This window comes from Sceloporus occidentalis, unplaced genomic scaffold (assembly GCF_023333645.1).
Source record: "Sceloporus occidentalis isolate IW3139 unplaced genomic scaffold, rSceOcc1.0.p SCAF_30, whole genome shotgun sequence".
In the NCBI taxonomy this organism is placed as follows: Eukaryota; Metazoa; Chordata; class Lepidosauria; order Squamata; family Phrynosomatidae; genus Sceloporus; species Sceloporus occidentalis.
This window is the reverse complement of record NW_028317010.1, coordinates 4016070-4088158: the sequence shown is the minus strand read 5'-3', so window position 1 is coordinate 4088158 and position 72089 is coordinate 4016070. Positions and strand designations below refer to the sequence as shown.

Below are 72089 nucleotides of genomic sequence, written 5' to 3'. Positions count from 1 at the left end.
TTGGCAACAAAAAAGGATATCACTCTAGCAGCGTTTTTCTGATCTCGTTTATGCATATATCAGAAGATTATGACTGCACACATCTAAAAGGCTGGTGGCAAGAGACACTACATATTTTATAAAAGTAGTTATGCTTCAATTATTTTTCGGGCATCATTTCCATTTAAACAGCTGTGACTGCTTTGTAAATACCCTGGCATAATCTCGTGTTGCTGTTATAAAAAAAAAACTGTGAAATTATGATATGCCCTTTCTGGATTCATGAAATAGCCCTACATTGTTATATTTATGACTGACTGAGCGTAATGTGGTGAAGAAGTTCAGCTTGCATTTTGGCATCTGTTTCTGGCATTGCAAAGGTCACTTCTCCTTGTTTTCGATTTATTCGCATGCCAACTCTGGTAAAACAGACCTAGTGTAAATGCCATACATGTACACACACACTCCCTTACCCGTACATATACACTAACTATCCTTTACCTATACAGACACTCACTCCTGGCTTCTGCATTGACATCAACTAAATGCCTCCCTTCACAGTCACAAATTCAACCTTCCACAACCTCCACTAACACACACAAAAATACAAACACACAGCAACACTCACACTAACACACACAGACCTAGACACTTACATTACCATACCCAGACACTCATGGCAACATGCCCAGATACACATGCTAACGTACCCAGACACACACATGATAAGCTACTGAGACACACACATGCTAATGAACCCAGCCTTTTTTATTTACTTTATTTATACATTTACAACATTTATTTATTTATTACATATTTGTTGGCTGGTCCCACTTTGATTGAGAACATAATTTGGGACTACATCATGTAGCACTTTAAAAGGAGCTTACTTGGATACAGCCCTAGTGGGATCCAACATACTGCCCTTTTGCACATACATTTATGTGCAATATATCCTGTAGTTGCAATTTATACCTATATTCAATGCTGCTGCCTATATACTGTACCATTGTATTTTTGTTCAATTTTAAGATATCATGGAAGTACAGAACATTCTTTTATTGAGGTAAGACTGCCTTTACACGTTTGTTTGTGAGTGCATTTTATACCTTACACTATTATACTTGTTTTGTTTTAAGTACCCCATTCTTTTTCCGCTGTTTGGATTGGACATTGGTGCGTTTCAAATGTGGGTTGCAGCTGCGTCTATTTTGGCAAGTATGCATATATAATGATATCATCTATTCCATAATAAATAATTTTACCAATAATACTATATTCACTATTTGTCGCCAGGGGGTCTGCAGGTGAAATGGTGGCAGTATGTAATTCATGGTATTTGTTTCTGTTATTATCTGCTATTTTATCCATATATCCATTCTAGATGTATAAGTAGCAAGTGTGCTATCAATTGAAAGAAGAATCAAGGTAACAGGGCTGGTCTTTAATATGAAGCAAAAGGGGGAGCTACCTTTTAACAGCCATCGTAGAATGGAGGTGGAGGTATGTGCAGCCCAATCTTACCTGAGTGTGAGGAAGTGGCGTGGACCCCTCCACTAACAGTCCCCTTCCCAATCAGTGTACCATATGTAGGGTGACCAAATGTATTTGCCAGTGGCCTCATAAAATTATCATAATTTTATACATGTTAGACACCTCAATATAATAAGCTGCAAAAAAAGGTACACAATTCTTAATGAATGAATAAAATATATATTGGTGTAAATACATTCTTGAAAATAAAATACTAACAATATAGAAAGTTCTAAATATAATCTCTCTTCCAATGCCCAACCTTGTTTCAAAAAGCAGGATCTCATTGGCAACCATGTCACACAAAAAAACACCTTTCCATTGCCAACCTTGTCCAAAAAAATGCTTTCTATTGCCAACCTTGTCCCCTGAGAGCTTCCTGGTACTAACTGTAACCAAAAACAGCTTTCCAGTGCCAACTTTGTCCCAAAAAACAGCTTCCAAGTGCCAACTGTCCCCAGTTTGCCAGCTTACTTGGCTCACGGTCCACCCACACAGCCTGTCATTTAGTTGGTTTTGTGGCTCCCACTGCTTCACCAGCGCCACCGATGAAGATTATTGAGTGGATGGGCTCAATTCTTTTTTTTGTAGGGACCTAAACTTTATGTCCGTCTGAAAGTGAATTAACCCCATCTGCTCAATAATTTTTAATGTAGAGCCCCAGTCGAGAGCTGCCATTGAGGCTGCCCTATTCCGGGTCTGTTCCGGGAAATCCAGAACATGTGGTCACCCGAGTATGATGCATACCAAGCTTTACCAGGATTTTTTATGTGACTTTGTAACCTCTTTTATAAAAATGATACATTTAAAAGAGTAATTATGTATAAAATTTACATTATTTAATTTCTAAAGATATTTTTGCTGCTTCTGTATACATTATTGTAACTTATTGTAAGTTATATAGAACACTGGGATGCACTTATACCTACCAAGAATTTTAAGCCAATAGAAAATACATTAAAAGATGCCCAGACTTCCTTCATGCTTAGGTAAGATTGGGCAAGAGGGGACCCAAGGAGAAAGCTTTCATGGTGTGAATGCAAAAAAAAACCCCAGAATGTTGCAGAATCTTGTAATACCTTTTATATTGGACTAACAGTATTAATGTGGATTTGAGCTTCTTAGCACATTATCAAAACTTCCTATAACCTGTGCCTTTTTTTCTCTTCTCTCTCTCCTACACGCTTACCCCTGCTCCCCCCCTAGCCTTATCTGTGCAGTATATGCCACTATTTACTATTTACGACCCTCTGAGTTTTTTGTCTGCAAATTCTCTACCGTGTTGTTTTAACCCCTGTTTTAACCCTGTATCAGAACATGTACTGGTCAGTTTTAAACTGTGTTTTTAACTTGCTTGGCCAGAAATGCTTTTGACTTGATAAAGGGAGGACTCCCGAAAGCTCGTCTATTATTTTAAATACTGTTAGTCCAATAAAAAAGGTATTACAAGATTCTGCAACATTCTGGGTTTTTTTGCATTCTTATACACTGGACTAATACGGCTACCCCAAACTACAGTACTATTGGCTGAGTAGAATCAGGGTGCAATTTCCATGACAACTTAGCTTTCTTATTGAAGTATAAGAAGAACGTGACTGAAGAAGAAGAAGAGACCTAACTTGACTTGAAAGCTTGCACTATTAACGTATCATCCTGGCCCAGTTTGTTTCTTGTATTCTAGGTATATGCACTAGTACCAAACAATGAGTTTATCTAAAATGTATATAGCTTAATTTTTTTTTCAGTCAATGTAATTATTTTTGGAAATATTTAGTTATGAGCAAGATACTAGTTGAGGTCTGTGTCAGAAAAATGGGACACCTCAGTATCCAAGGGAGCCCCCTTACCAATGAGTGCTTATATACTTTGTACGTACTTTTATTTGCATGGGAAACCATGGAAAATTAAAATTACCTCTCAGCTAGTGCAGCTCTCTCAATGGACACCAAAGGGAAGCAATAACTTTAGAAATGGGGTGGGATAAATCATTGTGTGTGTTGGGGGCTTTTCATATAAATCATGAGAACATAAGATTATATGTTTATCTAGTCTAGTGACCAGAAAAAATGTTTGATTTTGGTAAAGTGACATTTTCAGTTTTGGCAGCTTTGTAGAAAATCACCTGTGTAAATGAAGAATGCGTATCAGCTGAGCAGCACAAATATGCCCCTTAAATATTTACAGCGAAGTTAAAACCTGCAAACTCATGCTTTGTGTCTTCATTTTCTCTTATCTCTGTATGCGCTGTATTCACAATCAAGTCATACAATATTTAATGTAATATGTCATTTGCAGTGCTTCCCTTTCCTTTGAGAGAGAGGAGAGAATACTTAAGTCTGCAAAAAAAAAGAAGACGGACTGGCCAGCACTGGCCATCTGGCAAAATGGGCAAATGAACGATTTAGCTGCACCCTTACCTTTATTACCACCCATACTGGTCTTTTAGTTTGCTGGAAACACACAGCCAGACACTGTAAGAGTAAAGTGTGAGCTCATATGTAAACATATGGTGACCACACGCATGTCATTTAGCAGCTGCTGTCCTTAAAGGGTCAGGGCCATTTTGTTCTGCACACAAAGAAGGAAAAGTGAGTGAGAGTTATAGCAGTGAGTTGAAGCATTAAACACCAATTAGAGCATTGGAGTCTCCATCACCTTCCTTTTAATTCTCCTCCAGTAGCAAAGAAAAATCCAGATAAGGTTAAAGCCATCAACATATCTAATCCAAGGATACCATAAGACTGTTCAGTTGCAAATAAGTTTTATCACATGGTAATTTCGGACAACATGGGGATATGGACAGAATACCAACCACCTAAGGTGACCGAGACATTGCATATCCATATCACACCTGTGAGTGTTACAACTGGCAGTTTTTACTCAAAACAGATGGTTTATATTCCAACACGCTCTATAACATAGATATCTAACTAAAATGTGTGCAGATGGATGTATGTATGCTTTAGTCTCATGTTATATCACAATTATCCATTATGTTTTGTCTTTTTACTTGCTGTCTGCTTCACTATATTTTCAGTCTACAATGTCTGTATCATCTAGCAGATTTAACCTTGAAAGAAAATGAATCTGCCATGTGTTTGTGTGTGCTGTATTGATTTTTGCTTTCAGATGGCAATGTTCATGCATTACTGCATCTAATAAGCCTTCTATGTGTACCACTGTAACTAAATTGAAGGTCTAGCAAGACATTTGATGGGCTGCACAGCTGTTAAAAACAAGCACAAAAATACTTTGCTTTAAAAAGTTCACAAAATATCAATATTTAATTATTTTTGACATGTATTGATCAATGTGTCCAATAAAAACAATCATACAGAGCAATTATGTGAGCCTAATAAATCAGATGTTAAAAAATAAAATGTATTGGAAATAATATTTTAAAGTATCAGTGTTTTTTATTTTTTTTTCTAGGAACAAACCTTTCCGTGCTCTAACTTGTTTTTAATTGATTTACATTATTTCTAAGCGATCAATAATTTGCAGCAGAGCAGCCCTCCGCAAACATATCATTATTTTTCAGTTTTAATCCAGCTATGCATATGCACGGTGTGACCAGCGCTAAATTCCACTAGGGGGCGCTCCGGTGACAGAGAAAATATCCACAGACTACAATCGCAGTGTAATAGTGTAACAAGCTCATACTTACAGAACGCAGTTATCGCATCTTCTATGCCTCGTTTACCCAGAACGCTGTAGAACTGCTTTTAAAAAACAGCATATTGACGATAAACGATGGGATCTGGAATCTATTTCGGACTTCTAATTACCTAATTAATCCGATTTTATTTCCCGATTGTTTATGGCTCTGGTTTTCATGGCGTATTGCTGAAAAAATCTAGGTGAAAATCTACAAAGAGATCCTAATTCATGGGAAGGAGTACAGAGGGATTTCTTCCAGATTCTGATTAAGATTGTGATTAAGTGCTGGAGAGTGTTGGAAAGGAGCTGCCAGATGACGATGGTGCAAAGTGCCCATCTCTCAGAGGAAGCAAAGTCAGTTGATGTCTGGAAGGAGCCCTGACTCACCACAATGCAGCTGGCAGAGGCTAAGTGCCTGTGGCCCCATAGGCAATAACTACACCTGACTGAGGACCTGCTCTCAAATGAACGAAGCATGGGTACGTCTGCTTAGACACACACAACTCTTAACACTTAAACACATGTAAACCTGCACATACATGCAGAACATAAACACATAGCTGTTCACAGACATGATTATACATGCACCAACACATACATGTAAACCAAAAATCACTAGTACATATACATATTAAATTAATTGTACATTGTATGTGTATAGGGAAATGCAACAACAGACATGACACACACACACACACATATATATATATATATATGTATATATATAACTAGGTAGCTAGATAGATATAGATGATAAGACATTTGTTAATTACAAATCTTGCATAATAGATCATGCATCTTGTATTATGTGGAGTAGGACAATTCTTGGAGTCCAACAGGGCATTAGATGGATGTAACCCCTCTGGAACTCATAGGATCAATTCTATTTAAATTGATTTGTGTGCATGTGTGTGTACTGTGTTTTGTATAACCCTGAAAATGACATGTAGGCTTTTATTTGTAGGTGTCATCCCTTGTAGGTATCTAAGTGGATCTGCTGTATTTGTGCTAATAGCTCTGTTGGTTTTCATGGTAATGCTGTCATCTGCTGAACGCGGGTGCCCTACAGGATGTAGGTGTGATGGCAAAATGTTTTATTGTGAATCTCAGAAACTGCAGGAAATCCCATCAGCTTTATCTCCTGGCTGCATAGGTTTATCTCTCCGATACAACAGTCTGCACATCCTGAAGTATAATCAATTTAAAGGTCTTAATCAGCTCACTTGGTTGTACATAGACCACAACCATATTAGCGATATTGATGAGAATGCTTTTAATGGAATTCGCAGGCTGAAAGAATTGGTTCTGAGTTCTAACAGGATCTCCCACATCTTAAACAATACCTTCAGACCTGTAACTAACCTAAGGAACTTGGATTTATCTTACAACATCATGCAGACATTGAGACCTGGGCAGTTTAAAGGGTTGAGAAAACTACAGAGTTTACACCTGAGGTCAAATTTACTGAGGACAGTCCCTGTGAGGATATTCCAGGATTGCAGAAACCTAGAACTTTTGGATTTAGGATATAACAGGATCAGAAGTTTGGCCAGAAATGTGTTTACAGGCATGATCAGATTAAAAGAACTCCACTTAGAACACAACCACTTCTCTAAACTCAACCTAGCTCTTTTCCCAAGGCTGGTGAGTCTTCAGAATCTTTATTTACAGTGGAATAGAATCAGCTTCATAGGACTGACCATGTCATGGACTTGGACCTCTTTACAACGGCTGGATTTGTCTGGCAATGAGATAGAAGCCTTCAGTGGACCAATTGTATTTCAATGTGTGCCAAACCTACAGCGTCTCAACCTGGATTCCAACAAACTCAGCTTCATAGGTCAAGAAATCCTGGACACTTGGATATCTCTCACAGATATAGGTCTTGCAGGAAATATTTGGGAGTGCAGCAGGAATATATGTTCCCTGGTAAATTGGTTGAAAAATTTTAAAGGCTTGAGAGATAACACAATTCTTTGTGCTGGCCCGAAAGATCTCCAAGGGGAAAATGTGATTCAGGCAGTCAGAACCTATAATATTTGCAGTAAGAGTATTACAGAAAGCAGAGAACTGAAAAACAGTGTACGAATTCCAACCATAAAACACAAAAGTGTCAGAACTAAACATGAGAGCAACAGTTCAATGCCACCACCAACTGTTGGAATGACAGGATCTGTTTTTGAGAGCAGTGGGGATTCAGAAATTGTCTCTTTACATAAAATCATAGCAGGCACTGTAGCCCTGGTCTTGTCAGTGCTAGTGATATTCTTGGTGATCTATGTTTCATGGAGAAGATCTCCAGTAGGTATAAGACATCTGCAACAGGGGTCTCTTCTAAAAAATCAAAGACACTCTAAAAGGTCACCCATAACTCAAATGCCTTCCTCATCACAGGAATTTTACGTAGACTACAAACCTGCAAACAGAGAAGCTTGTGAAATGGTTATAAATGGTGCACTGCCCTGTACATATACTAAATCAGGTTCCCGGGAATGTGAGGTGTAACATATTAAAATAAAATGTTTTTAAAGCTCTGAATCATTATTTTCTTCTTTTATTAAACACATATGTTGACTAATATTTTCCTTGCTCCTTTTGTAAAACACTGTAAATATACATCCTGAAATCTATAATCTTTTTAAATTTCTTAATCACATTACTGAGGTCTCTGCTCTGATTTGATTTCACATAAGTGTTTTGTGTGCTGTAATTTCAGAAACACATTGTCTAGCAATATGTCAGTGTTATAACCAGCTATAGCCTTGATTTAGGCTTGTTTTATTGTTCTTTATATTCTACTGATTTTAACACTGTTATAAATAAATACAGTATTATTATCTTTTATTTATATAGCACCAGCCAAGCCCGGACTGGCCATCTGGCACACCTGGCAAATGCTCGGTATGCCACTGGCCATCAGTGCCACACAGTCACCAGATCTGCAGTATGCAGGCGATGACTGGATATGCCCGGCCGCATTCTGTGCAGGCATAAAAACGTTGCATGCCGTTAGCGATTAGCCGCACTTATGTTTTCAGGGAGCCGCTGGCCTTAAAGTGCCAACAATCTACACAGTGCTATCTTATTGTTTCTAGCGTGTGTATGTTGTTTTGAGCAGTTAGTGTTAATTATTTGTATTTGTGCCTTGGGAATTCGATTGTGTAAGTTGGATTTTAGCGTGCATTCCAGATGTATCATTAAATCACGTCTATTATTTCAAATAGTAATGAATCCCTTTACCCTTTCCATAGATAGTGAGTAAACTCCTGTATAGTTATACCGTATATAGTTGTAGCATGTTAGCTGTAAAAATAAAGCAAATTTGGTAAATATGATACCTTTATTGGCTAACTGAAGTATAATGGATTGCAAGCTTTCAAGACTATTCTTTAGGAGTATCACACATTTGTAGCAGACATTGCTCATATATTTTAAACAGTAACATACAGACAGTCACAGCAATAGACAAAGATTGTGAATCAAGATTACATTTATGTTGTTAATTTGTAAATGTGAAATGTAGCATTTGGCACCAGCAGTTTCTTTTGGTTTCGTAGACTGCCCTAGACTTGAGTGACTGTGTGGATAGTGTGGATAGCGTGACATAAGTTCTATCATAATTAGAGGCGTCAAATTTTAGCACGAGTTTGTATTTCTATATCTTCCTTCTTCTCTGTGTCTAGAAACTCCCCATTAAGACCCTCAGATCTTTGAAACTATGTCCATTTTGGCAGAAGTGGCCTCCTACAGGTGTGTCTGTGTCTTTTTCCTGTTCACACATTGAAAGACTTACACAACAAGGTACCATTCATTTTATGTTGGTGGTCCGTATGTGCTATCTGTGGTGTATATGTGTGCACAAGTTTCACAACCTTTATGACAGGAGACAGGGGAGGTGTTTGTATTTCAGGAGTTCTCCCCTCTGTATGTTTGGTGCTCTTTTTAGTTAACCATCTGCCAATTTAGTATTATATCCGTGAACAATAAAGTCATTCCTTAGGTCTTTTAGTTATTCAGCTCTGTCTCTAGGGTGAGAGCAAATGTGGCTGTATTTTATGGCCTGGCTGTAGATTATAGATTTTTTGTGTGTTGTGGATGGAAGCTGTTGCTGTTGAGGTAGCTGAGCCTGTCTGTTGGTTTGCGGTATAGGGAGGTTTGAGTGGTGTTGTTTTGGACCCAATGGTGTGGGTACAGGAATAACTGAGTTGCAGTTTCATTGGAGAGTAAAAGTAGTTTTGTGGGACAATATGGGTTCTTTGCTGACTGTCTAGATGATTAGAGGTTTGGGATCACAGGAAGCCAGGAATTGTTCCCTGGTTTTGCCATGAATAGCTTAGCATATTGTGGTGCCATAGGTGTTCCCATAGCTGTGCCCATAAACTGTCAGCATAAATCCTGTCCGAATTAAAAGTAGTTGTGTGTGAGCATGAACTCCATGAGTGTTAAGATCACCCTCCTCTGCTCTGTTTCAAACAACCTCCAAGTTAAAACAACTGTTTGTAAAGAGCTCCATAGACAGACCAACAATGAACAGCACATTTTCCTCCTGTTTTTTCCAAAGCCATTTTTTGTTTGTGGGAAATGATGTCATATCCCGGCGCTCAGACTCAGCACCACTCAGAGGATGCTCACTTTCTATGGAGGTTGCGTAACATTTTCTTTCATTTCATAAAATTGTCTCCAAAAAAGATGCAAAACCCGCACACACACATATACAAAGACACTATACCAATGCCACATGCAGGATTTAACCGTAAAATTAATGGTATCACCTCACTGAAATCATCCAATGTAGTATACCTTATAATGTGTGTTTGCTGCCTCAATTCTGGACTATACATAGGTGAACCAGGCCAGACCCTATGAAGTCGGATGAATTAGACTTAATGAACAGAAAAAGTACAGACACACCTGTCAAAGTATCAAAGATCAGAGGGTCACCATATTAATGTATAATATTCTTGAAGAAGAGACATAGATAGACTCGAAAGCTTGCAATCCATTATTCAATAAAGGTATTATCTTGACCATACTTGACTCACTTTTCCTGGAAATACTTGTCATGTGACACAGGAGCAACCACCGATAAGTTTTCACTATAGAAACGTAAACGTTTTCCCAAAAGTTACTTTATGTTTATTTGACTAAATATTGAGATGAATAAAATTATAGGTTGGCTAACATTAGAGGGTGTACTTTATGTTTTGCATAAATAGAACAACACTTTTAAAAAGCAATATATTTCTCCACTGCAACAGACCATATCTAATTAATTGTATATTATTCATTCCTAGATTCTTGCAGACACTATATTGAGAAATGAATGTTGAATAATGAAAATATGAAATGGTTGGGTTATATGAGGTGTATTGTGAATCAGGGTTCTGTTTTAATTAGAATTGTGAATTAATTTTAGATAAATAGATTAGTTTTCATTTTTACATCTAAAAATTCCAACAAATTCCATCAAAGGATTGCAGAAAAGGTTATGTTTTAAAAGGGGCCATATTGTTGTGTCACTAATGGGATAAAAAACTTGAATGTAAACTTGAAAAGTACCGTATTTGCTCGATTATAAGACAACCCTGATTATAACACGACCCCCCAAAATCTGAATATTAATTTAGGAAAAAAAGAAAACCTTGTATTATAATCGAGTAAATACGGTATTACTCTTGAACTATAATCATACCTGGGAGGTCTCCAGGTGAAACCTTGCTTCTTTGAGTCTCTGGAGAAACTCTAGGTATCTGGGAGCAGCGTTGAGGCATGGCCCACTCCCAACTTCCCCTCCAACCATGGACAGTTTTTCTGTCCGATGACACAGGACTGCACATTGACTTAAGAAGACCTCCTACCGACGTCAACGGGACCACTTGACTACATTTCAGAGCCTGGCTGTTCCCAGGTATGTACATGATATGCTCCAGTTGGTGAGACCAGTGATCTCTTTTTTAACCAGTCCATTGAGCAGTGGTGCTACAGGGACTGTAATTGACCAACAGAGTGATTGGCTCCCTGTTATGCAGCAAAAGGACTGCCACACCTGGAGGTGCCACCCTAGGCCAAGGAGGGGGAATGACATAGGATGGGGGCAATATCTCTCCAAGTGTGTGTGTGTTTCTACAGGTTTTGAACACTCCTCACTCTAGTGGGTTGGCATAGATGCCCCGAGGATTAAAATTTGACTTTAAAGTTTTAAATTTTTCTTTTACCCTACTCAAGTTCAAAACATTTTTTTTGTATTATTGATTTAGTTTGTTGCAGTTTTTTTATTATAAAGGAGCTCACAAGTCACCTTACAACTCTTTTTCAACTCGCAAGGGCGACTCGCGTAATGTGATTAATCTGTGAGTTACTTTTTTCAATGTTTTCAAAAAATTTTTGTAAAGTTGACGTTACTGAATTTGTGTGTTGGACATTTGTCCAAATCAGGAGAGTTTGTGGCTGCAAACTCGCCTTTTCTAGCCAACTCCCATGAACTTGCAGTTTATTCGCGTTTAAAAGTCTATGAAGTAAAATGAAAACACATTGCAAAGCCAAGTCGATGGATCTAGCATTTAAGATTCAAAGACTGTTCATGTACCGGCACATTTTGATCAATCAGCTGCTCAGTTGGTTTGATTCATCCATCTGTGAACATATACTGACATCCTTAAAAACTGACATTCAACGGGTATTTGACAACAGGATTGAGAAACACTGCCCTAAGGCAATAAACTCTTTCCCAGCTATAAATTGTAATCTAGTTCAGAAACCAAAGCATAGGTGATTGAATTTGCTCTTTTTTTCTAGATCTTTAGGATAACTGAGCAACCAGCACAGCAAACAGTTCTGATGGATTTTTAGGATTTGTTTAATTAGCGTGAAATTAATCTACTTTGCTTGCCACACTACTTCTTGGTATTAATTAATTATAAATTAATTAAAGCTGTCCCATGACAGTGGAAGGAACATTGTAGGGCAAGATAGGTAAGCCTTTTATAAAAAATATTGCAGTAACTTAATTAGAATTGCCCTTAATGTGAAACATTTTATCGTTAACACATAATGTGAGGTTATACAAGCTAAGAAGCAAGCTTGCACTATGTCAATTTCATAAAGTACATCTACATGATAACCTTAAAATAATGGAGGGTCCCTCATTCTATTTTTTCCTTTCTGCTTGATGATAGAAGACTTGGTCCTGGGCAGCAGGTCCTGTTTTGCCCTTCCTTGAAGAGACACTCCAGCCGTCACATGGACTTTGACGTATATGATAGCTGACTGGTCACTTTAAAATGTTATCATGTCCTCCCTTCAAATGAATAAGGAAATTCTGCAGAATCCCTCAATAAGCATTTGCTCCTTTTCCCACCACAGCCATTTTCTATAGAGGACACATTTCCTGATGCAGAAGATATTTGCTACCAGTCTAAGAAGACCTCCATGATCATGCGTGATCCCATAGTCTTTAATGAGAATGCATTCATGACAGTGGCATTAACGTGACACCCGGTGGAGGCCCAGCGCTACAGCTATGGAGCTGCAGCTTCTACTAAATGTACAACTAAATTTAGGCAATTGCAAACAATGCATATTAAAGTACTTACACATTCTTCGTTTCAAAGATTGCCTGAGATACTAACGTATCACTTTAAACATGGTTCTGTAAAATGGTGTAAAAATGAGCTCTAATTTTAAAGAGATGCAACTGTGGAAATATCATTTTAAGTACAAATCTAATTCTTGGAATAAAAGTTGTTTTATATTTCTACTAATAAATATTTTCTGGGTCTGTATGAAGTGCTCTGTGATTGGCAGGGAACCTTATCCAATCCTCTGTAGGCTTCATTGATTGTTGTTGGGATCAATGTTTCTTCTGAGATGAGGAATATGCATTTTTTGGTGCTTTCCTCTACAGCTATTTAGGGCTTTGCTTTGATCAGACATAAATTGACTACACCCAAACCTTGCAAAGGATTTATAACCACTTACTTTAATTCTGACAATATTAATATGGAACAGAATTGTTAAACGCTTTTTTGAAAAACTATGCAAATGTAATTTTACGTGTATGGTTTTAGAGGATTATATATGTTCTTTACATAGCTTCTTGTATTATGATTGGTCTGAAATGCCTATATAAATTGATTGTAGAATGATGTATTGCACCAGATAAAATTATTCTCTATTGGCAATAACACTTTATATCCCAACTGATCTGACTGAATAAGATCCTTTCCTCTAACAGCTTAATATATATATTAGATTCCGGGAACTGTCATGGATGTCTTTTCTTTTTTGTGTTTCAGATTATCTGTCTATGGATTCTCAGTCATCAGTTTACTGGTCGGTCCACGCTTTGGCTTTTTAGTTTATTGGTCCTTTCTATTTTTGTTTATGCCTCGCTACCTAGTGATATTTCTGTCTATCTATCTGTCTTTCTATCTATCTATCTATCTATCTATCTATCTATCTATCTATCTGTCATCTACCTATCAATCTATCTATCTATCTATCTATCTATCTGTCTATCTATCTGTCATCTACCTATCTATCTATCTATCTACTTATCTGCGTCCCAAAACAGAGTTAAACTGGGAAACCGAGACCTGTGAATCTCATAAAGGAAACCGGTTTCTGACTATAAGTAAGGATAATTATCTGTCCCAAATGGTACAGGACCCGACCAGAGGGGGCGCCCTACTGGACTTAATATTAACCAACAGACCTGACAGAGTAACTAATGTGCAGGTCAGGGGACATCTAGGAAATAGTGATCACAATATGATGCATTATAACTTGTCCTTCAATAAGGGAACTCTTAGAGGAGCCACAAGAACTATGCACTTTAGGAGGGCAAAGTTTGATCAACTAAGAGAAGCCCTTAACACTGTAAATTGGGAAAATGTCCTCAAAAACAAGAGTACAGATGCTCAATGGGAGATTTTTAAGAATATCTTAAATTCTCACTGTGAAAGGTACATACCGTATGGGAATAAAAGAGTCAGGAACAAGAGAAAACCAATGTGGATAAATAAAAATGTAAAGGGGGCAATAAATGGCAAAAAAAAGGCATTTAAGCTACTAAAACAGGAAGGCAGTGAGGAAGCACTAAAAAGCTATCGGGAAAAAAATAAAATATGTAAAAATCAGATAAAAGCAGCAAAATTGGAGACAGAAAGACTCATTGCCAAAGAGAGTAAAACAAACCCCAAAATGTTCTTTAACTATATAAATAGTAAAAAGGTTAACAATGAAAGCGTTGGCCCCTTAAAAAGTAATGAGGGAGAAGTTATAGACGGGGATCAGGAAAAAGCTAATCTATTAAATATATTCTTCTCTGCTGTATTCACAGAGGAAAATGAAATGCCAGGTAATATACAGCAGGATGAGATAAATGCCCCAGTACATGTCGCCTGTCTAACCCAGGAAGAAGTGCAGTGCCGCCTAAAAAAAATCAAAATAGACAAATCACCAGGTCCAGATGGCATTCACCCCCGCGTTCTAAGGGAGTTAAGTAATGTAATAGACAGACCCCTATTTCTAATATTCAAGGACTCTATAGTGACAGGGTCTGTTCCCCAGGACTGGCGCATAGCAAATGTTGTGCCAATATTCAAAAAGGGGACAAAAAGTGACCCGGGGAATTATAGGCCTGTTAGTTTAACTTCTGTTGTGTGTAAACTGTTTGAGGGTTTCCTAAGAGATGCTATTTTGGAGTATCTCAATGAAAATAAGTGTATGACTCCATATCAGCATGGGTTTACAAGGGATCGGTCCTGTCAAACTAACCTGATCAGCTTTTATGAGGAGGTGAGCTCAAGACTGGATCGGGGTGAATCGCTGGATGTCGTATATCTTGATTTTTCCAAAGCATTTGATACGGTGCCACATAAAAGGCTCGTACATAAAATGAGAATGCTTGGGCTGGGGGAGAATGTGTGTATGTGGGTAAGTAACTGGCTCAGTGATAGGAAACAGAGGGTGGTTATTAATGGTACATACTCTGAGTGGGTGACTGTTGCTAGTGGGGTACCACAGGGGTCAGTTTTGGGTCCTATTCTTTTTAATATATTTATTAATGACCTTGTAGAGGGATTGCATAGTAAAGTATCAATCTTTGCAGACGATACTAAGCTCTGTAACGTGGTTAACACAATAGAGGACAGCGCACGATTACAAATGGATCTGCATAGGTTGGAGGCTTGGGCTGGGATGTGGCAGATGAGGTTCAACACAGATAAATGTAAGGTTATGCACATGGGGAAGAAAAATCCAGGCTGGGAATATGTATTAAATGGGAAAACACTGGGGACGACTGACATGGAAAAGGACTTAGGAGTTTTAGTTAACAGTAAATTTACCTGTAGCGACCAGTGTCAGGCAGCTGCTGCTAAGGCAAATAAAATCATGGGGTGCATCAAAAGGGGCATAGATGCCCACGACAAGGAAATAATTCTACCCCTGTACAAGTCACTAGTCAGACCACACATGGAATACTGTGTACAGTACTGGGCACCAGTGTACAAGAAAGATATAGTGGAGCTGGAGAGGGTTCAAAGACGGGCAACCAGAGTAATAAGGGGAATGGGAGGACTACAGTACCCAGAAAGATTATCAGAATTGGGGTTATTTAGTTTGGAAAAAAGACGGCTTAGGGGGGACTTAATAACTATGTATAAATATATAAGGGGACAGTACAGAGATCACTCCCAGGACCTATTTATACCCAGGACTGTATCTATAACAAGGGGACATCCTCTACGGCTGGAGGAAAGAAGGTTTCTACACCAGCACAGACGGGGGTTCTTTACAGTAAGAGCGGTGAGATTATGGAACTCTCTGCCAGAGGAAGTGGTGATGGTAAACTCAATAAAAGAGTTCAAAAGGAGCCTGGACGTGTTTCTTGAAAGCAATAATATTACAAGTTATGGATATTAGATTAATAGGGACAGAACGTTGATCCAGGGATTTATTCTGATTGCCATATTTGGAGTCGGGAAGGAATTTTCCCCCTGGTATGGGGCAATTGGCATCTGCTTCATAAGGGTTTTTTGCCTTCCTCTGGATCAACACAGTAGGGACACAATATGTATATAGGTTGAACTTGATGGACTTTGGTCTTTTTTCAACCTTATGAACTATGTTACTATGTTACTATGTATGATTGTTAGTTTTTATATCTGTTTTATTTCCTTTGTGTAATACTCAGTCCTTGAGGACCATGATTACAGGAATCATCTTGTTGACCTGTCACTGACATGATGTATCACTGATCAGCTGTAGTGTGTTCCTGAAAATGCAGTCAGTTTGAGACAGTCAAGAACTGTTTCTTTTTAAACGTTTCATGGAGAAGTCTTTTTACACAAACATGAGTGTGAAATGTAAAAAAATTACACAAAAAAAGACATTTACTCTTTCATAAATTAACGCTTGACTTGCATTCACTCTTCATCAATGGATGCAAGTTGGAAAAAATATGGCAACTTGAAGATGCGTTAATCCACGAGATTCTTGGAAGTTACAAATACATTTTTCAAATGAGTTCCACCGTTTCTTTCAAATCCTACAAATGGAAATGTAAGCCCACTCTGGCTCCTCCCCCTCCCATACACCACTCTGCCTCCTACCCCCTCCCATACTCCACTCTGCCTCCTGTCAGCCACGGAGGTTCACAAGACACCAGGGAGCCTGGTAGAGAGGCAGAGTGCCATATGGGAGGGGGAGGAGCCAGAGTGGTGTATGGGAGGGTGGCTCCCATACACCCCTCTGACTCCTCCCCGCTCCCATACATCACTCTGCCTCTCTACCCGGCTCAGTTACTGACTTCATAGAAGCCTCAGCGTAAGTGAAGGGCAGTAACGGAGGCTGTCTGTGCGCATCGTTTAGACCCCCGCCGGCTGACAGAGGATCATCCTCTCTGTCAGCCGGTGGGGGTCTGCATCGCACAGACAGCCTCCGTTACTCACCTTCACTTACGCTGAGGCTTCTATGAAGCTGCAGTGAAAGTTCCTGTCAGTAACGGAGCCGGGTAGAGAGGCAGAGCGGTGTATGGGAGGGGGGAGGAGTCAGAGGGGTGTATGGGAGCCACCCTCCCATACACCACTCTGGCTCCTCCCCCTCCCATATGGCACTCTGCCTCTCTACCAGGCTCCCTGGTGTCTTGTGAACCTCCATGGCTGACAGGAGGCAGAGTGGAGTATGGGAGGGGGTAGGAGGCAGAGTGGTGTATGGGAGGGGGAGGAGCCAGAGTGGAGTATGGGAGGGGGCAAAGTGGTATATGGGAGGGGGAGGAGGCAAAGTGATGTATGGGAGGGGGAGGAGGCAAAGTGATGTATGGGAGGGGGGAGGAGGCAGAGTGGAGTATGGGAGGGGGGAGGAGGCAAAGTGATGTATGGGAGGGGGAGGAGCCAAAGTGATGTATGGGAGGGGGAGGAGGCAGAGTGGAGTATGGGAGGGGGCAAAGTGGTATATGGGAGGGGGAGGAGGCAAAGTGATGTATGGGAGGGGGAGGAGGCAGAGTGGAGTATGGGAGGGGGAGGAGCCAAAGTGATGTATGGGAGGGGGAGGAGGCAAAGTCATGTATGGGAGGGGGGAGGAGGCAGAGTGGAGTATGGGAGGGGGGAGGAGGCAAAGTGATGTATGGGAGGGGGAGGAGCCAAAGTGATGTATGGGAGGGGGAGGAGGCAGAGTGGAGTATGGGAGGGGGCAAAGTGGTATATGGGAGGGGGAGGAGGCAAAGTGATGTATGGGAGGGGGAGGAGGCAAAGTGATGTATGGGAGGGGGGAGGAGGCAGAGTGGAGTATGGGAGGGGGGAGGAGGCAGAGTGGAGTATGGGAGGGGGGAGGAGGCAGAGTGGTGTATGGGAGGGGGAGGAGCCAGAGTGGTGTGTGGGAGGGGGAGGAGCCAGAGTGGTGTATGGGTGAGTTATAGTGGTGTATGGGGGGTATTATGAATTTCAGGGCATATAGGGGGTATAAGGCATATCGATATTAGGCATATCAGGGGGGCATAAAACATATCTGGGGGTAAAAGGTATATCAGGGGGCTCAGTGGCATATAGGGGGTATAAGGCATATCAATATTAGGCATATCATGGGGCATAAAACATATCTGGGGTAAAAGGTATATCAGGGGGCTCAGTTGCATATCACTGGCATATAAGAGGTATAAGGCATATATGGGGGCAGAGTGGCAAGCTGGGGGTCATATGTGCATACCCGGGGGCAGTTTGGTAAATAAAAAAAATTTAAACAAGGCTTTTTTCTCATAGTTTTTATTAAATATGAAAAATAGTTAACATATGAATTAATATTTACTAATAACTTTGTATTAAGACCTAGTTTGAGAAACACTGTGTTTGGGTTCTTGTAGCTTTTATTATTATGTCAGTAAAATAAGAAGGTGAATAGAGAGAGTCCATTGTGATAAAGAGATGAAAGTGTAAATTGTACGTTTTTTATTACATTATTTTAAATTGAAAAAAAATTACAATCGAAAAAATAATCGGCCAACTAATCGATTATTAAAATAATCGTTAGTTGCAGCCCTAAATAAATGCAAAAAAGAGGTTCCATAGGCCCCATCTTAACCAAGGAACCTAGCCATCACCCCTAATCCTCACCCCATGTATGTTTGCAGTAGCGGAACATCCAGGGTCGCAGGGGTCGTGACTGCGACCGGGCCCTGGAGTTCTGCCAGTCAGGGGGGGCCCAAGCGCACAGAATGCACAAGCTGTTGTATTGCATTACCTAGGAGACTGTGCCGTTCAGTCCTCCCCTCACTCCAGTGGTGTAGAGTTCGCCGAGTCGCTTCTTAATTACCCTATTATAGGCCACAATTCCCCCCCCACTTTATTGTAATTCGGGACATGCAGTTCCTGGTGCCGGGCAGGTGTTTATCTTTCTTTTTCAATTATCCCTACAGCGGTCAAGCATCAGGGTTAGGATCCAGGTCCCCTGCAGCGCTGCAGGGGACCTGGATCCTCCTCTCCGGCAGCCGTGGACATCTGTGTGATGCAGACAACCCCGCTGCATGTCACTGCCCACGAAGGTCATTGACCCGCGCTGGCCAAAATCAATATATGTAAATACCTCCAAGGTATTACAAGAGTAAAACTGTACACCACCTTGGCACCCAAGGAGTGCAACCTGTAAAAATCCCACTTATATTTAAGGCCAAGCAGTGTAGATCAACAAAGCACTTGAGTCATCATATTTGGCCTATTGAAAGCCACAATCCAAAATGAAAAATAATTCTAAAACAGGTGCTTTAAAAACCAACATCACAAAGAAATCAAACCAATATGTGATGGCAGGACATACTACAAAGACCATTGGGAGGGTGGTAAAGTTCACAGGTAAAGTGAATATGACTGATAATCTTGTTAACATGGTACCTGTCTGTGGGTGACATATATTAGGCAGCAAGTGATCATTTCGTCCTCAAAGGTGATGTGTTAGAAGAAGGAAAAATGTGTAAGGATCTGAGCAACTTTGACCAGGACCCAAATTGTGATGGCTAGACGAGTGGGTCAGAGCATCTCAAAAACTGCATCTTTTGTGTGTAATTCCCGGTCTGCAGGGGTTGGTTAAGGAAGGAAAAGTGGTGAACCGGTGACAGGGTCATGGATGGCCAAGGCTCCTTGATGCACGCGGGGCAAAGGCTGAGCCGTGTGGTCAAATCTAACAGACAAGCTACTGTAGCTCAAATTGCTGAAAAAGTTAATTGTGGTTCTGATAAAAAGATGTCAGAATATACAGTGCATCTTAGTTTGTTTCCATATGGTGCAGACCAGTCAGGGTGCCCATGCTGACCCCTGTCCACTGCCGAAATCACGTGAATGGCCAGAAGGAGAGAAAGCTATACTTTGGGCAATTTTCTACTGGTTACTGAACACCAAATAAAAATATCTTAATATTTGTCGCACATGGCATGTAAATTTCCAATTTTAAACGGCATTTATGACAATAGAATAGATAGAAGACATAAAAAAATACTTTTCCTTTTTAGGATTTCATAACCCTTTGAGTGCCAATGACATATGTGATACCTGATTGGCAGAGTGGGCAACCACCTCTCTTTTCCCAGCGAAAGTCTTTATGTGTAAATGCCTCGAGTTTATAGTTCAGGCTTGTCCTTCATTAAAGAGAATGCTTCTGATCCATGACTGACCGTTCAACATCTGCGCAAAAATTGTGAAATATAAAACTGACCATTGCCTTCTGTGTTCTAGTCTACAGAAGGAGGTGCACCAGAAGTGCAAGAAGGTTGGCAGATTTATGGAAATGTGCATTTTCTACCTTTTTTTTTCCTTTAGCATGATTATGAAACCTAACCGAATGTTATGTATGTCAACTCTTATTATGAACTGTCACTGACGCAGGTTTTGTATGCAAGCAACACGTATGTACAATAACACCTATTGGATAGTGTGACGGAACCCTCCAACACTGGGGCCCCTGGAGAGGCCTGAGAGTCAGCCTATTGACTATGGGCCCTGGCTTTGTAAAGACCTCTGTGGCTACCCCCAGCGGGATATCATCTCATCAGTTGAGGAAGTCGGTCGAACTATCCAGGTTACGAAACATTGGTTTTCACTACCTTACCAGTTGGTTTCTGAAGAATGGTATTTCTATCATGATATCATGTAGTTAGAACCATAGTGTGCCTCAAACTAGACATCTGTGAAAAGCTGAACTTGTCATGAAAAATACATAGGATAGATTGATAGCTGTTCATCGGGTTTGTACCCTAAATCTAACTATAGCAAAACTAGAAATATTAGAAAAACATGGCATCCAACCAACAAGCTCTACAACTGCCATCGGCATATATTTGTGTATTAAGCACATTGTCAGAATTGATAATTGCAGCTACTGGATTCAACGTGTCTTTTTTCACTCTGACTACACGCACAATAAAAATAACGAGACAGATGGAAAGGTGGAAGACTGACATTTATAAAGCTTCCTCTACTTTTATGTTTTTGTTCCCTTTAGAAATTGTGATACATGTCTGGGGACATAAAACTTCTGCAAACAATTCTTTACTCTTTCTGAATTCCTTAAAACAAAAATGTCAGTATTTATTTCTTCTCATCAAAGAAATTGAACTGAAAATGTGTTACTGCCATCATGTGGCAATGATGAGTATCAACCAAAACATTTCATATTAAAAGGATAAAAAAACAATTATTTGTAACCTGAAAAACCCAAAATCGATACACCTTAAAATATGTTTGCGGTAATGCCATTAACTTTTATCATGTGACAGAATATTTATTTGCTTCCTGATTGGCTGCATTTTTGGAATATTATAAAGCACGTGTAACTTTTTAAATAGTGCAGAAATTTAGTATTAATGTGTGAAGAAGGCAACTAAGATCATTGAAGATGCACCCACTATGTTCCTATATGCTAATGAAATGTATTGAGTTTACAACTGCATTCTGATTAGAAAGTCTTATCACCATTCAGCTTCGCTATATGTAAAATACACCATCATTTATTTATAGGTATAGAAATGTATAGACTTCTTCAGACTCTGCTCACTAAACAGATATCCTAAATCGCTGAGTCGTGACTAGGGCTCTTGGAGCTTGGGGCAGAGTTGGAGGTTCTGCCCCATGCTCTTCTTCTGGAAACTGAACAAAGCAGAAGGGGGTGCAGAAGCATTGCCAGTGGGCAGCTCAAGAGCACCACTAACCTTGTGGTGCATGGGCCAGTCTACCTCTCTTACCCAGGGCCGGCCCGACAATGGAGCCGAGTGGGGCAACCGCTCCAGGCGGCACTTTTGAAGGGGCGGCACTTTTTTATTTTTTTTTAAAGCCGAGAAAAGAGAGAGAGAGAGGGAGCCAAGTGGTTTGATCTTACCAAGTTGTCAGTAGCTGCTCGACGCCCCTCTCTCTCTCCTCTGCGAGCCCTTTAGCTCGGTCTCGGTGCCGGCTTGTAATTTTGAGCGCCGGAAGATGACGTCATTCCCGGCACTCAGCATTACAAGCCGGCACCGAGACCGAGCAGGGAGACTCACCGCAGGACTGCTGAAAGGTAAGTACGGGGGGGGGATGGGGGAGAGGAAGGGTAGATAATGGGGGGGCGGCAGGAAGAGGAAGGGTAGATAATGGGGGGGCGGCAGGGAGAGGAAGGGTAGATAATGGGGGGGTGGCATTTTAAACTTTGCCCCAGGCGGCATTTTGTCTTGGGCCGGCTCTTCTCTTACCAATAGTTATGGCCTGCTAAATGGCGTGACGGGTACCCACTTTGCGACTATATATAACTGACAAATGCCCACCGGAGACAGTTCTTGCCAAGAACTTCTTGGGCACTGGATCTGTAGCATGCAGGAACATCACACTTTCGCTTATTGTTTATGCGCAATTTTAAATGTGTCAGGTTTTTATTAAAAGCAATTACAAAAACAAAATATAGAGAAAAGCACATCAAACATAATGGCTGCATTTTCCATACAATCTGATAACATTTTACAGAGAGGGCACTATTACGATGCTGTAAAATCTTCCGTTTCACAGTCTGACCTGCAACGGTTTTACAAACTGTTTAGCACTGGCAGCATTTAATTTGGCAAATATCCCAGACTGTTACGATAATAACCTCAAAGTGGTGAAAAATCGAACAGCGCTGAGATTCAATCAGTGTAAACATCATGGTAATCTCCTATTTCCGTATAATAACCTTAACACCGTGATGTACAGCGAGAAGCAAAGGGCTCTGGTTCTGAGCAGCAGCAAACAGATACAAAGGACAGATCTCCCCGATACTGTTATTAGATCAATTAGGGATGGATTCATAAACTGGTTGGCTAAGCCTACTAAAATAACACCCTAGATATCCCCTTTTCTCCATCCCTTTCTCCAATTACCTGGGAGACAACGAAAATGTATTAATTTAAAACTTAAACTCTTTAAATCGTATTGATAAATTAGGGAAGCAGGCAAGGTAAGTATCAACTGGATGACACTCAGCTTTTTCTTTTAGAAAACTTTACTCGCATAGGTTGGCCAATGATTGAATAAACTTGCTGTGCCAAGTCGTCTTAATAGAAGCGAGTCTTAATCTGAAATACATGCCAATATGTTAAAATACTCTGGATCTCAATAATTACTTGCACTTTGTAACCTAAATGTCACCGGTTAATGCGAAGATCACAGACTAATTTGATATGAACCATCACAATGCATTTATATCGGTGTTCTCCAGTCTATTCCTACCACACGATGCTGGACTGATACAGTTAACAGCATGATAATTGAGAGTGAAATATGTCTCCTTCAAGTTTAATAGTGCGAGGGTTAAAATATTCTTGTAAAAATTTTAATCTTTGAACTATCACCATAGCATCCACAGAATGTCCACGTCGATTGATGATAATACCTTTTTTAAAATTTTGCACTAGAATTGCTTATTAACCCCCAACCTGAAGGGGACATACCAAGACATTTTGGTCTAATTTTCTGTGGACTCAACAGAAGGTTAATTTACCCCAATGTATTGAGCCAATGTGTATATAAATCATAACTAATTAAATACTTACAAGGATTTTTTTTTACTCAAAAAAGTGGTTTATTCCATATCGATGTTTGAGCCTCCACCAGAGACTTTTATCTGGTGGAGACTAAAATGTTGATATGGAATAAATCCCTTTTTTACATTTTGAAAATCCACGTGAGTGCTTACTTTGTTATGAAGGGGGCCGAGGCCAGGGTTACGGAAGACGCGTCAGCGAGTAGAGGAGCCAAAATCAGGACACCAGAGAAGTAGCAGGAAGGTCAGACAATCCGGAGTCAGCAACAGAAGAGCACAGCACAGAAGCTCTAAAGGAATCAGAACAACTGAGCAATGAGCAAAGCAGGTACCTGCTAGAAAGAGGAGCGCTGAGGTTTGTGACAATTTGCTTGCTAATGTAGAGGAAAGGCTTTCCTCTACATTAGCAAGCAAATGTACCTGTGGCAGCTATCCTAGGTACTAGCTAGGTAACCACCTAGGTTCTGAATATTTCTACCAAGGACTGTTTCATTCAATGAATGTGGTTGCAGGTTTTTTATTCAAACGGCAGTAAAGAGGCTGGCTATATGATACATACAAAGTGTTTATTTTGAATAGCTGTAAATTAGAAATTATGTTTGCACCAAGCGTTACTGCTTTCATTAGTGCATCTTGTAAAGTGAGTGTTATCATTGTAGCAGCTTTGCCCTTTTCATTGCTGATAGCTCAGTATTAGAATCCAGTAATGAGGCAGAGCTTTACTTAATTAGGGGTGTCATATTAAGACTGTAATAAGAGTCACTTGAGAAAAAAAAAACACTAAATGTGGCTTGTTATTTAACCAGCGCAGTGTACATATTCATAGTTTGCATTTTTCATAAGTGTAACTTATTAAAGCTGTAATTTGCCAGTTATACTACAAACTGAATTTCTTGTAAGATCATTGTAATTTGATTTTGAAGTCATTAGAAAGTGATAATACATTTATAGATATGCCATCACAGATTTGACAATTTATAGGACACAGAGAGAAGGTCTACATTAAAATTTGATTTTCAATAAAAGGAAGATTTTTTTTTTTTATTAAATTGTTGGGATTTCTTTCCTTAAGTGTTTAGAAATGACATGTCGTATCAATTTATATCTTAAAATTGTGCAACAATGACAAAATTTACCATATTTAAGTTGATTATTTTACATATTTTACTAATTAATAACAACATTTATGGGTACTTGGAAGAGATAAGCTTTATTGACTCTCCAATAAAACTGATCAGGGATTCCGTCTACTCAGCCGTACTCAAGTGTGTATGTTTTTGTCTGTAGTTAAATAACGTGTTTTTATACACCATATTTTGTCTTTTGGACATTGTTTTATTAAGGTTAAGTTGGTCTCCGTGGTGCATTGTTTACTGTTGAGTAAAACAAAGTTGGATTTTTGTTAAAGGACTAAGATTGGAGAGCCCAGGAATAGAATAAATACATTTACCTTTTATCAGATTGCATGGCAAGTTCCCAGGAGAACACTGCTTGGTAATTTGTATGAACACACAGATGATAAACACAGCTGTAATCAGACTTTATTTTAAAATATTTTCTTAAAAGCATTAAAGTGTATTTAACATAATGTGGAATAGATTTGTAAAATGTTCTTTGATATCTTTTTACCATAAGTAACAGATGTACTTAAAGTGAACATGCTGCCCATAGATAACTGGTTGGCAATCAATACATGAGAAATAGATTGATTGTATGTGGATTTTTCTCTAGACCATACGATTTTATGTGAGTTTTGTCGTGTTGATATATCAAAACTTACTGACTTCACTATGTGCTATGACGGACACCTAAGTAAGCATCACCTGCAAAAAGGGTTCTCTCTTTAGAAAGGAGAGATATAATGAGAGTTGGGAGATAAGGAACAAATTGAAAATGGGAAGAGATGGGGAGAAAAGAGAGTTAAATAGAAAGAAGATAGATGAAGTGAAAGAGGAAGATATGAGATATAGAAAAAGATGAGAGATGATAAGAATGGAGATAAACAGGAAGGGGAGAGGAGATAAATAAAAAGGGGGAAGCAAAGAAAAAGGGAAGAAAAGGGAGAGAGAAAAACAAGAGAAAAGAGAAAGGGTATGGGGGTAAAGAGAACAAAAGAGGGAGACAAAGAAAGGGCAGAAATGAGAGAGAGGGGAAATGGGGAGAGATAGGGAAAAATGAGAGATAAATAGAAAGAAGAGGAGATATACAATGAAGGTGAATGAACAAGGGGAAGAGGAGAGAGACGAAGAGAAAGTGAGTAATGGGAAAGGGGAGAGATGGGGAGAAAGGGCATAGCAACAGTGTGGATGCAAGGCAACTGTAAGACTGAATGTTTATGTGTAGTGGTAAGAGTGAACGTGCATGTGTTTATGGGTAGGCATTTGTAATGGTCGTGTGTGTATTCTGACATTTATCCTGTTTTGGCCTAAATGGTATAGAATGAATAAATGATGCTCATAAGCCAGACTGAGGGGAGACCTGAGACTCTGAGGAGGTCAATGTGGATGCAATGTGGGTAAGTACTGTGGATGCAATTTGGTCCTGAGTCTTGGGGCAAATCTTTATGTGTGCAATCTGGATGCTGGGCAAGTCATAACAACATAGTGATTTAGGTTGAAAAAGACCTAAGTCCATCAAATTCAACCCTGCTTTCTCTTTGGATCAAGAAGCCCTGTATGTTCTGCTTTTCTGAAAAAACAAACAAAAAACATCCAGACCATTTTTGAAGCCATCCGCGGTATTTGATAGAACCACCTCTCTTGAGCTCCATATATTGGCCCTGAACATATTTATACAATGTTATACTATCCCCTCTAAGTTGCGATTTTTCTAGCTTATTTGGATGCACCTTTTTCAGTGTCTTTCATAACTAAGATCTTCCAATACTTTAAATAATTTTGTAGCACTCCTTTTTTAAGGACCAGTGTCCAGAGTTACATTGCATATTCAAGGTGAGGTTTAACACTGACTAATAAAGAGGCCTTTGAATCAATACCCTGTTTTATACATGCCAGTATCCTATTGGCCTTTGCAGCTGCTGACTGGCATTGTGCGCTGTTGTTAAGTGTGTTGTCTACAATTATTCCTAAATCCTTCTCCTTAGTAGTTTTTCCCAAGGTGATGCCATTTAAAATATATGTTGCATTGTTATTATTTTTCTCATAACTTTACATTTATCTGTATTTAACTTCATTTGCCACTTCCCACGCCTTGTCTAACGCCACTTAATAACTTGGTCCAGTTTGAGAATCTTCCATTTACAACCACTCTTTGTATTCTTTTAACCAATTTCCAATCCAAGCACATATATTTTTGTCCCTAAACCTATTTTTGACAATTTGTACACAGCATTGCTGCATACACCAAATAAAATCATTTGCAATGCAACTAAATATTCAACAATATATTTGCATTAGTTAGTTTCATAACTTTTATTTGTTCACATATTATTAATTAAACACCGCAGTTTGAAAGAACACAATTGTTTTTGACCTAATAATAGGAGACAAGAATTGTCCTTCTGAGCACCTATCCCACCTCTACGATGACAAAGAAACACAAGTGATTGCGAGAGGGATGATAAATTTGTTGCTATAGTTTATATATCACATGATTAGCATAAGAAAATATGTGAAGAGTTTTCACAGAAAACAGGAAAAAGTTAAGTATTTAAAATAAACTTTTATATAAAATTATATTAATATTAGTGTATATAATTTACCATTTGACTTAATTCCTTTATTATAAGCATTATACGTTCTTTATTATTTCTGGACAAAGATATGGATGGAGCACAGATCAAAAGACCTATCAGGCTATTTAATCAGGGTGTCCCCACTATTCTAGATCGAGAGATATCTACACAAATGTAGAAAAAACCCAGCTGAATAATTTTTCCTATCAGCAATACCGAGATTTGATTTCTGTCATTACTGCTGCATAATGGAACAAAGGCCATCAAAACCAACATGTAACATTGGTTTGTATTAACATTTTTGACACAACATGTTGTCTGAGAGGATGTTTTGGTCAGACATAGACCTACAAGTTTACAAGGCCACTCATCTTTGCTACACTGTTGTTAATGCCTTTGGAAGAGTAGCTGAGGAATAAAATATTCAAACCACATAAAGCTACCATCCTTATGGTGGTTCTTCTGAGGCTGAGCAGGACCATTTTAGATGATGTCCAAGGAGCAGTAGTTGTGACCATGATTTGCCCACTGCCAGCCTTGCTGAAATCTTTGCAGCTGAATCAGGGGAGGTGGTTACTCGTGGTGAAAATGTTTCAATTTGAAACTTGTGAATTTACAAGAGCATGATATGCCCCTTGTTTTGCCAACAGCTGGTTGTGAGTCCCTTGTTCAATCACTCTTCCGTTCTGTATTACTGCAATGATGTCCGCATTCTGGATTGTTGTAAGTCGATGGGCAATAACAACACATGTTCTGCCCTGTCTAGCATCATCCAGAGCTTTTTGAACTACCTGTAATCAAAGTAAAACAGCAACACACGTTATACTTTCAATTTACTCTAAAATCTAGTGAATCTTAGGTTTTTATTTGCTAAGGCTTGCACCAGAGATTTATAGAATGCCTATAATGACTAAAATCATATTTTTTGGTTCAGATATAAATATATATATCTAGCTATCAACGTGTTTGTAAGGTGATCATAGCATTTTCAAATTTCTTTTAGTCTCCTTGAAACACGAAATGTTCTAAAAACATCAGAATAAGCTCATTATGCAAAATGACTGAGAAAGATCCTATATTTGTTGAATTTGCCATATCAGGAAGAGCTATCACCGAGTAGAACCTTACAAGCTTTTCTTGAAAAAAATCAGAAATCTGGACTATGTAGCATAAGCAAATGTCAAAACAGGAACACTAAAATTTGGGAACTTTTCATTTTGCTCTACAGTAAAACAATTGAGCCAGATTTTCAATTAAGTAAGCTAGGTAGGTGACTGGAGTGCCACGTTAATAGCGGTGTTATGGGAGAGAAAACGATAAGCTGATTGTTAACACTGCCACTGTCTTGTCTATGCCTCACATATCTTGAACCAGCGTCATTTTATTCAATATCTCCTCCATGGGGAAACACAGACACCTGCGGTCTTTATGCCTAAAGGCACCTGGAATATAAATCTGCCTATGATATTAAATAAATTGTAACAATTTCAATGGAAAGATAAACTTGTTTATAAGCATGCATGTATGGCAACTACTACCTGAATAGTATACATACATTTGTCAAGTTTAATATTGAAAATACTCATTTTTTGAAAATAATTTGAGATTTTATTATTTTATTCCTATAATAATTATTGGTTATTTTTTTTCTTTTTATGGCTAGTCTTCAGAGTTATGCAAGCTTTTTAGCCATCCAAATTAAATCTATATCGGGTCTAAATGCATTAGCAAACATTACAGCCTCTTTTTTGGGAGAAAGCCGAGTAAAATAAAAAATTCACCTTTCCAGAGGTGACAAATTGGTGTTTAGATCAGCCTAATTGCTAATAAAATATATCCTGGTATAATCCCTGTATTTCTCAAGAATATCACTGTAACAGTTTTATACAAAAAGGTAAAAGTTTGGTTTGTAGAATTCTATAAATATGGTTTCATGCTGATTGAGATAGCTGTAAGTGCATTACTGAGTATACTGTATTATAGAGCGAGTGGTTGGGAGGTTTACCCTGCCCCATAATACTAAGAATATGTGAATTATTATGCAGTTGGACACTGGTGTCACACACCCCAACCTTGTGATGGAAGATTTGCCATATAGCCTAGCAGTACAATAGGAAAACCATTGGATCACAACAAAATTCTACTAGCGACTCAAACACTTCAAATCTGAGAAGCCCAGAGAACAATTTCATCTATGCCCTGTTTGTCAGCCCTACATTGGTTGCTGTTAATATGCCCCTAATTGATAACTATATATACACCCCATATAACATGAGAAAGAACAAAAAAAAAATTCTACATGGAAGTATATAATATCTGGGTGTTAAGCAGGAACAGATGAAGTAAACTGTGCACATAGTTGGCTTGGTATGATTTACTTATGCATGTATTCATTCTGTTAAAATAATAACATTTATTGATTAAGTGCCATTAAATGTCATTCTTAATAGTTAACTCGGATTTCCCGCTAATGAAAACGGCAAGGTTCTCATTGTTTAGAATTGATACTATGCTGCCGGTTGTACCCAATTGTATGGTAAGTGGTTAGACTTTATTATGTTAAATGGAAATGCCTTTGTAATGGATGAATTAAATGCACAGTTTACTAAAAAGCATCTGGCCAAATGATCTAGATGATGCTCATGCTAATAACAAAGGGAGTATTCATTTATTTATGTGCAATGTATATGCCTGACTCTGCTCAATGTATACAAACACCTGCTTCTGCTATACTACTGGTTTCCCTGTATAAGAATACTTTTGCTAGCACCAGATTACTGGACCAGTATTGGTTTCCTAATTTAAAATGGTGCTGCCACAACCACAAGGCATTCTGGGTAGGCGCATGCAAATAAGGTCAACAATGATCACCTTTTGCCTCTATATCCACTTTATACATGGATCCCTGGAAAGTAATTGCCTGCTGTAGACGATCACCACTCATGGACAGCTGTTTCGTCCTTAATGGGACTCATCAGCATGACTGGTTGTGATACTGGCTTAATACTAGAGGCTTGGGAAAGCACGAGAAATACCAATAACAAAAGTTATGGTGGGTAAAGGTGGCAGCACCATAAGATTTCTGAGGGAAAAAACAAGCCTCTGGCTTGTCTGGTGTCTGTAGATGAGTGTTTATAATACTTCTACTACCCCCTTAATTTTAAGTGGAAGGGTTTTCCATCACCTTTACCCACCATAACTGTTTTTGTTACTAATTTAAAATGGAATGGATCTTTTGTTTTATCAAAAGACTTACTGCAATCCTACATCCCAGAAAAGAGCCCCAAGCGAACCATGCTGTTATGGGAAAATGTGTTGGGATTACATGAATGGCTGCAAATGTTTTTGTTTCCTGATGTACCAAATGCTACATAAAGCACAATGATTCGTTCCGGTTTTGGATCTTTGTGAATTTTGATTTTGCTTACTGTGGCTGCTCCGATCTGTGAAATGCATCCTTGTGTATGTACATACCTTTTCACTTTCTGTGTCGAGGGCAGATGTTGCTTCGTCGAGGAGCAAAACCTTTGGTTGTCGAACCAGTGCACGTGCAATTGCAATTCTTTGCTTCTGTCCTCCTGAAAGCTGAGCACCCTTATCTCCAACCCGTGTGTTATATTTCTAGATGAAGTTGGAAAAAATTTGATCAATTTACAAATAGGACCTGTTTAGCTTCCCATATTTCTTCATCTGGTTTTCTTCCCTCACCCATGACTTCCCAAATTCTGTTAACCTCACTTTTATCTAGATGATCATGATAGCCTAAGGGGACTTAAGGATACACAATACTAACAACTGGGCTTTTATCTAGATGATCATGATAGCCTAAGGGGACTTAAGGATACACAACTGGGTTGTGTTTGATCAATGATGTAATACATTTTTTATAAACTCCACTTTACTTTACAAACCTTTCTTTCTGTTACAATTCTTTTTTGTGTCTTTGCCTGCTGCTCAATAGCCTCTGGCATGAATCTGTTTGAAACTATTCTATACTGGGAACTAAGTATTGAGAGGCGTTTTAATGTGTAAAAAAAATAAAATATATATTTACATTAGGTAAGTTTTCAATGAATGTATGGATGTTTGCCGCTTTTGCAGCGTTTTCAATTTCTTCCTGAGTCACGTTTCCTCTGGTGCTTCCATACTGAATATTTTCTGCAATGCTACAGTCAAAAAGCATGGGCTCCTGTGATACAATTCCCATTTGGGATCTCAGCCACTTCAAATTCAATAATTTAGTGTCTATGCCATCTGCAAACTGAAACAGAGAACAAACACATTGTTTTAAGAGAAATATTGGAAATAAATTACGATAGCTTGGCCTGCATATGTATTAGAACATCTGCTAAACAGATTTTGTTTTCAAATAAAATAACAGTAGTTTGTAAATTCAGCCCGAATCACGGAAACAAAGACAATTATTAATTCACAAGAACCCACTTGATAGCACTGGAAGACATTTACCTTACTTCCTGGTGGCCAGCATTCTTAACCATTTCATTTATTATTTAAATTAAAGAAATGGGGTTAATCACTAAAAATGTTATCTTGCCTAAGTCACTTTGTATTACGATGAATTTCTAAGACATATTTAAATTGATGAAACATCTTCATTTTCAAAAGCACAGTGCATATTGAAGTCAGTGAGATGGAAAGGTTAGTCTTGGCTCAAGGTTTAGTAAATAATCCTCCAGCGTGATAATTTTTGTAGTAAGCAGAGAACTTGAAGTCTTACCACTTGTCCCGCCAGCGGATCGTAAAATCGCTCCAATAGCTGAACCGATGTACTCTTTCCGCAGCCACTACTACCAACCAACGCCAACGTCTGTCCTTTGGAAACTTTCACATTTAGACCTTGAAGTACTGTAACCTTTGGTCTTGTAGGATACACAAATCTAACATCCTTGAATTCAAGATTTCCTTCAAATGAGCTCTGCGATAATCATAAAATATAATATTTTAAGCACTGTAAGTTGCAAAATGTACATTTAAAAATATATATATTTTCCTACATTAAACAAATAATTATGTATCCAGCAACTTTATACCAAAGCCAGTGGTAAGTCTAGTGTACCAAGATTAAAAACCATAGAGAAAAGCACATTTCCTATCAAAAAAACAATGGGTCATTTTCAAGGGTGATTTTGCTGTAGACAGAGACTGTAGTGTAATTAACGCTCATGCTCAGCAATGTTTTGTTTGACTGATACAATTTTAGATCAATAAAAAAATAAAATAAATATTAATAAATAGTATTCATGAGTAAAATCAAATTAATAATTTTTGTTTTGGTTTACCAAAATATCGCCTTCCTCGCTGTAGCTGTCAATTTGTGGCGTTCTGTCCAAAAGCTTCATAATACGTTTGGCGCTTACTCTTGCTTTTCCAAAATCAGGTGCTAGAGAGGTAGACTGCCCCACGTTCATAGCAGCAAAAATAACTGCAGAGAACACTCTAGAACCAGACAACGCAATTAATTTAATGATCAGAAGAAAAAACTAAAATATATATGCATTCCATATAACGATCAAAGCACGATTACCACAATCATATGGCTCTGGAGCATTATTAACTCCTTAATGACAAAATTTATTGTTTTCAATGGGTTTAGGGACCGCCCATTGTCCTTAAGGGGTTAAATTTTACTACATAATCAATTTGGGTTTAAAATGACTTGAGTTCATATATACATAAACATGTTATATATTTGATTCAATAATTAAAGCACTTACATGAACACATTCTCAAATCCCATGTAGCAGTGAGCGATCAGCCAAGCCCCAAACCGAAATACTGCTGCATTTACAAAGAAGTTAATTGACTGAGAAATCCCATACGTAATTCCATAGATAAGAGCCTTCGACAAAGCATCTCTGGTGTACAAAGAAAAGGTAAAGAAATGAAAAACAATGTCGGTAAAACATGAGTAAACATCTCCTGACACCTTCTTAGGTTATGGGCATAAAAACTACCTTTATATTTTAAGTATATCAAGTTATCTACACAGCAGGATTGGTAAAACCAGTTGAATCTTCGTTTTACAGAAGTCCCTGCATGGAAATATAAAGTTTAATCATCCCACACATCTAGTCTCTAAAGGTCAATACATTCTTAGAGGGTCACTTATTTTGTGGTTGACCTTTGCTTCTTGTATAACTTTTTTTCTCTCTAATATAACTTAAAAAAGTAATTTGGTTAGCAGTCAGATTTTAGGGTTTCTAAACATCTATATATTTTTTTGCTGATCTTAAGTGTATGTGACATGAATCTTCTCAACTGCTCAACTGAAACCATCCCTCTCCGAAAATAGAAAACAAATCTTAACCCTCCTAAAAAAACATAATAATTTAGGTATTATATTCCAAAGCAGGTTATTGTTTAACATTCCTGCGGAGCATTAAAAGAAAATATCACTTGTTACATTTAGCTTGCTAAAATAATCAAATGTTACTTGCCTGTAGGGTCCTTCTAAACTTGCATCATATTTTTCATAAAATGCATCTTCTCTGGTAAGTGATACAACTGTTCTTATATTTTCCACTGCTTCAGTAGAAATCTACAATCAAAATGAAGGATGACAATATGTTTAAAATATATTAAGAAGTAAAAACAAATAAAAAAAAATAAATATATATATATACTGTAAATACTAGTGCTTTTAATAAATTCTTCAGTTTCCTGTCACTGGATATTATGTTAATATGGTTAACCATTTGTGGGTTATACAAAATCACAGAAACCTGGCTTTGTTTGTTGGAACGTTGATAACATCTGGGCCGGACTGGGTTTATCCAGCTGTTAGCCACACAGTGCGGCACCTGATCTTCCGCTGGTAAGTACCAGGCAAGTATGAGGCACTGTTGGCCAGCGGCCAACTGGTCATTTGCCCAGTACAATCTTTTGGTAATCCCATAGCACTCCCTTAACTTGTGCGTGGTCACTTATGATTTTAGAGAACTTACTCTTCCGGCTTCTTCTAAAGATTTTTGATCCTTTGATGCATGGCCAGCCATGGACTTCATTCTAATAAAGTTTGCACCAATCAAAAATGGTATGCAGGCCAAAATAAGAAGTGTCAATTGCCAGCCGTGCACAAATGCAATTATAATGGCTGCTAGCAGAGTGCAAATTGTCATAGTGATCAATCCCAAGCGGCTGCCTGTCGCCTAAAAAAAAAAAGACAAAAAGGGAGGTTATTTTGAGTAAACAAAACATCTTGCAAAAAACTTGTGTAAGCGACCCCAAGATGTTCATCAAAGTGCATTGAATGATAAAAATGCACAAACACTAAGCAATTATGGGCTTTAAATACCCACAACTGTATCATGTAGTGTTACAATGTTACATTGTTAATCCGCCATCACAGTTAGGTCTGTATTTATCATTAAATTATTGTCTCCTCTATAGTAGTCTCACATAGTGTGGTGTATGCTTTTTTGCAAAAACATTATCTCACCCCTTTAACTTGAGATGCATCTGTGGCAAGTCTTGTAAGTAAAACACCAACTGCATTAGCATGATCGTCAAAGAATCCAATCTCCTAAAATGCATACAAATACATTTTGCATTAAGTTGTGATAATAAGTACCAATTCTGATAAACAGTTTTTTATATATATTCTCTAAGTGGATCAAACATTGAAAATAAAACAAATGTAATTTTTAAATAGAAAGCTTTAAATAAAAAAAGGCAGTGCATAGTTGGTTGAGTGGTCATGTGCTCTGCCAAGTGTCATTGTTAAAACTCCTCCTTCCCCTCTGTGTTCAAAGACCACCATAAATCACCTGCTTCAAGCCTTAAGTAATGTAGTTGTTGAGAATATGCCATGCTCTCATGTTGGTAAAAATAAAGTATAGTGATCTACCCCAGGTTTCAGGGTCAGTTTCTTCTTTCTCTGATCAGGGGAGCAGTTTGATCATGCCAACCCCTCAACCAACTTCCAACCAGCTAAAGGTTGTCTGGGCACTGCTCATTCACAAAAGCAACCACACATAAGAGGAATAGTAGCCTGGGAAGTTCCCAGGTATGGATATGATATGATTGCTTTTTAATCAATTTTATTTTTGGCTAATTGCAAGTATAGCTGTTCTGCGTTCATATATATATCAAATATTTTATTAGAAAGGTTTATCCATACCTGTCTCAGAAGGGCCTTAAATGACATAGATCTCAACCTCATGGTTAGATTTTCCCCAGATATTCCAAAAGCGAAACCCTAGAAAGGTAAATTAATATATATTTCTGTGGGTAGTACACATTTTTTGTATTATCAAAGGTTTCTCGATTTATTATCTTCATCAACAAAATTCTTATTTCAATTTTATCAATGCAATCATTATAAAATATGCATTTAAAATTGAACATAATAATAATAATAATATTTATAATAATAAAGTGATACATACCATGACAACATATACTATAAGACTGATCACTCCCAGTACAAAAAACATTAGGGATAATAATATGGTTTTTTGACTTCTTTTGTCCGGATCAGTTTCACTAAAAGCCTTAAATAAGAGATACAAAAATATTATCAATAAATGCAAAAAATAATGAATTAAAAAGGAAATTATACTCACGTAAAACAATATGGCTTGGTTGGATTTATATAGAGTACATGGTATGGCATAGAAATGATAACATGACTTAAACAGTCTACAAGGATCAAAAACTTAAAGATGATTGTTTGTGCATAAATCCACTAAGGGTGAGTTTGGAGATATGCACAGGTGATCCTACTATGTTGGCAAACCAGGTTCTACTTTGTTAGCAAGCAAATCCATGGGGCACTAGAGAGATCGTATGCCTAAAATACCAGGGAAAAGCTTGCAGGTGACACCAATTGTGTCACCTTGCTGACATTGGGAGTGGAATACAGACAGTTTAATGTCTTAGGTTACCCCCTTTAGTGATACATCTTTCCCAGAGCTAACATGCTAAACAATTGCAGTACATCCATGCTTTAACCACAATCTTACCCCAATGACTTTTCCAAAAATCACAGCAAATGTTGGGTAGATGCCACCACATACAGCTGCAGCTATAACACCAATGATAATATAGAATGCCTCTGGGGAATTCAAGGCAAAGATTCTACTGAGAGATACATTGGGTATATCTTCTTCAACCTGTACAGAAAATATGAGGCATCAGTTGTTACGCTAACTTTGCAGATACTGGATTATCTTTTTTAAGATTCATAGTGAAAAAAAACCATGCAGGTCCATATGACTGGATGCTGTATCAGGGCTTGACTTTTAAAAACATGATGAAACATATCTGCCCCTGAAAACCATGCTGAGGGCCCTCCCTCAATGTAATCAGAATGTTTTGGGTTTTAATGGATGTTCCCTGTGCACCTGTGAAATTTTACCAGTAATGCTAAGTAGTTTGAAGGATGAGGTAATACAATGTCCATTATGTGATAACAAGACTTGATGCACTTGTTAACATTTGTGAATAACAGGATTCTACATCATTAGGCAATATTAGTTAATTTGTAAAAGAAAATACAATATTAACATATTTGGGTTTTTTTATTTGTTACCCACGTATGACTGCATTTTTTTATACTTAAGTTTATATATTTGAGAACTTCGAATTAGCCATTACCAAGAAAAATCCATTATATTAAATTAATTTTCTTGTTGTGTATTTGAAAAGTGCATACTTGTTTACCTCTTTTGGTTTAGCTCTACGAGCTTTGGACTTTGATTTCTTTTTTGAAGACCTTTTGCTTTTTCTTTTGATAGATTGTCCACGCAAACTGTTGTTTCTTATCATCTCAACTCCTGTAACTTCAGGTACATCTGGGACAATTTCTTGCAAATAATTGACTTTGTCATCATCATAATCAAATTCTTTTCCATCCTCCTCCTCCTCCTCTTCCTCCTCATCACCATCCTCTTCATTCTCCTCATCCTCTTTATTTTCTCCATGATTCTAGAAAAGAAAAAGATTCTTTTTTTAAGTAATTTGTACTATAAATGTTAAAAATGTATAATTGCTGTAAATTCAAATGATGGGCATGGTTACTAAACCCTATTTTGGTTCCTGTCTTTGGCTAATAAAAAATGAATTTGAAAGGATTTCTCACTAAATAAATAGTCAACCATGAATCTATGGGTAGGTTGTTAAAAGTACAATTCTCCTCAAAATGGGTCTTGAGATGCTCGTTACTAAGTTGGGACATGGCAACTCCATACAGCTATGGGCAACTAGAGAAGGGACAAGGGGGAGCACTTGTGCCCCCAAACAGGGTCACCCTTAGGCAGAGTTATGTGGCTGCACACTGTAATGAGAAGGGTCTCTGCACATGGAGGTACTCATATGTTGTGGAAGTCACTGGACCAACTGACTCACGGCTCCACTGCTCCTCCGATTTGTGTTGAGGAGCATGCATGAATATCATGTGAATTATTTTTATTTCATTCTTGTAGAATGGACAATGAGTGTTAAGTGCAGCTGGAAACTCCTGATTGCAAACAGTTATGGCCGAGCTGACTTAACAAAAAAGTTAAGTGGGTTTCCCTTTATAAACAACATTTTGTGTTCAGTTATCCCTGTTTTTTTAATTTTATTAAATAAGCTGGCTTAATAGGAAACATAATATATATTACAATAGTTTATGTTCTATATTCAACAGGAAGTAGGATGCACTATTCTAAATTAGGTATTGTAGCCTTCATACAATATATTTTGTTTTCATTTTTGAACATCTGTGGTTCTCTAGATTTCTCTGCTACTTCCCAGTAAGCACACATAGGATCATGTGCATTAGATGTTATTATCTAGAACAAAACACCACAACAACCCTAAATATAAACTGTAATCTAAATAGGTAAAACCTATACTCTGTTCCTCAGACATATAATTCATTTTTTTCTAGATTCTTCCAATCATTACACCCAAAATTATTGTAAACTAGACTTATCGAAGAGCATAAAGCGTCATCTATCCCATGTTCAACACATACTTCACCTAACAATAGTCTTCTTCAGGAGCAAAAACAGCCTCTTTTAAGGTGAAATTTATGGTATGATGCAGGGTTATTTTCTCTGATTCTGATTTTCTAGTTAAGACTAATTATGCTCACTTACCTTGAAATCTCTGTACAAGAGCTGCACCATAACAGTTATAATTAAAAAAAAATATTGATGGGTCAGTTAATCACCAACTTGTATAATAAATAAACAATGTCAATAATACAAACTATATCTACCAGGTGTTTTCATTGGTTACTTTAGGGTATCAGTGGTAAAAAAAAAAAAATTGATGACACTATAGCTTGCCGCCAAAACATTAAAAAAAATATTCCTATTCATCAATATTATTTTGTTTACATAGTGCCACTAGATTCAGTAGAAGTGAACTAAGTTTACTTTCCATATTTGTGTTACATTGATAAACCTTTTATGTCATGATGTGAGATGATGTGGAGGTCAGATAACCACGTGTGTCCCTGTACATAACAAATATAAAAATGAAGTTTGTGCTCAAATCATACTATAATTACCTGCAGCATTACTAGGGAATAGTAAACTCCTTGCTTGTTCATAAGATCATTGTGTGATCCTTGTTCCACTACAACTCCATTATAGAACCCAGCGATGACATCAGCTGTCCTAATGGTGGACAGGCGGTGAGCTATTACAATTGTGGTGCGGCCAGATCTAGCCTTTAGGAGAAGGAAGAGTAACATTAGATCTTATGATTTGTCTTAAAAGATTCAAATCCAAGATTTGGCTAACAAGATACCGACACTATATACATGATTGTACAATTATAGAAATAGATTTAGATACTGGTAGTGAAGAAAGGGATTTACCTTATCAAGGGCTGCTTGGACAATAGATTCACTTTGTGTATCTAGAGCAGATGTTGCTTCATCGAGTAGAAGAATCTTTGGGTTCCGAACAAGTGCACGCGCTATAGCTATTCTCTGCTTCTGTCCCCCACTAAGTTGGGCTCCTCTTTCACCTACCATTGTGTCAAAAGTCTGAAATACAGTAAACAGATGTATTCTCATCTCATAACAAACGTGTAAATGATATATAAGTTAGTACTAAGTTAGCCCTGCCTTGCACTTTGTGGAAAGCTGGGCTATTCACCTATTTATACAGAGGGAGGAACAGTTCTTCAGATGATGAACACATATTATAAAAGCAATTCATGCAATGCATGTTCTAGAATAAGGTTTTTACTAAGATTTACTAGTTTTAGGTGAGTTGCACCAAACTGAAAATGTTATCTCATTGACTTATGATGGCCAATTCCAAACAGCTTTCTTATGTGAATGGCGGAGATGGTCTTCTATATCCATACAGTTAAATCTGTAAGACCGTGGCTCCAGCTTTTAACTGTGCTCTATTTACGGCCAACTGTGCTCTATTTGCAGCAGAAAATCACCGGGGTTGGTACTAAATAATATATATACAGGCCAGTGAGATGAAGAGTTTCCCCTCTGCTGAACTCAACTGCAGAATAAATTCCTCTATCCTCATGTTTTAATTCACATTTTCACTACCGTGTTCACTGTGTTAAAAAAAACATGGATGGGGACTACAGAAAATACCTTGAAGGCAAAATTTAATCCGCAAGGTTACAATTGAAAGGTTCTATGCTATACCATAATCATATTCAGTTAAAGCTAATTGCTCCCGTTACCAATGTTTTTAACACAATGTATTACATGGTCCCTGGGCTGCAGTTGTGTTACTGTTAAGATTAAAGATGTTTTGCTTTAATTAGTATTAGCCAAACAGTAATTTACAGCAGATAAGGAGAGGAGTTACCTCTCAAAGCTTATCAGGTTTCAAGCATTTTTTGATGGTGACACTTGATAAAGAAGTGTACTAGTTCTTAAGCTTATTAAATGTAAAAGGCTGTTACTCTCATACAAAAGGGATATAATTAATTACTGCCACACTAATCCACTTCATATTGGAACAACCAAGCTAACAAAGTCAGCACAATGTCATTTCACATGGTACCACACTATAGCTGCAGTTGTAGAAACCAAAGTATGCAGGACTAGAAATAGGGTCTTACATCTGGTAATTTCGATATAAAATCATAGGCATTTGCTTCTTTTGATGCTTTTTCAATTTCATCATCCGTGACATCTTCTCTTCCGTAACGGATATTTTCTTTGATTGTTGTTCCAAACAATATAGGCTCCTGGCTTACCACGCCTATGTTCTCTCTTAACCATTTCACGTTGAGTGTTCTGATGTCATGGCCGTCCACAGTAACCTTAACAAAATAGCATGGATTATTGCTTTGCCATCATGTTTAGCAGCTGTAAAGTACACCGACGACAACAATTATGTACTGCAAAGGGGACCATCACACTAATGACTATATTTCTGCATCCATGCCATGAACACATTAGCTTTGGTGATGTCTTCTGTTGTCAATTGTAGCCTTGGAACTTTGCAGGAAGTGCTTATCATATCTGGGTCTCTGTACGAATTGTCTCACATAAATTCCTATGGCTACATTAGCACTTTCCAAGACATTACTGAAACATAGTAATGTAGAATTTGACGCCTGATAAGAATCATTCAGCCCATCTAGTCTGCCCATTTTCCCTCATGCAAGACTCTTAATCGGCCCTTGGTCTTGTCATAGACTGGGTGATCAGGACCCTGGTGACTTGCTGCTCAATGGGCCTGTTACAAGGGAGTTGTTTGATCTCCCTAACAAGCCCATTAACACTATGGAGGCTGTGCCAACTCAGCACAGCCTCCATAGATTGCATTAATCCACCTTAAAAAAACAATAGAGCTCCAGGATATGATGTCATATCCAGGTGCTTTGTGTCTTGAAGGCAACCTGCTGCCTAGGACAATACAAAAGATATTAAATACGTTGCTACCTGTGAGGCATCACACAACTCAAATCAATGTTTTGGTGATATCAAAATCTATAGACCTAGACTTTCAAAACTTAATTGGTGGAATAACATGAGCAAATAAAATATTCTGCTGACTAGTATAAAAAAAAGACAGTGAGGTGAGCTGAAAACTCACTTGTGATTTCAGGAATAGAACATAGATTTTTATAAAAAAAAATCTGCACTAATAAGGCACAAAGCTGCTAACTTTATTAGTTAACTAATTCAGTTTGTATTTAAGTATAATGATGACTAAAGGAAAAAAAAAGGATACTGACATACTATAAAAGACAATCTAATTTTAGACAATGCTGTTAACTGTGGGGAAATGCAGACAAAATGGCTTTTGATTTGCGTCTGCTAGCTACAAATAGATAAATTCCTACAGAAAGTGCTGGGAGAAATATACAATTACTGTAACATGTTTCTACAAGAAATGCTTGAGTTTCTCTTCTGTACCCATTAAGACACAGAACATTGCACCGTTCTGAAATAAATCTGACATGGGGGAAAAAAATTGATAAAATCACTTAACTCTTTCAGAACCGAAGTGCACGTCAAACGCTCTTATACTAAAGGTTTAACCCTTCTCTGCCAAGGGACCCAACAAAGAGTCCCTTTGCTTTCTGTTACCGTTTACAAATGCAACTAAGAGTACATTTATTTCATGCTCCTTAAAAAGAAAACACATACCTCTCCTACAAGTGGATCATAGAATCTTTGCAATAACTGAATTGTTGTACTTTTTCCACAGCCACTGGATCCAACAAGAGCAATGGTCTTTCCAGCTTCCACCTTAAGATTCAGACCTTTTAGAATCTAAAACAAAGAAAATATCTATGTTACTTAATACCTGGAAATGGGCCAGTAAAAAGCTCCATATAGAATAAAGTCACCCTATGTTGGTTCCATGGTTCAAATCCGAGTGACCAAGCATACAATCTTCCCCATGCTATCTCACTGGCCCTTTCTATGATGGCAAGGGTCACAATAAACACTATCATTGCATTTGGATGGGGATTTCTTTCTATATAGTTTTTTTGTTTGGTTGTTTGTTTTTCACAGAAAGCATTGTAACAACGTGTTTGTGACATCCAGTTTATAAAAGCATATCTTTCACTTACCGGGATATCTGGTCTAGTTGGATAGGAAAAATTTATATTTTTAAATTCAATAGATCCAACCAGTCTTTCTAGCTTATAACCTTCTTCGGAACTACTGTCTATTGGACGATTCTGAAAAAAAACAATGCATTCATTACATCTGAAGGTGGGACCCCTGAGGTACTTAAAGCTTATGTGACCCTATAGCTTACTCAATGACAACTGGTCCACTAAAAGCACTAACGTCGCAGAGGAATTTAAAGACAGTATCACATGGAACATTTAAAGCTTTCAGTTGAATGTTGTTGGGTTTTTTTACATTTTATGTTTTTTGTTCCCTAATATGTATAACTGAGTCTTGATACATTTGTAGGAAAGCTTGCAGAAAAGTATCACATCTCAACTCAAGCCAATGTTCTTTCTTTTTTCGGACTGAGGTTTTATCATTTAAGACTATTTACTTCCCTGGGCTTCATGCTTAAAATGTTTCAATATTAATAATTGGCATTCTGTTAGTTAATCACATCTAGAGACCAAGAATACTTTCACAAACTAAACCTTTTTTAATACAGATCCCACCACAAGGCAACCTAGGCTATTGACTGTGGCTCATGGCAAGCATAGAACAAGAGTGCAAGGAGTCCTTAATTAAAGTATCTAAGCATCTAACATAATATGTATTTGGCTCTGCCCTCTTTGTAGAACTGTGCCATATTAAGACTTTAATAACTCTTTTTCTTTACTGAAACTATAATATGTAACAAAAAGCTAAATGCAGAAGCTGGGCTCCCAAGGCAAATATAGGTGTTGACAGACCACGCTCCTAGTATGTAATAATTTAACTTCAAATCCACCAATAGTTTAACTGGTAAAGATTTACTATCGTTATATTGTGGTAAAATCCCTTAATACCCATAAACCCTATCTGGTCGTGGTTACAAACAAAACAGAAACAACTCTGAGAAAGGTTGCCTTTTTCACGTACATAATAGAACATAAAACCTTGTCTGGATCAAAAGCAAAGTAACCATACCTGATTGATAATTTTAAACACTTCATAGGCAGCACCACGAGCATTAGCAATGCTTTCGAGATTTGGCGCTGCTTGGCCAAGAGAAAAGGTACCAATTAGAACAGAGAAAAATACCTATAATAAAAGAAATAAAAAAATAGAATTGTTTACTCTTACACTATACGTATAGCACAGGGTATGTGCTGCGATGCATACACACAATTCTGTATTCAGTATTGATCCTCTTCATAATGCCGGTGGTGTTTATCCCGTAGTATTTTGTTACTAGTCATATGACTGGCTGCTAAAATGTTATTCTTGGCTAAACGCACACAGTACCCAGCACCACAACCTTTGTACTGCCAATACTAATTAGGAAAATGTTATACTTACGATTAAGACTTTGCCAATAGTATAAGTGTCCTTTTCATCCACGGTCAGTTTTGTGCCATACCAAAAAGCCAGTGCATAAGCACCAAAGATGAAAAACTGTGAGACTCCCATTGATATATTTGTTGTTATCGATTTCTTAATGCCAACCCTTTTGGCATCTTCTAGATTAGCATGGTACCTGTAGAGGATGAAACATACTTAAAGTTTACATGTGGATGTACTAGCGTACATGCTGAGCATACTGCTTGTATACACAGAAACATTGTTTATTGGAACACTTAAAAGTTCTCTCTTTTATATGTTGACACACTGTTTTAATTAACTAAAAATATAATATAATATTTCTGTAAAACGGATGAATAGTTTAACCAACATACTTAGCTAATGCCTTTTCTTGTCCATTGAAGGCAACAACAGTCCGTATTGCGGTGAGAATTTCCTCTGCCACAGCACCAGCTTTTGCATATGCTGATAATTCTTTTGTTGTAAATGTTGCAAGAAGCTGTTAAATATATGATTAATAATTTAATTGAGGTTATAACTGTCTTATTTGGCACTATTGCAAATAAAGGAAATGCTTATAAATGTTTCTTTATGAGTCAAGCCTCATCACAATTTAAATACACATCCAAGGTACATGTAAGGCCCTTTCAGGGACAGCGCAAATAAAAGGATAGAACTCATTTGCCTGCAAGACAAATTATGTGGCCAAATAATTTAGAAGACAACACATTCAACCCAGTCATGTCCAAAAATATATTTTCATAGAGGGATTAAGCAAAATGAAAACATGATGGAATGCAAAACTGATCCCGTAATTATATAAATCCTACATGACAACACTGGTAGATGCTTCCTCTTTTATAGGGAAGGATATTCATAGATACACATAGATCAGGAATTATGCTGATGGCTAAATAATAAAAGGATGTTCTATATCTATAACCAATAATTACATTATTTTGAGTTTCCTGCTAGAGCAGGAAATCTAGAATAGATTTTTTTTAATGAAGTAAACATTGGTAAATGCTTATTTTGCATTTTTTTGCTAATTTACTAATATTAGTAATATTACCTTGGACCACACCATTGCAGATGCTGCAAGTAGAGGACTCACTGACAAAATTACCAGTGTCAGCTTCCAGCCATTTATAAATCCTATAACGATTCCAGCTATAAAGGTAGATAAATATTGGGCAAATATGCAGATCTTGTCTCCAAGTCCCTCGTGGATGGTGTTGATATCCCTAAAAAAACAGAAAAAGATCATGCAAACTTATGAAAGCTATTGGGTGTCCGGTATTTTTCCATATTGCCATATTTTTCTGCAATGTGTAATTCTCTAAACGTTTACCACCTGGTATATTACTTAACCAAGCGTGATTAATCGATTCCATTCTATGATTTTATAGAACCCACTTACTGCAGACTTATGTTTTATATATTGTTTGAAGCATCTTTAAATTATGTGCTCCGGGGAAATCTATTTGGATTGCGCAACATTTATCTGTGTTATCTTACATGGGTAAATAGACCTTAGAAACTCAATGTGACATGATCCTGCACCATGAGTGGCCCCACATGATATAGAGAGAGGCGAAGTCATATGAGGCCCACAATATCAGGTGCACCACATGACTACTACTAGACGCACACCACTGCACTACTAGTGGCACCACTTGATACAAGGAGGGGAGCCACAGGCAGCAAGCGAGAGCTGAAGTCTAGGCTAAGGTAAATAAATAGGGAAAAGAAAAAATGTCGGTGCGCTAAGCTAGTCTCAGGCTCAAATAATACAAATGTATAATATGAGGCCTACCAAACAGTGTGAGCATGCTGCAAATACAGTGTGTTTGCTGTACAATGTATACAAAAAACAAAATACTGTCTGCGCTTCTCACCCTAATAAAGTTGGCAACAAATATATAAACATAATATAAATGAGAGGTTTTGGTTATATGAATTGGCCAAAGCATAATTAAGCTCACCCGCCACGTCAAGGCACACTCTCAATAGGGTGAGATCCTATGCCCACTATGTGCCCACTATGTAGGAGGTGAGAGTAGGATCTCACCCTATTGAGAGTGTGCCTTGACGTGGCGGGTGAGCTTAATTATGCTTTGGCCAATTCATATAACCAAAACCTCTCATTTATATTATGTTTATATATTTGTTGCCAACTTTATTAGGGTGAGAAGCGCAGACAGTATTTTGTTTTTTGTAAGGTAAATAAATAACCAGCTATTTCTGAAACATTAAAAAAAAATTAGTACAATAATGTATAACTGCCTGCTTTTTACAGCCGCTAAGGCTACTAAAAGTTTTTACTCTTTTAGTGTTAGGGCTCAGGACATTTTTTCCCCTTGAGAGACCAGGCTGATTTTGTTGTAGTCTAGTTATAGTTTAGGTGACAGCACACAATGTAATGCAAAAAGGTATTGGGCTCTAGCCCCAGGTCATTTTGGAACCAAACAATGGCCCTTCAGACTACTAATTGTAAACTAGTCAAGTGTTCTCCATGCAATAAATTCTTACTCTGTCAGTCTAGTGTTCAGCGTTCCGATCTGATTTGAATCAAACCAAGCCATCTCCTGATGAAGCACAGCCTTGAAGAACTTTTGTCGAATCCTGTGTGATTGTCTTGTGGCAGCTAATAAAAATGTCCAGACTTGAATGAGGGATAAGACAAACACAGCACATCCAATGGCAACATAGTAGTAAGAATACCTGGAGGAGAATAAAACGGTTTCAAAAAGTAAACTATTAGATTTGGACAAGCCTATATTAAGTATATTTCACATTAAAAGCATAATCCTTGTTGGCAACATAGATCATCATTTTTGTTAAACACTGGAAACATTGAATTACTCAGTTTATGTGCCATTAATTGTATAAAAATGAAGTGTGCATGTTCACTAACTGCAAGGTTGCTTAAGTCCTACTATTTTTTTTTCCAAATGTAAGATTTGCAAAATTGGCCCTCACTATTTAGGAATTTTTTTTTACCATGTTCAACATTATGCAGCCGAATCAGCAGTCACTCATGCAAAGGTACCAAGTGCCGCTGATTTATCAGCAGGTAGCCACCATGTAGGTGAACTACTGCTTGGATTTTAGTAAGGCAAACTCAGTATCTATCCCCTGAGACCAAGGTTTAGACTTGGCCGCCCATTTAGAAATCATACAACTTACTTATGACACATAAGTGGTTAGTGGCTATTTTACTGTCCCTTTGGACTGTTTACCATATTGCAGTTGATTATTTCTCTTTGATACAGCAATTATATCTTTGAACTTCTTACATGAGTTTGGAGGTCAATAAAACGATTTCCTCTATTATTAATCCATCTGTTTGTTCAATGGTTTTGCCATAAATGTAACTTACAGTCATATATTGTCTTACTTTGTCATTTCTGCTTCAATGTCTATAGACCCGCTAAAGGCACAATCAGTTTGGTTGGTGGTATTTGTACCTAAAAGTAAATGATAAATTTTTTAAAATCACTGACAATGGTTGTTGCCGTAGACACTGAAAACTTCTAAAAAGTGTCTGTTTTTGCACAATTTAAAAAAACATAGTGACAGATTCTCTAAGATTGATGTGGTACGAAGGAAAAATGGTGAAATCTTTACATTTTAATGCAACAATAAAATTATGATAGTAATAAAAATGTGATACTTACCATTTGGAGGAAGACCACTCTGAACAAAGGCATCTGTCATTTGTCCAAACACTATTATCATGATTGGCAGCCCTGTTCCACAGGCCAATGCACAGAGAAGGCCAATGACTATTAGAATAATATCCCACGTATCAGCAAAGACCAGCTATAAAAAAGAAGGAAAAACAATAGCGCTCAAAAGTGGTGTTAATTTCACATCTTTTCTGCCCTTACTGCAAATGTTAATAAATACATATAAATTTTCTGCATTTACATATGAAACCTTTTTTCACCTAAATTTTAAAGATGGGACCAATCTTGATTTATGCTTGCATTAACCCTTAATATATCGCACATTATTTTTTGGATATTTTTGCTGGACCGTTTACATGTTGTTAATATTGTTATGCTAAATCTGTACCCTGTTATCAAAGTAAAGATTAATATGGATTCAAATGAGAATATACTGATATGCAAATGTATAAACTTTCAATATGCAAATCCGTATCAGGGAGTTGAGAGATATCTCAGGAAGAACAATACTTAAAAACAGTCTGTCTTGGTCTGCAAGAACAGACTGAATTAATTATGTCTGACTGAAGTACCCTCGATCTACGGGCCAGGCCCCCATCCAATTTACTTTAACCCAATAACGAGGGACACCAGAAACTTGGGTTGAAAAGCCAAAAGCCAATTTTATTTATTAACCAAGCCATTGCCACGCAACCTTAGGCCTGACACCTCATTGCGTTAACAGGGCAAAGACATCCAAACTGAACGCATAAATATAATAAATAACATAAATAAACATCCATAAAGCCTATAAGGCAAACGAGGAACTTCTACACAGGGAAGGACATACCAAGATGCCCAAACCTGAGCCTCCCAGCACCCCCTACCGGGAACTTCCCACCAAATGCTCTCTCCCAGAACATTCACAACCCCTAGATGCCTGGTAAGCTACCCACCCAGCTGTGACAGCATAAATTCCCCAACCTAACACAATAAACAGGGAGGGAGGGCGGGATAAACAACACAGGGTAAAGTGACTACAAAATGCCCCTCAGCCTCGTGTCACAACCCCTTTAATCAACTACCCCTAAACCCCTCCCCAACCTACCAAAATTGTTGCCAAAGCCTAGCCCTAGCATCATTACCACTGTTTGTCCATATAGAGTTTAAGACATGTTTATTCATATTTTGGATCACCATGGTGATTTCACTTCACATAAATAATACATTTTACATACGCACAATTCCCAGTTCCCAACACAATGGTCCTTTCCCAGGAGATTTACGAGCTATAACTAAATTGAATGACATCATTGAAACACTACATCTCGGTAGTTGGCGACTACAAGTGAAAGACCACATTCTTGGGCTAACAGTATAAAGACATGTTTTCCTAATCTAAATCTCAGTGTTTATTTTATAATGAATACTTACCAGTTGAACCATCCCAACCATGGATTTCTTCTCTTTGTCCTTTATGACAATGTTTTCACTGTAAATCAATACATCAACAGATTTTATTTCTGTTTAACCATTCATTTAAACCCAAACACATAAAGTTACATACAGTTACTACTTTTCACCTGCAGCACTGGCTTATATGTTTAAAGTGAGGTCACATGGAAAAATATTTTTTCAACCTGACAGTAAAATACAGTGCAATATACAGTAACATAGGTACAGGGCTGGTGCAATGATTTTTGTCATCCTAGGCAACAACTCACCTTACTACCCATTGGCTCCACCCCTTGAGGCGGAGTCATATAAGCACATCATACACATTACATCCGCGTTGACCGCATAGATCACAGGTCACACACCCCAAAGGCTAGCCCTGCCTAGCACCCAGATTGCATACATATGACATCATGTCCTGGCATCGGCAAAGCAGTGATGATGTCCGGTTGGAGGGAGATCCACAATCCCCAAAAATGGTCCTGCTCCTCCTGCGGATTTGGGTGGGAGCGCCTCCAATGCAGTGGACTGGACTGCCCTTCCAGTCTACCGCAGGGGAGGCGCCCCCACGTAGATCTGAGCCTTCCAGCAGAAGTGATAAAGAGGCTTTAATACAGACAGGTAGTTTAAACATGGAATAGGTACGTGGCTCTGAATCTAAAATCAAGGGCTGATTAGGGTTTGAGCCTTTACAGCAGATAAAACAGACAGACAAGGTGGGCTGATTGGCTCTGTTCTGATTTTTGTTTTATGTGTCCAGGTACTATCAAACTAATTCATCTTATAAAATCTACCTAACAGAGAATAATTAATATGCAAATGACAACCAGTTCTGTCTGTAAGGAAAGCTATGCATTAATTTACCTCTACAGGCAAGCAAGGATTATATTTAAATTTAGGGCACCTTCTTTTGCAGGCCCTGTGCACCCTACACCCCCATCTGTCACTTTCTTCTCTGCAGCTGCACACTCTTTCAGATACTTTCTGAGGCTACCATTTATTCTTTTGTCTTACTGTCCCTGGTAAATGCAATATGCCTTGTATTTTTTTCTGTAACAATTTTGTGTGGGTCACCAGTGAATTGAATTAGATTGTTACTTGAAATCATCGCAATCATGTCCTGAAATAACGAAGTGTGTCCGAGAATAACTTTATAAGACATTTTAAAATATAAAAAATATTGTTTATGCTCTTCAGATTGAGGTGTAGCATTGGGTGTGCCGGTTTGATAAGACTTTATGCATATCATAAATCCACAACTAATGCGTTCATTTCACAAGATGGAAGAAAAATTAGGTTGCATAAACTATTAAGATGTAGGTTTTAATCACATCGTTTTAGATAAATATATTTAATCAGAACAACAGAGATCATTTTTTAATTACACAGGGTTTTCCTGAAACCACACAGAAATGTTGCAATTAAACAGTGACTTTTTTCTGATTCTATATAAAGATCAGCAAGCATTTTAGTATATTATTTAGTATATTATGTCTAATAATGATAGGGTAAATCCAAGAGAAAAAAGAAATGAGAGCACTTGGTATATTTGAATAATATAATAATGTGATACTCTATACATTAACATATTTTGTGTTGGCTAAGTACCCCATGCATGTTAATTTGTAAAATTTAGGTAGCCGACACTACCCTGATGCATATATTCTTTTGACTGTGAAAAGGTCAATATGGCTAGGATACATCTGTATATCAAGGCATGGGGCTAGAGGAGCAGCTGCACCAGGCACTGCGAGGAGAAGAACGCACTTAAGCTGCCCAACAACAATTATCTTGTGTCTCATTCTGCCTCGGGAACCACATGTGATGTTAGTGCACGGTGAGGCCTCTGCCTCAGGCACCAAAGGCCTTAGTTATGGCTCTGTATCACGGCCAATGGCTGTTACATTTTTACAGAGTGTGGTTGTGCATACCTAGCCTGTGGCCGCACTCTGAAGAACCTAATGGCCCGCCTGGATCTGCTCGATATTATATAATTATATTATAGGTATTCCAAACAAGGGTTTGATAAGTAATGAGTTTGTGTCTTAAGATAATGTTTTAATTGCATGAGAAAAATACATTTAAACAATTTTGTAATGTGTTTCTTTGTTCTGGAATAACCTATTGTAATAATGACGATATGTAGGTGTTGCTGCTTACCAACGCTCCACAGTTCCATTTTGGTTTTTGTCAGGCTCAAAAGCAGGGTTATCATATCCATTTTGGTGTGGGTCATCTGGAACAACCAAATGTCAACAATATATCAGAGACTGAAAGATCTGTTATCCATCATTCACCAGTAAACCATGTGAGAGATGTACGAGTGTGAACGGGTTAAATCCTACCAGCTCTCAGGCCATCTGATCACTCTCCCCACGGAGCACAGTTTACCCAATTGCCCCGACAGCAGTGGCTGCTTGGATGCCTTTCTTGGCAACTGGTTCTACAATGTGGTCTAGTTAGATTTCTAGATAACTTTAAGCATTATTTTGTCATTTGTAAGATTTCTTTACAATGGAAAAGCTTAAACTAAATATTTATAATTCACCTAAAACTTACCAGAAATGTATTTATTCTTTGGGGGATCTTCTAAATCTTCTTTAACAGCCATGTCTGACTTTGTGACCACCTGTATGGAAAGACACAACAAGCTCAATGAGATAAGTTTTAGCTAATACATTGTACATCAGTGTCACATAAGGCTTCCTAAGAAAAAACTTGACCTATGATATTTGCAAGACCCCTAGGAACAGTGGTCCTTGTTTAACGATTAAAATTAATGTAGAGAGCTTAGCTATAACCACCTGCTTCTTAGTTTGCAGCGTGATAGGACGTACATTGGCTCTTGCAATTGCCCATTTCATTTTTTATGATCATGTCCTCTTCTTAGAAAAAAAATGTTTTTCAAATAAAGACTATACAAAAAAAAAGGTATATGGAATACAACATATATGGATTGCATGTTGCCTACATTTTCTGTTTTGGCTTGCTCTTTTATCTAACACTTATTGTGTCTATTAAGGCTGTAGAACACGCTGTATGATTTACTCAAAACCTACAAACATTCTTCATTCTTACATCAAATGAGGTAAGAAGGGCATTGTGTTGTGGGTCTCAACAGGGCCCAGGAGCTGCCAGCACTTCAGAACTGAATGCACCATTGCCCAGTGCCCCCGTAAACATTTAAATAAATAGGGTGAAGGGGATATATTAAGGATCCTTGTAGTTTTAATATTATTCATTCTTCTTGATTGACAAGGTCAAATTGCCTGTTAATAACATTTTCCCCGGCCACTTGGCACAATTATGCAAAATGAAAACATTACAATTTAATGCACATATATAATATGGCATTTTTGAGGTGCAAAGAATATGTTGGCAGCATTTGTTATTAACCAATTAGCAATGAAAACAGCAAATTAGGCATATTATGAATATTTTTTGCCTTTAGAAAACATGAACGTACTGTTTTAGCACAAAATGATTTCCAGAACACACTGTACCTTAGCCTCGGTCCACATGAGTATTTAATGTCTATGCTTATACATATCTAAATATGCTCTGGAAAACCCTGTCCTATTCTGTTTTGAAGATTTTTGCCCACTGCCTAAAGCCTTGTATTTGTTATTAATTGTAATTTCACATATAACCACCAGGATGCTTAGAGTTACATTAGAACTAAAGGTAGTTTAACTCCTGATTGGATCTGAATGTACTATTGCTTTTTGGATACTAAATTGTTAGATGGGGCAATATATTACTTAGCTACTTGGGCTGGACTTGCCCCAGCCAAATGGTATCAGACCTCTTTTCTCTTTTTATGAATGGGGGCAATCTGTACTTTGTAAAACATCATAAAAGTTGTGAGATCTTAATAATGGTGGGATTGATACACTATATGGAAAAAAAGTATTGGACACCTGACCATTACACCAAGGAGGTCCATAAAGACATGGTTGGATGAGTTTGGTGTGGAAGATCTTGACTGGCCTGCACAGAGGCCTGACCTCAACCTCGTCGAACACCTTTGGGATGAACTGCAACGTAGATTGCAAGGCAGGCTTCCTCGTCCAACATTAGTGCCTGACCTCACAAGTACTCTACTGGATGAATGTGGAAATTTCCCACAGAAACACTCAAAAATCTTGTGGAAAGCCATCTCAAAACAGTGGAAGCTGTTATAGCAGCAAAGGGGAAACAACTACATATACATTTCTATGAATTTAGAATGTGATCTCATAAAACTCCCTGTTGGTGTAATGATCAGGTGCCCCAATCCTTTTGTCCATATAGTGTATATCCTTTTGAAAAAGAGAGACTGTGGACAATATCACATTTAATGTAATTATTATACTTGACATTGTTAAGTTATATACCTTTTCTATATATTATAGTATAAATTAGCACTGGTTTCATAATACAAAATAAAGTATATTTTGTTGCTCGAAGAGGATTTTAGGAAACAGCATTTGATTATGTCATTGGGGTGCTCTGAGATTTGTTTGTACTAATTGAGTTGTGCCAATACAAGGATGCAGGGTGCTAGGGTAGTGACATCATCATATATTTCAATGAAAAGATCTCCCCACTCCCTCAAAAATCAATGTATTACAGATGTTAGAGTCAAAGGGCTGGCAATGATACAACTTATGTGTTATACAACTATATATTATTTATAATAATGCAACCGCAATCAGTACAGTTATGGAACTGTGCCCACAAACATCTCAGAAATGTTTACACTCATAACTCATATGACCACAACCAAAATAATTCTGCATAATTCAATGGGAGAGAAATGTAAAGCTGAGTGCCCCCCAATACAACAAACATACGCATGCTCATTCTAAAGCACACATTCACTCACTTTATGGAGAGCCACATGGTGCACACTGACACATTACTACTGTGGGGTGCTGTAACTTTACATAACCTGACCCCCCTGAGCCGAAGGTCCCCCTGCTCCCCAGGTCATCCTCATCCTGTACACCCCTTGAAGGATCGATGCTTCATCATACAATATCATTAGTTTATGATAAAAGTAGTAGTAAGAGCCCTCTTGCATAAAAAAAATTAAAACACATTTTCACTAAACACACTGGTGTCTTCTTACCGACCTGCTGCCTCTCCCTCTCCAGTTCTGTATAGTATCTTGTCAAGTTACGCAACTCATACATTGCAGATTATAATTATATGTGTTGTTGTGTGGTCCATGTAAATGACGTACACACTTTAAAAGTACATTCAGTCCAGGTATATGCCTGTTTGGGAAACTTCACAGTTGTGGGTAATTAACTTGATAATTAAAAACCTAATACTAACCCTTCGGGCATTGAGCATGATTTGTAAATGTATCCACTAAGACAAAATATTAATGGAGATCTTTAGAATACTAAGAAAAAAACGTAGCGGATCTGTCACTTTTTTTCTTTCTGCTGAAGGTTTAATCACATAAAAACACAGCTTCTATGGAAACAACCGATCAGTGCCTTCTTTTACGTCACAGGACAATTGCGTTTCCGACAGAAATTCTGAATAAAATTTGACGTGATTAAATAATTATTTTTGAGAAAGGTTTGAGTATTCAACAGTACTCAAATAGAGTCGCCCGCAAGGCCCTTTAACTCCTGACAGCAAACCTATGGATTTTCGCTCCCGTTAACCCCTGCGATGCTGCGTAGATAAGGTAGGCTAGATGGGGAAGGGACCAGGGAGATTCTTCATGTTGTGTGTCTTCATCTTCGTATACGTTTTGCCGGCGCCATGTTCGTATGTTTGGTATTCGGGCTGAACAACGAAAACGCACCCTTCATGTTCGTTTTCATGTTTGCCCGATTACGAACGCTCAAGTCTAATTATCACCATCACTCCCTCTACCCCTCCACATTAGCTAAGCTCATTTACTACCTTAAACTGCTGTGACCTGCACCTTATCATCTCTATCGTTCTCCTTAACCCCTGTACTGATGCCCTCACTTAGATGTTTTGTGGTTAGTATTATTAGGTATTATTCTACATTGCAGTACTGATTGTTTTTCAATGTTCTATACACTAAATACACGTATGCAATGATGTTTCCAAATTAGACGCTCACATATAGCTATATCCGTGGGAGCTATGATCCTTGTATCAGGATCTGCATGGGTATCCTTCCCCATTAAGTTATTGCTCCCTATTTGTTAATTTGCTTATTCATCTTGTTTCATCTTGCAGCCTTTTTATGGGTTGAGTAAGAGGAAAGGACTTCAATTCAGGGCAGAAAAAAAGTACATATACTAGGTTTGCTATCTTTCTGCCGCCATCCTCAGCTTCCTTGGGGTAACCTAATCATATCCTTTTACATTAAATATCTCCAAAACAATCTATTGGTAAAACTAAAACTGCACCTTTCATATGGAATAATTACCCTTTTACTTTTATATTAGATATTGACAAATATTGATATCGCTAAGGTCAAATTGGGTCCCGGAATGGCTTAATCCTGAACCGTGCTTCCAGCGGGAAATGATTGCCTGTGCATGCGTCTGCCAGATCCCTACAACATGTACTCATTTATTTGAGGTGTGCAAAGTATTTAGATGTTAATTAATTCAAATCTATCTTCAAGATGTACAAGATGTACGTTTTCTTTATATTGACGACAATTGTGGGTTGGGTCATGCAAATAAAATGTACATTAAACAGCGCATCAAATAATCAATCATATTTCAGTATTACAGTATGCAAAACTAATTTACTTAAAAGAATAATTATACAGATATCAATCTACTGGAATATTATATACACTTTAACTTGAGCAACAGTAACATAAACAGTAATATATACATAAAGATTGAAAATGGTAGAAAAATGCCTTAAAGGGACACACCAGTCACCATTTTCTCCCTAGCAAATGGCACAAAATGTTGGTGAGCTGTGTATCCAACACACGAAAAGAAAGGAAAGTTCTAATTTATCATTATCTTATCTTTTTTCTCCTTATACTGGTCTTCATCTCTCATTCACCTTTAGATATCAATTTATTTATATATCGCCAGCAGATTCCGTCAAATTCTGTTAGTAGAATATTTTAAAATCGCAAAAACAATAACAAACTGGTGCAAAAGGAGAAAAAACTGCTTTTACACTCTAGTTGGTGGTTGAGGGAAAAGTAAAACACTAGGAGAGGACCGCTAGGATTGGGACCAGTTGGTTGAGTCATGATGATCTGTAGAGGTTGTTGGTCATTCAGATGTCTCGATTAGGAATAAAATAAGAACACGCCAAGTCAGAGATGACCCAAAGTAGACAGATCTCTTGAGAAGAGAGAGATGTCCCCCGGCTGATCTTGACATCCATTTTTCAAAATGCAAATGTAAAAACTGAGGTAAAATGTATATAGGGTTGAATGACAAGATTATTTAGCTATAGCTGGTATAAAACCATAATATGCAGGTGCGCATACTTAAAGTGCCTGGACATACAGTTTTTAGGTGATAGGGGGCACTCAACATGTCGAACAGCAGCTGGGTGGGGCAAGAACATAATTTGTGTATTTTATAGATTCTAATTTTACTACGGCTATGATATGTGGTTCAGATCATTTAACTATACACAAATTACCAACATAGCCTATGTGGAATTTAATACTGGCCACTTGTGAAGTGTAAATGAAGTGTAGATAGGCCAGTCTTTGCCCAAGTAGTATAAGAAATTCTGTAAATTTCTGATAATATGCTACTGCTTAATGTGGACTTAATTATTATTTAAAAAATAAATAAATCTTAGCTACCAGCATCCTAGATCATGCTTAAAAAGGTATTCAAGTGAACCTTGACAGCAAAACGTTACATTTATGTAGAATAGGAGTTACTCTAAGTTGGGTATGTGCAAATCTAACCATTTGGCGCAACAATAAAACAGCCCAAAATGCATTTAGAGTTATGCACTGTCCTGCCCTTCCATTTATATTTTTAATTACGTAAAAAATAAAGCCCACAAATAAGAACATAATGGATCCATTTATCATGTAAAAGCTGCCTAAAGCCCATATTACACAGGACACCCTGGTGGTACTAATGGGAATTGCAAAAAACATCTTCAGTTAGTATTATCAATTCAGAACAAAACCAGTGGTCTAGAACATCTAGTAAGGACTCCTCTTGCTCATTCTGTACATCCTCTTGGCTAAGCCCTCAGAAATGTCAAATAGTACTGCTCCTCTTCAGAAGAACATACAGGACATGGCCTAGACCAAAATACAGTGGTGCCTGTCTTCCCCTGCTTGCACACTACATGTTAAATCACTAAAAAGTAAAAAGAACGGTTTTAACTCATTATCATCATCCATTGTGCTTGCACCTTACAGTAATTCATACACAAGTCAGTTTTTAATAAATCCACTGGCCTGTTTTCACTTTCAAGGCTGTACTTTGGCAAACAGACTTTCCTTATCATAGCCAAAAGCTAAATAAGTTATCCACACATTTTTTTCTTTGTATAAGAGTTTCTGAATTTTTCCACAATGGGTTCATTAGAATTATTGTACATGAATGAACTGCTGGATATTTGCATATGTCCTGAAGTAATTTAAGGAAGTATTATGATGGGAACCGTTACGTTTAGTAAGATATAGCACTCTCACGCTATTTAATATACATTATCCTTCAGGGCATTATGCAAGGTTTTAAATATTTTGTTGATGTTGGCATAACTTAACTTATTTTTATATTTAATGTTTGTGTAGAAGGCTGTAAACGCTTCCACAGCAAGTCAAGTGAGTACACATTATACCAGTGATACTTGCGATATAAATTCTGAAATTAAATGCATTTGGTTGATTTGTTTTGACATTTTACGGGTATTTTCTTTGGCTATTTGAAGGCGTTTGAAGGGTGGACCACAGGTTATAAAATGTTGCATAGTGGATTATAAAGCACGATGACATAATCCTAATGAAGCAATCTGCATATTCTGTGATTCCAGCTGGAAGTAGGGTTATATAGGGTGAACATACCTCCTTTTACAAGGGGCAATGATGTCTACAATTTGCAGCACTTGGTATTAGCAGATCATTTGCGAGAAAGTATTAACACTACCAATGCATTCTGCCCCCTAGTGGCTGGGATCTAACTGAACCCAGTAGCATCTAATCATCCCACCAGAAACATAGGCTCCTTGACAAGAGTAGCTCTTACTATATCTCGCACTAAACGAAACAATCAACTTTTAAAATAATTAGCTTCTCTGATAGACTTATATTAGATTTCCACTTAAAAAGCACTTAAAAAAATCAACTGTTTTTTTGTGCTTTAGTTTTGATGGAACATCTGAAAACATTTACAATAGGATTATATATGTTAAACTAAATACATATATACAAATACCCAGGAAGGGTTTACATTTGTCAACATTTCCAATACTTTCAAAAAAAACATCTGAAAATGTATTTTTTACTTTAACCTCCCAATTTATGTAGGAATAACCAATAAGAAAATAATCACCTATTTATATTTTGGTGCTGGGACTCAGTCCTGTTTTGGGGGTTAATGTATTATTGTTTAAACACATTTTCAACTAAACAAGTTAAATAAGTATTTCCAAATGTGCATAGATTTTAGTATGTTTTATAAAAAGTTATATCTATGACAATAGGTTGTCTTGATAATGATCTGAGAAGACCAAATTCAGTCACACTAACATTCACGTTTCTATCCTGCTCATTAGAAAATGTTTTTATAATAGCAATGTAATCACCAAATATAATATTATATTGGAAGAGGGCTGGAGTAGAAGACCAATCTGCTCTTCTTTAAATCTTTAACCCTTTGAAAGCCAAGTTTGTGCATATATGTATACTATGGGTAAAGATGTCTTAAACTTATTTTCTTAAAATCTTCACCTCCTAATTTCTTATCCATGTTGTATATTGTAGGGCAGAGATAAACTAAGTCGTAAACAGGTGTATAAGATGATTTTCAATATGTTTAATACATTTCAACAAAAGCTGATTTGGAGATAAACACATCAATCTGATTTGGTGAGTAATTAATTCTACACTATGACATTCGTCTAGTCTCTGCTTGGATATATTATATTCTTTCACTTATTATTGACAAATTGTGTCTGGCTATATATATTTATTTATTATATATACTTAACTACACACTTAAATTTGTAATAAGTATTGCCATGCCCTTAAATTATAGCAATAATTACTTACAATGAATCAGTAGAAACATAACAATTACAACTTCCAAATATTGCACATAACCATGTAGTGGCAATATTGAGCCTGGGAGTAATTCCACTCTAGTGACCCAGTAATGAATCAAATTTAAAACATTTGACAACCAACACCCTGAAAGTGTACCATCCAGTTTCAAATACATTTACAGAATAGGATTGAAAAGAAAGCCTATGAAAGAAGGACAGGAAGACCCAAGTTAGTTTATGCTGCTCAAGCCTTTTTACCCTAGTCACACTAGTGGCTATATACAGAGGTGCAGCTAAAGCACACAAAGATTCTGGTAGTTGCCCAAAAACTTTAAATAAGAGCAGTAGAGGCAGCTGTTTCCGCCACCCTTTTCTAATAAATAGTTAACAAGCAATACATGGATTTAAGTTTATAAAATACACAAAAAGCATCAAAAGTTGAACATATAAACTGTGACAAAAAGCATAAAAAATTGAATATATAAACTGTAACTGGCTGTAAAGGCGAGAACTTGGAAAGTAAAAGCTAGTGAGTCAATGTAATACTATAAAATATCAGGATTTTTGTCTATACAGATCTTAAGCTTTTAAATCTATCTGACTTAAAGATTTCAGTTTTCAAAGAAATAGTGGGGATTTTTTTGCATTTAATACAACTTTGTGGTATACAATGTATTCCACATTTTACACACCATTTTAAACCAATCTCAAAACCTACAATGGTATATTAAAATAAATGGAAAAATGATATACCATCTTAATATACAAACTTGAATATTTTACCATCACGTTGAGTGATCCAATAGATCCTTGTGGTGTACTATGTTTTCAACATTTGACACACCATTCTAAACAAATCTCAAAACCTACGATGGTATATAAAAATAAATGGAAAATTGATATACCATATTAATATACAAACTTGAATATTTTACCATCACGTTGAGTGATCCAATAGATCCCTATCATTCTTTGTATAAATTACAAAATGCAAAATATAATCTCACCGGTTATGTAAAAATCTTATCCTGATCCAGAGATGGATGCGTCCCTTCCTTTGTAGATCAAGATTACTTAACACAGTGTGCACCTTGCTTATATAGCTCTAGAATGGTCAAGTCGTCTGACCTGTTTCCAGGCAATCACATTGTAAAGCAGGTGAAAAGTCATTTCACTTGCAATATTAGCATCATCCTATGCCTCGCCCATTCTCCCTGTAGAACTGGTTTTTAGAAAATTATGAGAATGTTATCAGCAACTTTGACAGTTTATATGCTGAGATTTTGCATTGTCATTGCAAAAAAGAAGATGCATATCCCCGTATTGGGTTTTATTTTCTTAAGTATTGTGCAAGCAACAACTATGAAAGAAAATGACACCATCTTTACCTTTAACAAACAAATTTTATTTCTAGGAAATGATCACGCATTTTTTTGTAAACATTTTACTTTTGCATAGTGGATTATAAAGCACGATGTAATAACCAATTATTTTAATATTAAAAAGGGAAATATATGAAAGTTTACCTATTTCATTATTTTTTACAACATTCATAAATATTTATGTAAAAGGTCCATAGGAGAAACGTAAGGTGATGAAATGTATTATAAAGTATTTAAAGTTAAGTAATATCTTGTATATTACAACTGATTTGGGTTAAATTAGTTTGTTCTTCCTAACACAGTTCCTGCATTGCTACTGTTTGGATATTCACATTTCACATACAGTTCAAAGGGGTCGCATCTGGCATAGTAAACATTTATTAGTAAATCAGACTTTTGACACATAATTTAAAAATCTAAAAACAATATTTTTTTGCTGATAACAATACAATTTTTGGTAATAAATCTTTATTTTTTTAATTTTAAACATACTTCCCAAATGTTCCCAAGAGTATCCATAGCCTGCAAAAAAATATATGAAACGTTACAAACTAAGTCAGCATGCACAGCCGCCCACAGAGAATCAAATAATACACGTAGTTGTTTAACTTTGGGGGTTTATTAATTATGCTTTCTGATGGATTACATTTAAATTAAAGATAGTCTGGACAATGCATCACATTTGAAAAAAATAAAAATAAATGATACTTTCACCTACAAGTTGTCATTAATATAGATTAGATGACCCTAAAATGTTTTTTTTATTCATCTTGCCTGCCGTCCACTGCTGTTTCCACAATTATTTTCCTTCAACTTCATTCGCTTCTTTAAATAGGACAATTACTGTCATGATAACTGCCTGTCTGGAAATGAGAGGGTTAATATGTATAAGTGAGAAACAGGCGCAAAAAAAATAAAAATTGCATACACAAATCCAGTTGCAATGCAATTGTTTAAAAAAATGTGATCTATTTTGCAGATATCATGATTATTTAAATATTTATTAATAATTACTGTTACGGAGATGTATATGTAAAATTTTCAAAAAAGTGTCACAAGTTATGCTGAATAACTGTGACAAGTAGAATTGTAGTTATTATTATGGTGAGAAGTCTTATTATAAAATATAATAAAAGGAAGGCATAATACCTGTTTGTACCTCTGCCAGTCTACGCCCAAGGTTTGCTGGTTAAGTGTATTTGATTCTGCTACAGGGCAAATGCCATTCTACGAGTTGAAGTCAGTTTACGTTGATGCACAACCTTTTGTAAGTGTAACCTAAGGTTATCTCAGTTGATCTCCTTCCAAATAAGGAGCATTCTGGCAGACACTACTTTTACATTGTGTGCAGGGTAAACCTGATTCACCGTTAAGAAACAATGATAGCCGTCTATGAATTAGGATATGCTTCATAGAAAAGCTGCTTCTTGTCTTTACATATGAATAGATTTCATCAAGGCGACTGAATTCAGGTGACTTAGCTGGCCAAAAAAACAATGTCAAAAGCATTTCCAAGTCCAGTTCAATAGAGGATTCCATGCATACATGCATATGCAGATAAAGGTCAATTATTTTGTGCATGAGAGTGCATGCCCATAAATGTAAGGAAGTACAATGAGTATCACAAATACTCATTGTTAACAGATAACTATACCTTTTTTAAATATTTCTTTATTTGAATAGAATACTGCTTTTGATGTTTAGGTTAGATTTAGGACTCTAAGTCATACATGCCTTTATTTATAAAAAGATATTCTTTGGCAAAACCCCATGCAGACAAAATAATCAGAAGCTCCCATTGCTTTCCATGGCATTTGTATCACGAATTTCAGGAATTTTTGGTGCACAGTAACTGGACTTATTTTGGTGCAGGGAAGAAGATTAGCTGGTAACCTTAACTTTCTATGGGCAATATTAACGGTATTAACATGACCCCAGCACCTAAAAGAACTCTTCAAAAGCACTTCAGGACATTCATAGTGCCCAACGCATTCACACTGACTCTAAACAACCCTAATAAAGGTCCAGCCAATTTCTAGCTGGTGCTCATTTGTTCTGCTTGTACAATGTCCATCTGGAGTTATATTTCCCCTACTTCTGAAATATCCTCTTTCTCTTGTTCCTAATTTGACTTTAATATTCCTATTGATACCATGTCACAGAACAGTCTCTGGCTCCCCAAAATATTGCGAGTGTCTCACTTTCCTTCAGTTGACATTCATATAAAATGTGTTAAATAAAAATATTAGTTGTAGTATGACACTAGTTGTACCACCAGGCCTACCACCACCAGGTTATCTTTTACACCAACAAGAAAAATTCCAGTTCCAAGTTTATGCTACTGCAGTGCTATAAACAAATGATCTGACTCATAAGGAGTACAGCAAAAGAGGAAAGGGATGAAATTAATAATATGGAAGTATTTCACTTTTGATAAATAGGCTAGTAATATGGCAATATAATATATATATATATATATATATATATATATATATATATATATATATACGAAGAAGGGGAGGGGGGCTCGTGCCTGATTAGTATGGGGCCCTGTAGTGGAAGTTGCCAGGAAGTTTCTTCAGTCTTGTCCTCCTTTTCACTAATATTTTAGACTATGGGAAAAATCATATTTGTGCTGTTTTCTTGTAACAATGGCCTAGTAGGTAACAGTCTGTATGCCCTACCTGGTAGCCAGTGTATCTTAAGGTATATTGTCCTGTTAGGCAGCTCAAAATAGACCTCAACTTTTCCAATTATATTCGAAACTATGGGAAAACAATGAGTTTCCCCAGTGTGCTCCAGTCTTCATTGAACATCTCAGAGTGAATCAGGGACACAGGTATGTCGTGGGAAGTGGAGTAGTCGTAGTCTATGTGGGCTGCCATTCAACCAGCCTTGTTCTGAATGAAGGCTGTTCAAGGGCAGGAGATTGACAAATCTACAAAGTAGGTTGGTGAATGTGGACATCTGATAGTGATACACATTACTTTCATGCCAGACACAAGAGGGACGGTCAGCATGAGGTTTTTTACAGACCATCAGGTATACATTGTATTTCTTGTCACACAGCCAAATGTAGAATCCATTTAGGTATTTGGGTGTCTACTGCCTGTTTTTCAGTTTCTTCCAATTTGGAACCGACTAGGCAACATGACTGACAAGGGTGCAAACAGATAGAAAAGCTGTCTGTGGCAACAGGATATCATCATTTTCTAGCCAACTAGCCAATAAACCACGCTGGGTGGCACAAAGAATAGAAATCTGAAACTCTGACAGAATTTCCACCTTTGATGAATTAAGGATATTCTTTCCAACTTCTAAAAACATATTAAGCTGGCTCCTAAAATTCTCTGTCCAGTTTGACAATGCCTTCCAGCCCTGTTTATATTGATGAAGAGACTTAACAAACTGGACTGACACCACAGAAGTAATTAAAAGTAACTTGAGTTCTAATTAGCTAACTAATCACTGGATCGTTGTCTCTATATTTAGAAGGGAAAAATCACTGGCATTCTTGTGCATCTAGGTTACTTTAACAACGAACACAACCATGAAAGCTGAGGCAAGCTTTGTGCATTCATATCCAAAGAACATCACTGCGGTGAAAGAAAGGGAATACATCTAGTTTTCAAGATGGTTAAGCTCATCTTTAGCAGAGTATTACTCATCAGCTCCAAAGACATGACACACTAATAAACACAAGGGGTAGAAAATTCATTTTTCCTCATAAAAAGACTTCACGTAAACCATTCCCAAAATTGAAAAATGAAAAATCTCTTCTCTAGTTCAGAGGTGGTTTGAGAAATGCATCAAATTCCATCAAAGACAAGATTGGACAAATTAAGAGAAATGTATCATCAAGTTCATCTTCTGAAAAATGCTATAGGCATAACTTTAGACAGACAAAACCTAAATAAACATTTTCTTGACGTAAAGCATTTTTTAACTGCTTACTGTGCTGTAAAAGCTAGAGAGGTTTTCTAGAAATAAAGTTGAATGACACGTACAGTTTGGCAAAGAAAACTAGTTTAATGTATTTCCCTATTGACCACTGCCCTTCAAACTCATTATGGTATCAACCAAAGTTGCCTTAAGGCAGTGTTTGCTTGCGCCACTTTCTGTATAATGTTTTAAAGTTTTAGATTTTGAAACAATACAGGACGGTTTATAAAGATCTGTTTCTCAGCCTTTCGATAATCACATGTGAATTTTGATTTGCGTGCGTGTCTTACATTTTTCCTACTTTTTTAAATCTTCCCTGAAAATGAATCTTATTCAAATTAGGAGTAAAAAGCCACAGGAAAGGATGTTGTTAGGAAGTATACTGAACTCTGTTGAAAACGAATAATGTGCCTGGGAAAAAAAACTTGCTCTTCTGTTAATTTTGTAAAAGTTTTGCAGAGCTTATGTAGTGTTTACCAATAATATCTGGGCTGGTGAAAGTACTTTAATAATACTGGACCCAACTTATTTTGTTATGAACTGCAACTCCAATAACTTTAATATTAATTACAGTGATCTTTCCATATTTTTCTTCCATGTTTATTACTCTGATCCTCTTGCAAAAAGTTTTTGAAAAATCTTATGACTAAATGTTAAAATTGTCTTGTTCCGGTTGCGCAATATTTCATAAATAAAGTCTTATGCAATATTTCATAATTGGAAATGATTGCATTGTACAGATTATGTAGGGCACACAAAGTTGAACAAAATTTTGTTTCCTTGTGTTAGCATACAGAACATTCTGTAGAAGAAGCACTCAAGATATGAATACTTCTGAGATACACAAAATACAAAGAGTTCCTGGCTAGGTTATGTTGCATAACAAAACAAGTCATTGATGGGACGTATTTAAGACCCATACTCCAGTAGACTCTGTCTTAGCCTCTGCAGGGTGTACTGCCTATCCTCAAAAATACTGTTTGATCCCTATCTGTCATATGCAACATTTGTGGCTGGTATTGCGCAGCCATATTCTTAAACAGATTGAAAAAGCTTCAATGGCTTGAGCTATTGGGTCAATCATGTTATTGATGCCTATTATATAAATGACATAGTCAGAATAAGTAAGCAGACATCGGGTTCAGCTGAGCTGGCTCAAACTCATTTGCAAGTTCACTTGGGTCATAATGAGCAACAATACAATACACCTACCTCCTATGCGCAAGATAGTTCTGATGATCCTAGAAGCAAAACTAAAGTAACTTCAAGATGCCAGACAACAAATATCACACGCCACATGATATCAGGATATATTTTCAAACAGGGAAATACACTATTTTAGTAGATATTTACAGAATTAAAGAATCAAACAACATTAGTTCTAGAGCAAGGGTAGGCATCAGATAGCTAAATACCTGTTAACAACATCTGAAGAGCCCCCTTTTGGTTGCCTGTGCACGATAATTTCTGATGAAGAATGTCCATCACATTGTAAACCCAGGGGATTAAAAAGAGTGCGTGTCGGTTTCACATATTAGTATAACATTAATATAGATATATTATGGAAAAAGTACCAACTGCTTAATTGAGTCGTCCTCAAATTTTTTTTTTTATGTGAATCGTTCTTAAACCCTTCCATGGCCTCTCTCCCCTATCTCTAAACCCTCAACAACATTCAGAACATAAGAAAACATTTTTTAGATTTTATCCACATTCTTCAAATGTTTAAAACAAAAAAAACATGATATGTTGTTTCATTTAATCAAATGTATTATTTAGATTTGAGCTTATTTAACTAGTTAGCTACATGAAGAGGAGTAATAGACCCCTATTATCTATGCAAAGCAAACTATGCTCATTCTTTTAAGCTTCTCTGCAGGTTTCCAATAAGAAATGACATTGGTACACTTAATTCTGGTAATCTGACCATGTTATATAAATAAAACCTGGTTAGTCAGTTGAACCAGGTAGATGCACAGGCCCAGGTGTATACACCCTATCCTCAATGCATTTCATAGATAGTGGCTCAGAAGAGCAATGATCCCATTGGCATGCTGTACATGTCTATAGCATATAAGCCCTTCATACTGGGTTTAGACTGCAACATGTCAGGATCAATCTACAGTTTTCTTTGCGAAAGCTATTTTACAAAATTAGGCCAACTATTTATTTTATTTGTATACCTATGGAAAAGGTCAGATGATCCCCAACATTTTGCAACACATAGAAACAGAGAAAGTTACAACAGGTAAGAACCATTCAGCCCATCCAGTCCGCCCAGCCTTCCAAAATTGTCTCCAGCTTAAATTTTGCAAGCAGTTCAGACCTCTAATAGCATTTATATTTGAAAAGTAGGCCACAGAGTACAGAACTTAACTCTTCCTAAACTGTTAAAAACTGAACAGCTTATTGTTTATTGGCATGTATGTATGGTCACATGGTTATATTGAACCATGTACAGCAATCATTCTAGGTATAAATGTTTTATGAAAGATGAAAATTCCAGTGCTGATATTATATATCAGTTAATGACAACAAAAAACAAACAAAAACAAACAAAGGGCCCAAGAGGGTTAAGGCAGTGCTCGAAAATAATGATGGCCACACAAAATATTGACACTTTGGGCCCAATTTGGACATTTCCACTTAGGGGTGTACTCACTTTTGTTACCAAGGTGTTAGACATTAATGGCTGTATGTTGAGTTATTTTGAAGGGACAGCAAGTTTACACTGTTATACAGGCTGTACACTCACTACTTTACATTGTAGCAGAGTGTCATTTCTTCAGTGTTGTCACATGTAAAGATATAATAAAATATTTACAAAAATGTGAGGGGTGTACTCACTTTTGTGAGATACTGTATATCTTCAATCTGCTTTCTTTGTCCCCATCTCAGCATATATAACACGACAGGAACTTCGGCCAAATTCTCCAATCTGGGGAGAGGATGTCATTTTGCCCTTAAGTGAACTGAGGGCAATATGGCGCCCTTGTGGTGACATCATCTTCCCCAATTGGAGGATGTCACCACAAGCACCGCCATTTTAGTGGAAGCTCCAGCCAGGTTATGTCCACGGAGAAGCAGAAGAAGATATTGGATTGAATATTAAAGATAGAATTTAAAAGAGAGAAGAAAAGGGAGAAGATAGAAGATGAGTGTGAGTGGTGGACCCATGAATTTCATGAAGTTTTTTGCTTTGTTTTCATCCGATTTGTGGGGGGGCCTTGTAAATTTGCAATTCGTACGAATCCAAATGCACAAGTCTAGTATAACTGGCATAATTACCGTATTTGTTTGATTATAAGACGACCCCCCCAAAATCTGAATATTAATTTATGAAAAAAAAGAAAAAGCCTGAATATAAGATGACCCTATAGGAAAAAAGTTTTACCAGTAAATGTTAATTCATGTAAACTATGTGAACAATTTTTTTTTAATAAAAGCTATGATTGAGAAAAATATTTTGTTTTTATTTCCTTTTTTTTCAACCTGCCGTTATGCACATCTGGCCCCTGGCTTGCCACTCTGCCCCAGAAATGCCTTATACCCCCTATATGCCACTGTGCCCCATGATATGCCTTTTAACCCTCTAAATGCCACTGTGCCCCATGATATGCCTTTGAAAAATACCCCTCGTCTTATAATTGGGGTCGTTTTATAATCAGACCTCAACTACGTCTGACTATGAGACTAAGATCCAGATCCCCTCGCGATCCCAGCGTTCATAGCGACGCTGGATCGTGCATCATCGATGACGTACCTGGTACGTCCCGGTCTGGCGGTGACCTATGACCAGGAAGTACCAGGTACGTCCCGGTCTTGAAGGGATTAAGCACCACAATTCTCTTCCAGGCACTTCAATGTGTAGTTTCTCGTCTGTCATTAAATGGGTGACAGACATATCACTGTTTGTATGCCATGCACTAGAATACCGTATTTGCTCAATTATAAGACGAGTTTTTTTCCAGAGCAAATGCTCTGAAAAATACCCCTCGTCTTATAATCGAGGTCGTCTTTTAATCAGACCTCATTCTGCTGGGGCCAGGCTGCTTACCGTGCTTTGGTCGCGAGCAGCGTCGCTCCTACTAGCTGCAGGAGAACAGGAAGCTAGCACAGTCCTCACATAACTCTACCTCCTTCCTCTGGGGGCGGGGCCAGAGAAGTTGCTCGCACAGTCGGGCCCCTGCAGAAGTCTGCGAGTGGGAGATCTGCAGTTCAGGTAAGGGGGTGGGGGAGGGTTTTTGTGATTAATGTGTGAAGTATGTGTGATTAATGGAATGAATGAGTATTTAAATGTTTGTGAATGAGTGTGTGTGTGATAGCATGGATGTGCAAGGGGGGTGGTGGTGGTAGCATGGCATAGGGAGGCTGTAATCACACTACTATCATCCCCAGGTTCCAGCATGTACTGGCTGCCTTGGCTTGATAGGAGTGTGATTGCTGTTAGCAGTTATATATATATATATACCTCCAGAAATGCATTTTAACCCCCTATATGCCACTCAGCCCCATGATATGCATTTTAACCCCCTATATGCCACTCAGCCCCATGATATGCCTTTTAACCCCCTATATGCCAGAGTGGCATATAGGGGTATAAGGCATATCATGGGGCAGAGGGACATATAGGGGGTTAAAAGGCATATCATGGGGCACAGTGGGATATAGGAGGGTAGAAGACATTTCTGGAGGCAGAGTGGCATATAGAGGGTTAAAAGGCACATCAAGGGGCGAGTGGCAAATAGGGGGGTATAAGGCATTTCTGGGGGCAGAGTGGCAAGCCTGGGGGCAGATGTGCATAACTGGGGGGGGCAGGTTGGCAAATAAAAGGAAATAAAAAATATATATTTTTCTCAATCATAGCTTTTATTAAATATGAAAAAATAGTTTACATTAATTAATATTTACTAGTAAAATGTTTTTCCTATACGGTAGTCTTATATTCAGGCTTTTTGTTTTTTTCCTAAATTAATATTTTGATTTTGGGGGGGTCGTCTTATAATCGAGCAAATACGGATTTTTGGTATCTGTCTGGACTTCATTTATTGTGATAAATGCCTTACTGTTTCTTTTTATATAAAAACTACATTATGGTTAATTAGACAATATGCTAGTGGTACCAGGGTTATATTTATCATAAATGATACATTGAATAACTTTCCTCTCCAACCTGCTCTTTCAACAGCCGTGACTGAAAATTCTAATTATTCTGGCTTCTGTATTTGCAAAGTATGCCTGTGAATTCCATTTACCCATTTATCACTGTTTTATATTAAACTAATTGATATGCATTTCACTAGCTATATAAGACTATCTCTATTTTCTAGATAGGAAGATTTTTATTTAATTTCATACTAATGTAAATGTGTAAAAATTCAACCAATATAGGGGTGCTTATTAATTTGCAAGATCAAATCATGACACAACATGCACAATTGTACACATACAAAAAATTAAACACATAGGAACACCTAAGATATTGATGGTAATATCCCCAAATATAAAGTATTTTCCAAAGAATAAGGGAACATCATTCTACTGCTTATTCCAGTGTTTTAGCCCATCAGCCTATAGCACAGAGAACTTTCTGAAACAAAGGTTAATTACAATACATTATATTTAACATTTTATATTGTATGAATTAAAACTAATTTACACGAATCAGTAACATTATAAGCCCCATTTGTATGCTCATGAGGTACTATCAAACTCAACAAAAAGGAACACAATTTAAAAGCTGAAAAATGTAGTTCTTCATTTTACAGATCCAGAACTACTATTATATTATGTAATACTTTTTTAATTTGCTGCCCAGTTTTGCAGCTTTTTTGAACTTGTGCTGATGATAATCCCAAAACCGATTAGTTTGACCTTCCCAACATTAGAATATTCCTCAAATCTACCACTCTAGTTTTACTAAGTAAAGGTGTAGACAGCAAGTGTAATACCAAAAAGTTATATAGGCAACATCTTTTGGGCTGAACATGTTTTGTGCTTGCTGACATAATTTGAAAAATATCACGCCAAGGGCAGTGATACAGTTAAAAGGAACCCTATCTCTTATGTTAAGGACATCACCTCGACTGATAAAAATTCCTGTCTTCCTTCTTCTCTCTGTTTTGTAGTTAGTTGGAGAAGTGATACCTTTATTAGGTAACAAATGCAAAATATTAATTATCTTGCAAGCTTCAGTTTAGGTCTTTCTTCAGGCATATTACACATTTTAGTGTCTTTTCTAGTCTTTTCTAGTGAGGTTTCAATTGAGGTATGAGCCCCTGTGTCTCCTGGAATTCAGATTACCACACAAAGAGCAATTTGCAATACAAATAGGTTAGGGTTTTAGCGCTGATAAGCATTGAATACATTCAGGCTGGCTCAAAGCACTGTGCTGCAAATCTCTCACTAAAACAAAAATAGAGAAACTAGATGGGGCTCCATTTCAGGTATAGATAAACAGGTTAACTGAATAATACATACAAACCCTGTATTGCATGTATAGATCAACTAAATAAGACATGCAAGATCAGTATAGCAGGTGTAGATCAACTGCATAACACATACAAACCCTCAGGGATAGATCAACTAAATAATTAAGTGGAAACACAACATTGCAGATATAGAGCAACTGAATAACACACAAACCCAGCCTTGCAGGTATAAGTCAACTGAAAAATCACATGCAAACTTAGCATTGACGGTATGAATCAAATAAATAATGCATGTTAACCCTAAATTGCAGGCTTAGATCACAGGTGGCACACCACAAAGGACAGCACGGGCACCCAAATTGCACAAACACCCTTATTGCCCACAAAAGACTTGCCCAAGGACCAAGATTGCACCCAGATAGCACACATTGGGTCTTGCCTCAGCACCTGGATTGCACCCACAGGATTTGCCCTAGCAGCCAGATTACACACATAAGGACTTGCCCCGGCACCCAGAGTGCAACCACAGGACTTGCCCCACCACCTAGAGTCCACCCATAGGATTTGTCCCAGCAGCCAGATTACACACATAAGGATTTGCCCCAGCAGCCAGATTACACGCATAAGGATTTGCCCCAGCAGCCAGATTACACGCATAAGGAATTGCCCCAGCATCCAGATTGCATCCACAGGATTTGCCCTGGCACCCAGATTGCACCTACAGGACTTGCCCCAGCACCCAGATAGCGCCTACAGGACTTGCCCAGCACGCAGATTGTGCCCACACTGGTTTCCTCTCAGAGTCTCAAGTTTCCGGTCAGCCAGGACACCTTTTAGTCAGGGCTCCTCTTAGTCTGGCCACACTCCCCATGCTCTCTGGCATGCTGCCTGCCCCTACAGAGAGAAAGCTGGTTAGGGGGCATCTTTTGATCTCCCCAGCCAGAGCCTCTGGCAGAGCCTCAGAGGAGGCTCCCTGCATGAGCATTAGCATTCATCTTAAGCTAGCTGGCATTGTTATGATTCACTGAATCATAAAATACCAGCTAAATAGGTGTACTCTCATGATTCCTGTCACCCAGGAGCACACATCACAGAAGTTCATCGTCCTGAATCACCTAGCAAGGGATTGAGCCACAAGAGGACAGGCACTTTGAGGATCCCAACAGTGTGGTGGCTCTGGTATAGGCATTTGTAAAAGACACTGAG

General features: G+C 37.5%; 1 protein-coding gene and 1 pseudogene across 1 annotated transcript; one reads left to right on the top strand and one right to left on the bottom strand.

Annotated features, from left to right (window-relative positions):
- Window positions 1-6201: 6201 nt before the first annotated feature.
- Window positions 6202-7677, top strand: LOC149298934 (leucine-rich repeat transmembrane neuronal protein 3 pseudogene; annotated as a pseudogene).
- A 20310-nt stretch (window positions 7678-27987) lies between these two features.
- Window positions 27988-54111, bottom strand: LOC149298933 (ATP-dependent translocase ABCB1-like). The gene is made up of 28 exons (XM_089486785.1): window positions 54052-54111; window positions 51494-51563; window positions 51095-51170; window positions 48914-48971; window positions 47489-47633; window positions 47209-47278; window positions 46341-46532; window positions 44881-45052; window positions 44183-44307; window positions 43806-43983; window positions 43434-43547; window positions 42422-42532; window positions 41991-42116; window positions 40451-40654; window positions 39228-39398; window positions 38916-39077; window positions 36379-36528; window positions 35803-35907; window positions 35535-35612; window positions 34854-34937; window positions 34360-34563; window positions 33853-33953; window positions 33130-33270; window positions 32695-32851; window positions 32133-32330; window positions 31449-31655; window positions 30869-31015; window positions 27988-28185 (listed from the first exon to the last, which is right to left on the bottom strand). Exons 1-28 carry the CDS (start codon window positions 54109-54111, stop codon window positions 27988-27990), a joined length of 3804 nt encoding a protein of 1267 aa, XP_089342911.1.
- Between the last annotated feature and the right edge of the window lie 17978 nt (window positions 54112-72089).

Bases quoted from the DNA above. Each gene is read 5' to 3' on its own strand.
- LOC149298933 (XM_089486785.1), bottom strand. From the start codon at position 54,111: ATGTATGAGTTGCGTAACTTGACAAGATACTATACAGAACTGGAGAGG. The intron at 39,078-39,227 runs GTAAATCCCTTT...CTTCTCCTAAAG, and splicing joins TCCAAGCAGCCCTTGATAAG to GCTAGATCTGGCCGCACCAC. The intron at 32,852-33,129 runs GTAAGTGCTTTA...GTCTGGTTCTAG, and splicing joins GGATTTGAGAATGTGTTCAT to AGTGTTCTCTGCAGTTATTT.